Consider the following 69,713-nt stretch of genomic DNA (forward strand, 5'->3'; position numbering starts at 1 on the left):
ATGGAGGATGCTTACTTTTTAATCAGTGTTGGGACCCCACCGCCCCCTCTTCTCATTTACTCGATAAACTAAGGGACATAATGCGTACGAAAGCAATTCATCTGCAGAGCGAATATGCCCTGCATTGTTCACCTATAGACTCCCCCCCGCTCCGCTACTATATTGATATCGGCGCCTGGCGATAAGGATGCCCCCCAAGAAACATATAATATTCAGTATTCTGCAACGATGCGGACAAAAGCGCCCTTTTCGTCTTCCTCCTTATTATAATATGCTCCCTGTTGGTGGCCCCCCTCCCACACACACACCTGCTCTCTCCTCCGTAACTACGCCCACAAATTAGCATAAATTAATCACACACGCAATTAGAGTCATATATATTCTGCACTTTTGCCGTCCAATAAATTTCGGATGAGCATGAGGAGGACAGCGAGCCATGCCCGCGACCTCACATTGTCACCTAATCGAACAACCACGCACTGCTTCTACAAATGTGCCCCATGTTCAGGCTCTTCCAGTTGCCATCCTTTCTAAATTGAAGTGAGGAGAACAAAGACACTGCACCTCCTCGCCCTCACAGGGAGTTTATGTAATTACGACAAAGGTTATATTGTGCGCCGCATGATCACGATCATATGGAGGAGCCCTTTTATATGGCTCTCTACGTGGCCTTTTAATTCAATCAAACAGGGAACACGGAAAGTTAACTCATCCCGTATTGAAATATTCTTTAACATGTGTTTCCCTGTCGATCTGATCTCTGTCTTGCCGGCTTTCTTCAAAAGAGAAATAATTAAGTTGTCCACCAAGTTTGACGGTATAGAGGGCATACGCACAATAAATTAATCAAGTGTTACAGAACGGCCTAGCTTTTGAAGAAGAATAACAAACAGAAAATAACAACGGATTCCGCCATTCAGCTGCGAACAAAAATTAGATTAATGAAATCGATTATCTGTTGGCATAAATAAATTAAGGAACAGGCATATGGCGTCACGTACGTCTAATAACTTTTTTTTGGGGGGGGGGGGAGGAATAGCTATAGAGGCCAAATATCCCTTTCGCGGTTGTGTTAGGAAGAGCATTGAAGAAAACGAAAGGTGGAGTGTGTATAAGGAGCAAAGGATGAAATTGAGCCGAACTGTGTCCCCGTTTTAAAATATCAAATACAAAGCCCTGAAGTTGATTCTTGGCATCCGGAGTGGACTCCCCGAGTGAGCCTGGCGCATTTACTTTTCAACGCCCTCTCCAAGTTAGACATTACTTTATATCTGCATAATATTAAACTGACAGAATCAATTTGAACTTTTAATACAATCATAAAAAAAAAATCCCCACGATAATTATAAAATCAACATATGGAGTATTGCATAAGAAATTAAATAACAAAAAACTTTATTGTACATGTGTATATTACTATTACAGGGTGGCGAGCAATACGGGCAGGACAGGCTGAGCGAGCTTTCGGGCAGCATGCACAATCCTAAACTTGCCGAATTATTGAAAGCATGCTGCCATATATAGAGATATAAAGAAGGGAGAGGGAAAAGTGCTTGGAAGTCAAGCTCCATAAAGTAAGGAATAATGGGACCCCGAAGGTGGGGAGTTTAGGTGAGATACACACACGAGAGTTTATTTGATGGTAATATGGAGGAGGCGTGAGGGAGGAGCTGTGCTGTTGGGATTTGGATTTTGAATGAGGGGTTTGTGCTTGTTATTATCAACCACTCCATGCCTCTCCCAGATGCGTTTCAACTCGTTGCAAGCTGCTTATTATTATTATACCAACACCAACCACAAAGCAAGCTCACATGCCTCATCACCTTTTTATTCGTTTGTTCCATAACATCAACCAACTTGTTCCTTTCTTTATTTGTTTTCCGCCTCCTCCTTCCATCCTTACCATTTGTTCCCCCCAACCTCAAACGGGCCCCTACTTTCTTGAAGCCCATGATATATCTTCATGGGCCTGCAGTTGATACGCCTCCACTCAAGAAGATGCCCTATCACATGATTCGGCCCGCTCCTGAATATTGCCCCAATAGCGCCCAGCTCATTCGGCCTTTGACTCAAATGAAAAGAGAGGCTACGGGTGGTTCACTGGTTAAGATTAACATTTTCTGAGGTTGAGTTGTAATTTTCTCGCGCATTTCTTAATCATTTTGTGTAAATTGGACAATTTCGTGTGATGAATTTGGAGTCTAAAGTGTAATCTTCTCGTCCTATAACTTGTATGCCTTTTTTTTTACCAGAACATTTTTTTTTATCAGTGACATCAAATTGAATGTAATATCGTTTTAATTTTAACTTTATCGTAACCACTAAATAATTTAAGTGAACCACTAAAGTCAAACTCATCTGATTCTTAATATAAATCTTGTTTGACTTATTTTGATCTAAATATAAGACTACATCTATTTTGTCTCTCATGTTTGTACATTTTTTTCTAAGATAGTCCTTCTAATAATGGTTAGTTCTAACCAATACATTTGATTAGTAATAATATTTTAGGAAAGATAACATTATTTATTGTAAATAACTAATTTAATTTAATTTTTTAATCTCTTCAAATTAGTCAACTAACTTTTATATTTAGGACTGAAGTAGTATAGTGAAAACGACAAGCCGGCGAGCTGAGGCAAGTTTGCTTACACATGCCACTTGTATTATAAATACTAAACACCCTGCGATTCCTGCGTTCATTGTAATAATACTAGAATTAGTTCTGATCCATTCACTGTCATATTCTATATGCCTACCGCTGGGATTCTGATGCCTCACCCTTTTAATTTGTCCAACATGCTTCTCTTGTGGACTACCAAGTTAGAGAATTTCGTTGCTTTATAGTTGTAGTTGCTCTCTACTTATTTCCTCACCACTCTTCCTATTTGGTTGCTATGCTTCGCTCTCTTGGATTTTTCAGTGGGCTTTCAACCTTTGTGTGTGTGTATTCAAGTATTATTGTGGTCGCAAATTGCATTCTTTGAACAAAATGCCGTTGCTGCTTGTTTCTTTTTTGATCCGGTGGCTCAGAACCATGTTTCCTATACTTGCGTGTTATTTAATACTCCTCTGCTCCTAAATGTAAGACCCTTATACACACTAGTATAAGGGTCTTACTTTAGGACCGGAGGAGTACTTCTTCAAGTTCTTAATATAAGACCTTGTTTGATTTTTATTTGGTCCTAATATAAGATCTCAATTCACTTTGTCTCTCATATTTATTCTTTTCATTTTTTCAAAACAATCCTTCTCATAATGATAGTTCCAAGCCAATAAATTGATTATCAAGGATATTTTAGAAAAGGCAATACTTATTTATAATAAATAACTAACTTAATTTATTTTTTTAATTTACTCAAACTAATCAACTAGTTTTTATATATAGGGCCCGAAGCAGTACTAGGAAATACTAGAAGGCACATAACGTTGACAGTGAGACCCTTGGGTCAGCCATGCTTCTATTTTGCTATTTCCATGTTTGAGATACTACTATTTGTACTTTATCAGATTAACTCTCGATATTTTCTCTCAAGTTTATTCTTTTTAAACTCTACAACTAGAATCCAACTTGGCTTATAATTCAAGGATCTGTGAGCCAGCATGCTATAAAGCACCTTTGTAAACGGTAATTCATCCACGACTGTGCGTTTATCTTGTTCGGATTCGCAAACAAGGAAGATGAAACTTTTGCAGCTAAGGTTGAGGAAGGAGGTGAAGGCGAGAATGGCAAGCCATCCTTTGGACCAGCATACCGTAATCTCCTATCAAAAAATGGCTTTCCTCCAATGGATCCAGAACTATGCACTGCTGGGATATTTTCAGGTAACTTCAGTACCTCAAAATCCTTCATTTTCCTTGTCACATGATGGCCCATGTGTATGGTAAATGACTTTAAAATAGGCCACTTGGGCAACGGCTCCTGCTCTGTTTTTCTGTGTTAAGACATTTGGTGACTGACAGAAGTCCCACGCCTTCCTGGATGATTGTAGTGTGTCAGTCAGAAAGTATCCTCAAAACCGGATGCTGGGATTCGAAATTTGTTGATGGAAAGGTATCTGCGTAGCCAAGTTTTTTTCCTCTTTAATTGTCGATGTCAAGAAGATGTGATCACTGAATTTTGACTTCTTGTCTAATAGATAGGACCATACGTCTGGAAGACATACAAGGAAGTTTACGATGAAGTTCTTCATATTGGCTCTGCTTTGCGAGCATCAGGGGCTGAACCCGTAAGTACTTTCAAGAGGCTTCTCTCGTCAGTTTCACATATTGTACGTTAGAATTCACACAGATTTTTCTCCATGTATCTCGTGGAAATCTGTGATAGGGCTCTCGAGTTGGAGTTTACGGATCTAATTGCCCACAATGGGTTGTGGCAATGGAGGTTTGGCACTTCCCTAATAAGCGTTGTCCTTTTAAAGTTGTCAATGTTTTTTCTTTTCATGATGCTATATGAGTATTTTACGCCCATATAGGCTTGTTGCGCCCACAGTTTGGTTTGTGTGCCTCTCTCTACGACACACTTGGTAAGCTGCTGCTTCATTGTTTTCTGCTATTAGTAGCCATCCAAAGATCCTATCCTAGCATGACTATTCATGTTTAAATCTTGAAAAAGGCTCCTGGTGCTTATATATATTTATATATACATATATGATCAATTTTGATATATTTATTGATTGGAAACAAACTAAACATCGATGCAGGTTCTGGCGCTGTAAACTTTATTATAGATCATGCAGAAGTAGATTTTGTTTTGTCCAAGATAAGAGCTTAAAGAAAGTAATCACTTTCTTATGAAGAAAAACTTTCTTTTCCAAACGAATTCATATTTGACAGGCAACGGGGTTCTGACTGTATAACTACACTTACCTGTAGCTTTTGAACCCTGACTGCAAATCGACTCAGCAACTGAAAGGTAAAAGTAGCTACTTCCAGCATTTCTCCGCCACATAGCTAACAGGAGGCGTCTAAAATATGTGCTTGTGGAATTGCAGCCATGGTGTGCTTCACTTCATTGACAAATGAAGAGAAAGACAAGGCAGCGTCCATTGAAATTAAGCCATATTCATGGGCCGAGTTCTTGGACATGGTTGGTCTGCAAGGAATTTGACATCATATAACATCATTCATGCACTCGATATGGAATGAACTTCTGTAACATGACATCTTCATGTCATATAAACAGATACTGTTATCTGCACTATAACTGTGGGTCAGCTTTATATCTTGTCATAATGTCATTGACTATTTCGGTAACTAAGTTATGATCCCACTTATGGTGCAGTAATTTGATCTTATAACGGTTCTACTATAATCGATGTAAATTTCTCATGCTTCAATGGCTTATCTAACTTTGCATCGTACAGGGAAAGGAAAACCCATCGAGCATTTCAGAACCTCAAGCTCAAAGCATCTGCACAATATAATGTACACAAGTGGGACCAGTGGAGACCCTAAGGGTGTTGTTCTAACACATGAAAACATAACGTCTTTTGTAAGAGGAATGGATCTTTTCTTGGAACAATTTGAAGAAAAGGTATTCTTAATGCTTGAGCCACCAGCAAAATAGTATGCCATAATTTCTATTCTCTCTTTCTTAGTGCTCAAATAATACCATGGTGACTTGCGATGTTTTCGTTGTGATTTGTTTGGTATGGCAATAACACTTTCAAGTAGGTTATGGGGAAAATGTAATCATCTACTAGTATAAATTTAGAGAAGACCTCTATCAATTAATCTTACGCAGTTAAATTTATTTGCATTAGTTCTTACCCCCTCCCCTCTATTTTTTCTCACGGATTTATTTCACTATGTATAGATGACTGAGGAAGATGTGTATTTATCATTCCTCCCCTTGGCTCATTCCCTTGATCGAACAATTGAGGAATACTTTTTCCACAAGGGTGCTTCTGTTGGCTACTACCATGGGGTACGTGCACCTCAAGAATTTTTTGGGTACTGGAAGTTTGGAGTTACCTGGTTATATCATTAACAGAGTAAGATACGGGAAAGATAGATGCTAAAATGTAGATAGCAACAATTTCTCGTGATTGCTGTTCGAGAGAGAGTAATAAGCCTCTTTTCATGACACAAATGAAAGTGTGTTTGTGTGTGCATAGTGTGGTAAATAAATAAGAGCGATGGTTTGACGTTTTAGCAATCTTATGTTACGGGCCACTGTGCCAGGACTATGCTCCCATGACTCTTGGCAGGAATTGCGGTATGATTGTTGATCATGATATATGTGTGTGGTAAACTCTCCCTTGAAGACCGTAGAGTTCCTTCGTCAAGATTCATCTGTACTAAGAAACTCATAATCTTCCTACACTATAACACTACATAGTTTCCCATCTGCTTCAGAATTTGACAATTTAGTGCCAATCCCTTTGAAAAATCTTTGCGAATTTCTTGAATCACTTGAGTGCAGGATCTGAAGGCATTGAGGGATGATTTAATGGAGTTGAAGCCCACGCTCTTTGCTGGGGTCCCACGAGTTTTTGAAAAAGTCCACGAAGGCAAGATTACGCATCATGAGAAAATCTGTTGCTTCTTTTTGTTTCAGTTCAATAAAACTTAGCCAAGCCCATCAGTGTTTCAGGTATCAAGAAAGCAGTTGAAGAACTGAATCCAGTGAGGAGAAGAGTTTTTGACTTGCTTTACAGATAGTAAGTTGACGTTAGAGTCATAGAATCTTGCTCACTTGTTCGACGCATAGTTTGTAGGCGGATATAACTCTCCTAATTTACTTGTATGCCATACAGCAAACTTTATTGGATGAACAAAGGGTACAAGCAGAAAAATGCATCACCTTTAGCAGATCTATTAGCCTTCAGGAAGGTTATATATCTACCCTCTTGCCACATTGCTTGTCTTTGTCGAATCTGCATAATTGATGCTTTAAACCATCTGGGTTAGAACTCTAAAGTACTAGTCCTTTCCCCTTACGAACCTCAATTCCTGGTTAGGTCAATGCTCGTCTAGGTGGGCGTATTCGACTAATATTATCAGGAGGTGCACCCTTGAGCTCTGAGGTGGAAGAATTCTTGCGTGTTACTTCTTGTGCCTTCGTATGTCAAGGCTATGGTAAATGACTCTACTTTCTGTTCCTTTGTTCTCTTTTGTGTGAAACAGCCACGGCCAATTTACTGATATGAATTATCAAGCATTTAGAGTACATTAACACGTGGATTTGTTAGGGCACATTATAATTTTGCAACTCAATGTAACCCTGATGGTGGTCAATCCAGGATTAACTGAAACGTGTGGATCAGCTACTCTTTGCTATATTGATGAAATGTGCATGATGGGCACAGCTGGCGTCGTGAATGTGTACAGCGAATTGAGGTTGGAGGAAGTTCCAGAGATGGGCTATAGTCCTCTTGGAAGTCCTTCATGTGGCGAAATATGTGTGAGAGGCAAATCTGTTTTTGCAGGCTACCATAAAAATCCCGAGTTGACTAGAGAAGCCTCTAAAGATGGGTGGTTTCACACAGGTAGCCATTCATGTCTTGCCTCAGACTGAATTATGATTGATGTGCACGCAGTTTGATTTGTCCGCCTCTGGTATATCTGCAGGGGACATAGGAGAAATGCTTCCTAACGGTGTCATCAAGGTTATTGACAGGAAGAAGAATCTAATAAAACTCTCTCAAGGAGAGTATATTGCACTTGAGTATCTGGAAATGTTTATGGAATCACTCCCATTGTTGAAGATGTAAGCATGTCTTCTGTTTTTCCTGTTGAGAAAGGGATTTCAGCCCCGGGACTGCTAACAAGTTTATGATCAATTTCCCCCTCTTTTTTCCATTCAGATCTGGGTTTATGGAAATAGCTTCAAGTCAGCTTTGGTGGCGGTAGTGGTTCCAAATGAAGAAATTACAAAAAAGTGGGCATATTCAAAAGGTCACATGGCTTCTTTTTCTGAACTCTGTTCCCTTGACCAGTTGAAGAAATACGTGCTGTCCGAGCTCAAATCTATTGCTGAGAGAAACAAGGTAACCACAGCATCTGACATTGAGAGTAGTAACATAACCAGTAATGGACTACTAGTTCTGTCATTTTAAGACTGGCGTGGCAATGTGTTTCCTTCTCATTTTCTTTTCGACGTTTGTGTCTGTGGGGAACTAGCTGAAAGGATTTGAACATATCAAAGGAGTAATATTAGAGCCGCGTCCATTTGACGTGGAAAGAGACTTGGTGACAGCAACAATGAAAAAGAGAAGAAATAATTTGCTTAAGTATTACCAGGTAAATATATATATATATAAATGTCATGTTGTGTTTCTCACTCTTGTATTAGTTAGTTGGAGAGAGAGGGTTGATGAATTATTGTGAATGTAACAGGTGGAAATAGATGAAGCGTACCGAAGTTTGACGGGAGATAAGCAAATTAAATACTGAGGCGTCAGTTCAAAGATATCAGTTTGTTCCTGTTACGTATGTCAATGAATAGATGGCACTCCCTCTGCTCCTAATTAAATGTTTTCCCCAGAAATTTAGCCCTAATTAAATGTTACTATATGAGGATACAATCTTTCTTGGGAGTTGGAGGGGAAATCATTAAATAGAGGTGCACATGGAAAATAAAATATTGGAGAATTCCCAGCATGCATGTTTATGTTTAAAAAGAAAAAAGCAAGAAAGAAATAAAAGAGACGATATAGAGAAGTGCAAGAGGGAATACGTGTTGATCCGTGGCTTCTGCTGGCTGTATGGGAAAATATAAAATCCTGGCTTGGTGGTGCTCCAGCAGAAAAGTAGACAGCGCTCGAGGTAGTCCCACTGAACGTGAAATTTAGGGCAGTGGCAGAAATGAAGCATCCATCAAGTGGGAGGGCTTTTAAATGAGAGGGGCGCGCACTCTTTTGCAAGTCCCTTACTGGGAAGTACAGCGAAAGCAGATGAATTAAGCTCCAGCTGGCCGCCACCCCTCCTCGAATAAACGCCCTGCATGTGCCTGTTTTCACTTTCCTGAGCTTTCAAATGCAGTCGGTTGTTGTTTTCAAATACGTGTTTCCACCAGATTTGTAATTTTCGAGGCCCCCGCAAATTAATTTCAAGGCCTCCAAATAGTCAAAATACTTCGTAACAATAATAATACTTCCTAATTGTCCATAATATAGTCATCTTAATTAATTCACCATAACTAAGAAAGGGTAGTTAACTTCAAAGCTGTTCACAATTTTACCCATGTTACATGAAATAGTATTTGAGATAGAAAAATATAAGGAATTACCGTACGTTTAAATATTAATTGTAAGAACAAAACTACCAAATATATATTAATTACACTCTATGGGTGACTTGTATTTTGAACCCAACACATTCTTTTACGGAAAAAATAAGCAATACTCATTCCAACTCCACGATTCATGTACTCATTTTTACTAAAGTCTATTTTCAAACAGGTAGGTAAGATCTCTAATGACGCCGGCACGTCCACGAAATCTCCAGCAACGAGTTAATAACTTATCTGAACTATCAAATGCCAACACATCCCTGCGTTTTTTTTTTTCCTTTTTTCAATGTATACTCTTTATTCTTCTTTATTTAAAAAAATCTTTTTCATATTAATTATATTTCTTTCCTTCTTTTATAAAAAAATGCTTACGAGTTTTTGGTGCTCTTATTCTTATTTATTAGACAATTTCCAAAATTTAGACAATCATTAATACTTTTTTCTTTCCTGAAAAACGTCAGTGAAAAGTAGTCATTTTAATTAATTAATAAAGAGAGAATGCGAGAAAGTAGAGTATTTAAAGAAGGATATTTCTGGAAAAATTACATAGTCGTCATCATCGATTAGTTTTAGTAATATGTGTAAACTTTATCTTGTAATTAAAAAGAAAAGGAATGAAAGAGGTACATTCTAAGAATTCTCTTCTTTTACCGGGTTGCAGCTACATAGGATCATGTTGTCATCAGTTTGCCGATAAGTGCTTAAATTAGCTTTACACACACACACACACATCTATATATATACACACGCGTATATGTTAACAAAACAAGACAAAAATCACACCACATTCTTTTCAATCCTAAATATAAGACATTTTTCTTTCTGTCTTTTTTTTTTTTTTTTGCCATCCATCCTCTTGTTCTTAAATGTAAAGCTCTTTGCAAATTACGACTCAATATTTATTAGCCATTTTGGCCAAAAAAATATTTATGAGCCATTTATTAAGTACACCCCTATTACACTCTATGTTAGAGTATTTGATAAAATAGAGCCTAACCATTATCTCACCGTGTCGACAGAATCGACTAAAGATGGGTTTGATAAAAGAGTATAATTTTTTAAAAATTATTTATTATTTTTAGCCCTTTTTCTTTTTGAGTTTACGAAATTTAGTTACAAAGCTCTTGAATTTTGATTTTTTTTTTTGGGTATACCAAAGCTCTTGAAATTAATTTATGGGGTGAGGGAGCGTCATTTAATTGTTCATGATCGGGATGCAGCCTGTCTGAACCATTGCAACTTTCCGTCCAAAAAACAAAAGAATCCATGGAACTACTTTGGTTTAAAAGAGCCGTTTTACACGTCACCCGCGGACCAAACAGAGACGAGTCATAAAGTAACTTAAAAAAGATACAGTCAAAGGAAAATAAAAATCTGAAAATTCTTCTATTGGTTACGTAGATTAAACAAAGTTTTTGTCCGTATCCTAAGGCTTGTCCAAGGTCGGTTTGAACTTCCGGCAGCGGTATTCCCTCCTCCCTCTACAGTTCGTACATGGACTCTTTAAAATCGTGCGGTCGTGCAATTTGTTCCCCTGCTTCTTTTTCCTTTTGAACTCTTGTTCTTTTCTCTCGTTACATAATTGCATGACTGCAATATTTTTAGATATTTTAATTAAATGTCGTTGAATTATGAATATTGGATTCATATTCACATTCAATTAAATCATTTAAATATATATATGACGCGATCCACGTGTCCATTGAGAAAGTCCAGCTTAGAATTTCAGTTTTCACTTTAGTTTAATTAATTGAATTAATTTGATCTAATAACACGCGATATAACAGTGTATTAGTAAATAGGTACCATAGCTAATGACGATTTCCAAGCTAATGACGCTTCTATTTTCAACCTAGCTCATCCCCTGACTAGAATAATTAGTATCAAACTACTCTCTTGACCCTCTCCTGTGATTTTATACACACAACTGGTTTAGAAAACAGCAGGCTGTTGCTTCAGATATATACAAGCATGGCACGTGGTTTTTATAACATGGGTGTGTATGGATGAGATTGGACTGAATTTGCTACCAGCTCAAATCTAATCTAATAAGGATCTCGAGATAAAAGAGACAGCTCAAGATCTAGTCTAATCCAATACCAACACACGGTCTAGCCTGGTCCAATGCCAATATGAGATTGGATTGGATTGGACTTGGTCCAAGCAATCCATATCATCTTTTTAATTTTTAATTTTTTTAAATTAGAGATAAGACTGCAACTTACCATATAAAATTTTACACGTGTTTTGATTAAAACTTCATCAAATTTGATCACTCCCTTTTAATTTCCCACTAATATCATGTTTCATTTATTAATCCTTATCAATATAGATCATATATTGAAGAAAATATATACAAATGCTCATCACTTAGGAAGTTCATAGATAAGTCTTTATTATCTAAATTGACAAAAAACTTATATAAAAGAATTAAAACAAATTTAAATTATATAAATAATATTTAAAAAATAAAAAATAAAAAACTCGGGCACACTAGACTGGACCAATTGGTCTAAGAGGTCAGTCCCCAATCCAATCGAGCTCAACAAGTCCAGTTTTACTTCGTGCCAATTGTTCTAAACCGGGTTTATTTAAGTTGAACTGGACTATATTAGACCATCAAATTTTTACATAACCCCAACTTATAAGCCTTTCACTGCTTTTTTTTTTAATTGCAGGGAAATCCATGTGCATGTATTGTTTAAAAATTATGAATTCATCCTACATGAGAAAAAAAACAACTCCTATTTTGCGGCATTCTTGAATTAAGCCTGATTAGAGAGGGAAAAAAAGGAAAAGAGGTAATGTAAGAGATGAGCGGCACAGCGGGGCTCCTGTTTTGTATCTGTACTGTGCTTGACAAGAAAAAAGCACGTACAAGAAGTAAAGGGTGTTTTGCACGGTGGATAGCTACGTACATTAATTGTAAGATAAGGGCAAAAAATACCCCAAGAAGGAATGGAATAGAACCAATCATGCTCCATGCTGCCGCACAAGAGGAAAATGGTAGGAGACCAAAAAAGAAAGAGACCTGCCCTCGGAGCAGTTTGCCGACAAAATACGATGACAGATAACTGTGATTACCAGAGGAAGGGTCTTTCTTCTACGTGTACTATAATCTGTTTTGCAACTTTTATTTTGCGTCCTTTTAATAAAACCCATGTTTTATCATTAATTCCCTGTCCCCACGAGTACCAGCCATTTACCGCCTGGTTGGGTTAGAAACGAGGCCTTCATTACCGGCCAACAACAAGTACTTGTCTTTTCTGGTGAGTTTGGTGCACTCAAAACCCAGAGCCTCCCCAATCTGAGACTGCACGTGATTAGCGACCTGGAATCTCGGATCCTCGTCACCGCCAGAGGTAAAGGATGCAGGAGAGACCTGTTGCAAAAACTTAAGAGAGTAAACTGGGGACGGGTTCATGAGAAAGAAAACCGGGTCTAGCCACTTAAATCCTCCTGCGGTTGTACCGTGGAACATGCTGACGTGACTATCAATAGCAACGGGTGTTATTTCGTCGCAGATTTCTGAGAACAGAGGACTGAATCTCAATAAATACGGCTCTCTGCACGTGGTCCCCTCCGGGCACACTGCTACGTCCCCTTGCTTTACCAACTCCTTCATCATGTTCGCATCCTGATCCCTGTTCCTCGTTAAACGCACCGTCTTGATGGGCGCTAATATCTCCGACAGTCTACTCAAGCTGTACGTGACGGCGATCAAGTCCTTCTTCTGGAGCACAAAAGACAGGTAGAGAGGATCTAGCAGAGTTCTGTGGTTGCACACATAAAGACGGCCTTCGCTTTTGGAGGACATCTGGGCCGAGTTCGTGGGCAATGACGCCGTGAGACGCAGCCCAGAGAAGGTGAGCAGAGGAGTTGAGATGCTGTGCGGGAGGGACAGCGTCACGATAATCCTGACAATCGCGAGAATTATCGAATACGGAAGCCACATCAATATGGCTACGCCCTCGAGAGGGGTGGGTCCCACGGCCAATCTACTGTCATGGAAGATCAACGCTCCGGGGTATTTCTCCCTCGCTAGCTTTTGCCAGCCTCTCTTGTCAGCTTCGGTCACCAAGTATATTTCCTGTTAATAAAAGACAGACAACCTATGAGTTTCAGAAGACGACAACTACTAACCTTTTACTTTGACAGTAAAGAACGGACACATGGTAATACTGCGGCCTGAAAAGATTTACTGCATGAACCTTCAAATGGCGAAAAGGAAAATAAAATGAAGATCGTACAGAAACGAACCCTGCACTGGGAGAACAAGTCATGGTCAAGGATCCTATTGAAGGTTGTGATGCCAATGGCATCAGAACATCCTCTCTCTTCTAGAACCTTTTCCGGAGCATGTTTGGAGTTTCTGGGCTCCATCAACCCCACGTAGTAGCCGCAAAACACTTTGAGCTCTCTGCCTACTACAAAATCGACCTTCAAATACTCTCTCAAGAAACTTTCCACCATTACCTGGGGTAAATTACTGACGCCCACTTTCTTTCCACCCCGGCTCAGCACTTCGATGATTTCGGACCCAACGTTTTCCAGCAAGAACTTTGGCAGAACAGCCCTTCCCGCTCTGAAGCTTTCTGCTTTGATCCCAAAGAAGCTTATCATAACCATTATTTGTATCCCCATTCGGTCTCCCACCAAACAAACCAGAGGATATGACACAAGGAGAAAAGTGGCTCTAAAGAGATCACCAGCTTCGAAAGCCACGAGCACAAAGTAAGGGAACAGAGAAGGAGATCTCAACAGAGTTCCTTCCACATCAAAGATTAAAGTATGGTCGTCGAGGTCTGATCTATAAGCCAGAGAGGAATACTTTTGGTATTTAAACTGGGTTCCGAAGGTATTGCCAATATTTTTGGGGATGCCAACGAGGTTCTTGAGTTGCTTGAGAAGAAAACGGTACCAAAAGAAGAATGGAGCTCTGAAGAAGAACGGTCTGAATATCTTGGCCATGTAGATATACTTCGATACGGTGGTTACGAAAGGCAGGGGAGTCAGGTTTCCGAACGGAACCAACGTATTTATATGGCTGCTGGTCCATCAACGCCCTTAGAAGAACTTTATTATTACAACAATGGCATCTTGTTTGTGGAGACGTTAGATCCCATTAGCCAGCGTATGATTGCCATGCAAATCTAACTTTTTCTTTCTTGGTTGATTTATGACTTCCAAATTCCAAGAGGATTACCCTGAGGTTTGGGCGTCACGCTTGTCGTTTCTGGGGCATGGGGTCAGAACCGTAAAATAGTATACTCGTACACGCTCGTGTTGACTTGGATCCCTCATCCGTTATGATTATTACTCGCGTCTGGGGTCACCCATGAAAGCCGTAAGACAGACGGGATCCCCGAGGGGCGCAAGTACGCGCCTCTCATGAGGCCCCTAATTACTAAACGACGTGTGTTTTGCTTTTGTATTTCCAGTTTCTTTCAGTGGGCATCGTGTTGCATCTGAACTCCGCATTTTCACAACTCTAATGGGAGTAATTCTCATTTTTCTGAATCCTAAAATTCTCAAAATAGAATATACAGATTATCTTTTTAATGTAGACTTATTTATAAATTGTCGTACGTGAACTTGCGATCAGATGAACATACACACAAAAACGCACGTCGTCTTAATGTTGACTAATAATGTTGACTCGTGAGAAAGAAGACTCAAGGCGGGGATAGGCGGGCTGCCAAGGGAAGAAAATGCAAGAATAAATTAAATGGCCATCACCAACCCTTTTCTTCCTCTTCTTCACTCTCTCGCCCCCCTCATATGGCAGATTTCCAGGATAGTTGAATACCAGGGACATGACGAAGATATTTTTAGGAAGAAAGGGGCAGGAGGCGTAAATGTGATGGAGCCTAGTGAGAAATAAATGAAAAGTGCATAATAATATAGCTTTCGGGGCTCACATAAACATTAAAACGGGACGGCCCACTGTGACCTGAGGTTGATGAATCCGAGGGGTCATTTCTCATTAAAGCCTCCACCTACTGCCCCTCCCAGATTATTCCAAAAGCATGTTTATCTCCTAGTAATAATGGGCCAAGTCATACTACGAGACAGTGAGCGCTTCGTGGGTCAGCACCGTCAAAGTCTTTCACTTTCCTTGCGATCAGAATTCAACACCATTGATACATGTATGTGATGAACATGAATAGTGCTTTGAGTCGGAGTCGGACCACGCGCTAATATTTGACTTGGTAAGACTCAGATGATTTTCGAGCTGAGGAACCTCTCGAGACCCTACGGGGGTTTATTGAACCTATCCAGCCCATAATAAATCATCCGTAATCAGCTTGCTCGCTCTATGTATATAACATCATCATGCTCATTATTCCTAAATTATTGACAGTGGAACTGGACATTTGCACGCCGCCATCTATTATCACCGCCGATCTCAGCATACAGTCTCAGCACGAACAAGCCACTCGCTCTGGTTCTGTCTTCTTGCTTGAGTAGCAGCCTCTGTGTTGATTCAGAGTATTTATCAGTTTCGCGTCCTAGCTGTGCGTGGCGTTTTGATTATTTATATTTAGAAATGACTTTTGTGGTTGATTCTACCCCCACCAAAAAAAAACTCCTCTCACGGCGGCTTTCAATTGTTTCAAAGCCTTTGGAACAAAAGAGAAAGAGGTAGAGCTGTTTATGCATTTATGGGTTATATAGGACGAAGGGAGCGCCTCTTGTTGACCTGACCCATCAAATTTAGGTGGCCGCGTGCTTGAGTAGGATGTGGCATGTCCCGAACGGCACTGAAATCGATGAATGGCGCAAAATGATTATCCTCAGATAAAATTAAGTTTTTCTGCGCGTCAAAGTGAAGATAGAGTTGTTATTTTAGCAGGATATTAAACCGAGTCCCATGATGATAGTCCTGAAGACATATTAATTGATGATGAAAAAATATGATGGAAATATGAAGTGAGGGGGAATTTGGGAAACATGCAGGTCAGATAAGAATGGATGGGCGGAGGGATGAGTTGTTCGTGGGATGAGTGGATTACGCAGAATTGGGCGAATGGGGAATAGTGATACGTAGGATGAACGTGAAGAGGAGGGGAGGGAGTGTCCTGTTTTAAGTGCGCATGAAAAGAAACATCTTCTCTGAATGTGGACGATTCAGGGGATCGAGAGCCTCTCCCTCAAGCCGACCTGTGCCTTTTGACTTTTCCATGTTCATACATATTTTTTTGTCCTATTTATAAAACAGAAACATAAAGTATTTTTTGGTCCTGTTTATAAGACACTGAGAGAAAATTTATTATATAGATGTACAATTTTACCCCTCATTTATTATTGTGTTGACTTTATTTATATGAAGTATAATGCATATTAAATAAGGATAAAATTAGAGAGTTATTAAATTTTAAATAAAAATTAATAAAATTTAAGGTTTTTTTAGTTTGTGTGAAACATACTAAAAATATCTTATAAATAAGACTAGAAGAGTACATACACATATATCTCCTTGCGTGCGCTGCAAACACCGGTCTCCACTTCCAAAACCCTGCACTCGTTTCACTCCATATTCATCCATCCCTCCCTCCAAATTGCATCCGGGCTTAGGGGACCACACATTCCCATAAGAGAATGGATTTTCAAACTGGGGCAAGTTGGGTGACGTGAGGTGTAAAATTAACTAATCATCAGTGCATAAGCAGAAGCCGCGGTGCCCATCTTCCAGTTGGTTGGAGAAGACCAAATCCTCAAAGTGCCATCACACATTCACACTCAGATGCCTCCTCCTTCTCCGGCGGTTCGGCTGCCCCTGCTTTTCTGGGCACCCAATGCCAGCCTTCAATTCCCTTCGGTTTTGCCATGCATCACGTTATCTTCCCATTCTCATTTATTCATTTTATAATACCAATTATATTCGGCGTCGTGCGTATATACACATGTGATGAATACTCTTTCATGTTATCTATAATTCATTATCAACATATATATTTCATCATAATTAAATTTTTTTTTTAATTCTGTTTTAAAATTTAACAACTTTTCAACATTAACTTTATTTAGTATATATTATATCTATGAAAACAAAATCTACCCAACAATAAATAAAAAATACAATATTTATAAAAAATTAATAATGTGACTTATTAAAAAAAATCGCCTCTCTAAAGATCAGAGGAGTGTTACTTGTTTATCTGCTGTATAAAAGATACTCCTCTGGTCCTTAATATAGAACCCAATTGTTGAGTTAGTTTTGGTCCTAAATATAAGATATATTTCTCATATTTATCAATTTTTTTCTAAATTACCCGTGTAGATACGTCCTCAACCATAATCAAGTAGAAGAGAAGATGTGGTATTAAAAAAGATGATTATGGTAATACCTTCGGTCTTTAATATAAGGCCCTGTTTAACTTTTATTTTGGTCATAAATATAAGATCCCAATCCATTTTGTCTCTTATATTTATACTTTTTTTTTCTAAAGTTGCTCTTCTAACAATGATAGTTCTAGTCAATACACTTGATTAGCAATGATATTTTAGGAAAGACAACACATATTTAAGACAAATAACTAACTCAACTTACTTCCTTAATCTCCTCAAATTAGTCAACTGACTCTTATAATGAGGGCCGGAGGTAGTATTTTAGAAAAAAACGTGTCACATTTCTTATAATTAACTAATTTACCTAACTTTCTTAATCTAATCAAATTAGTTAAATGGGTCTTATATTAAGGACTGGAGGAGTATCTTAATACTACCTCCGGTTTTTAATATAAGACTTATTTACTTTTACTTTGATCCTAAATATAAGACATCAATCCATTTTGTCTTTTATATTTATATATTTTTTTAAAAGTAGTCTTTCTAACAATGATAATTTTAACTAACACACTTAATTAGCAAAGATATTTTAAGAAAGACAACACCTATTTATTACAAATAACTAACCTAACTTCTTTTTTTAATCTCTTCAAATTAGTCAATTAGCTTTTATAATTAGAACTAAAAATAGTATATAAAATTGTTTTTTACTGTACATTATGTCTTTATTTAAATTCGTTCTGCACATCAAATGCACAGATTTTCGGGGGGTTAGGACTTGGGGCCAATTTTCACCCTCATTGGAGTTTGGCCAAACTCCCTTTCTATTGTTTCGTAAGGTTAGGCGCTCCACCGACATTTCCCTATGGCTACGACAGTTGGATCGAAAGCCGACCCTAGAGCCCGCCAACCCGGGACGAGGAGCGGTGGGGAATTCGCTAATCCACTAAATAATAAAAATAATAATAAAGAGTAAATTTCATTGTTGGCATATCGGCACTGCAAGACTGCTTCTTTCACCCAAAAACCCCACCAAAAAAAAAAAAGGCTTTGCATATACCGCTTTTATTATTATTATTATTATTATTTTTAGATAACTACTAATTAAGCCCTTTTTTTTGCAGGGGGAAAAGCGTTCTAAATTCTCGCTACATTGGTGGAGTGGCCTCCATATGCTACATCACTAAAATTCGATAGAAACGTAGTAAATCGGTGCATGACTTGTATTAACTGAGCCATCTCAGTCTACTAGCAAACTTTAGACCATCCAAGGGGCTGTACAAGAAAAAATAAATGATCCAAAACTACTTGGAGCAGCCTAAATGTAGCGGAAATCGTCTTCACAGTGTCGGTGTCATGTACCCTGCACAACTGCATTAACACACGCAAGTTGAAAAACAATCAGATTGCAGCAATAATGGCAAAAGAATACAGAGTTGGACAATGAGAGCAAGGTGCATCACCTTCGTGGGTGAAGTTCTTGGAAAAACGGACAGAAATTAAACCTTCATCTGCTGCAATGCTCGGCTCGGGTGAAGCCATTACTCCAACAGCAGCGCCACGTCCTGATCTTATTCCTGCAAACTCTCAGTAACAAGAGTATCTAATAAACATGCAGAACACCGTATGCGCGTACAGAGTCTCTTGAAAGTTATTTCATGAACACAAACTATTTCACTAGAGATGCACCAAAGCGGAGTTTAAGTTTCAACCAAAACCGGATTCTCTTCAAAGCTTTTAAATGAGCTCAAAACATTGTGCAAAGAGCACCATAACACCAAGGAAGTGAAATAGGCTATAATTCTAAACTTAGTTCAAAAGTTAAATATGTTACAGGGGACTGTCCATTCCAAATATCTTCATGTGTGCCCATGCAGTGTGCTTTGAACGAAACAACAAAACGAAATTAGCACGGCCTAGTAATATTTGTGCAGTGAATGTTGTGCTCTTTAAGAACAGAGGTAATATAGGAAATGGACATTTTCCAATAGAATGAAAGATTACCAACAGAAACTTGCTCCAAGTCGTGCTTTCAATCTCTCAGGATGTTTGATCAATATTCAGTAAGTAAACAAATTCATACACCATTCTACATGCTTATCGCAAATATCTATATTATGTTACATGTATCTGGTTTCATGTTGGAGGTAAAGTGACATCCTAGGATTGGACCATCAGGGAACACTGGCAAAAAGCCTTTATTATACTATATACTCAATCTGAACAGAATGTCACACAAGCATCATCATTATGATCCACCTGGGATGTCAGATTTGAGCATCTTAGCATCCATCATGCAGAAGAATAAAGCTACAGCAAGGCCAAAGTCCTATTTATGAAACCAAGAGAGATCATGATTCAGCAGTTATAGAGAAACAACTTCAGCGGTCCGGTTCAAGTGATGCCATGTTTGACACAAACCAAATTTGGGATGAAAGTTTAGGTAGGTAGCAGTGCAAGGAAGTCAATCTCAATAAAAGAACCCTAAATTTACCTTGGATTATAATGATGGCAAAAAAGAAAATAGTGATGACCATGGCAGAAAGACCAGCATATGATGATGATGATGATGCCTTTCTTGCCTTCATCTTCCTTGTAGCCTTCATTTTCTTAATCCTTTCACGCTTCCTCAAGGCAATCTCGGCAATGTCCTGCACAAGCTTCTTATCAGCAGCATCCAGCAATGGCCCTTTAGGTGGTCGTGGGGGCTTAGGAGGCTTTGCGTTAGTCTTCTTTTTCTTTTCTTTGCCATTATTATTCTTTACATGAGGCAGTTTCTTATGTACATCTTCTAAACATGCATCTACATGATGCAGTGGTACACCATCATCCATAACATCAGCTGATTTTGACGAACTGCTACATGTTTCAACCCCACTTTCATGCTTTTTGGAACCATCAAAGTTCGGAAGCCTATTCCATGTCCAACTAAATAAATTCTTCCATCGTTTTTCACTGCAATCAAGGTCCCTGCTTTCCTCCTCTTCACTAGTATTCCCACCACTTTCAAGATCATATTCTAAGTCTTTCTCTCTTGAAACGGTTTGATCCATCTGATGTCAATCAATTTCATCAAAACAGAAGGGTAACAAAGAAGGAGAACTATTCAAAACTAACATATATTCGAGGCTAAAATGAGAAGTTGTAAACTCAGTTTAGAGATTAAAGAGTCGCAATCATCCCGTTAGTTGCACGCGGAGCCTACACAAGTTTCTAAGACAGCACACTTCAAGGATGAAAAAAAAATCCTTTGCAGTCCTTCATATTTCAGAGAAAGTTAAGGACGAAGCCAAATTATTTAGGCCTCTGATTATTAAAAACCCGACAGTTTGTCACGGCCAATATAATAATTTTTGTAGAAACCTACATGCTCCAGAAAAGAGAATCTACGTCTGCAGGAGCCTTAATGAACATATAAGGTCAGATAATCAGGCAACGAATGGAAAGAAAATGAGACATTTCGGGCAGAAAGTTGTAGAAGAGAATAATGAAGCCAGTAAAAAATTATCTCAAAAACGCAAATGTCTTTTCCCATCCACTAAACAGCTAACTAAACACATAATGTGGCCCATACAGATTGTTGTAACTTGAAACGAATTTGCAAGACCTGATGAAACAATCGTGATGGCTAATCGAGAACCTCAGGATCTTACATTTTGGCATGAGCAGCAAATAAGCCAGCCCACAATCACGGCGAAGTGAAAATTATCAAAATTCGGAAGTAATAACAGCTTGATCAGAATACTGGGAGGCAATGTATTATGCAATTGAAGAGGAAGAAAATAGACAGAAAAACGAAAAGTCAAAACCACCTTGGAGCAGAGGTAGAACCCTAGGATCGATAGTTTGTTTGAAACATTCCCAACTTGGAATCCGTCCACGGCCGCAGGAGCCCACACTGTGATGCCGTATTTTAAAATTAAAAATTAATTTAATTTAAAAAGATAGCCAATAATTTCCTGCCATTTTAATCATTTTTTTGGACAGTTGCCTTTTAAAATTTAAATCTAAATCATGGGCGTCGGCAAAGATATTAGATAAGATGCGATGATTTTTCAGTTTTTTTCGCTTGGTTGCCTTTGTCTTTTTGAATAAAATTAACCCGAATCAAGAAGTGTCTTTTGTTCTTTTTTTTCCAAGTTTATGACAGAATGACAAACGATTTTATTGGTCAGAGACCGAATACCAAAGGTTTGAAAATTCAAAAATGAAAACCAAAGGCTGTCCAAATTCCCACCAGCCGAACCCGGAACGGCTCCATGACGTGTCATCCGGGAAAATGTGCATAGAATTAATGTGATAGTTAACATCACTTATAAACATATTTTTCGTAAATTAAAATAAATTTTTTATATATTTATTTTTTATTTTATAAGACATGATTAAAAAATTATTTATAAGATATTTCAAATTTGCTAGTGTTTTGTTGTGGGGGAAAGTACGTTTGGATGGACTCTTTTTTTTCCCCCTTTCTTTCTGCTTAAAAAAATAGGCTTATTTCTTCAGCTCAAAAATGAAAAAAGGTAAACGTTGGGATATTTTGTAAAAATAAAAAAAAATCTATCAGAAAGAAATCTAGACATATAACATGTATTGCATTATTTTGTGTTATTATTATTGTATTATTTTTTATTTCAAACTAAAAGCAACATTTTTCTTAAAAAATATTTCTTTATATTTTATTTGTTCATTGATCTCATTTCATTTTATGCAATGATAATTATGTACCGATACTAGCATAAAAATAGTAAATCATGACCTAGATTAATTATAAATACTAAAATTTATTTTAAATCTCATACAATATATGAGAAAATTAATTTTACTCATTTAAAATAAATTAAATATTAAATAAGGTGCTCGGAGCCTCGGAGATGTTTTTCTTCTTGTTTAAGAGTATTTTTGTTGCAAAAATTATAAGAGTTATGAAATAACAAAATGTTAGTTAACAGTTTGTAGCTCGCAAACACCATCCGAGGTTGAAGTTATTTGTTCGAATTCAGGTGGTGGCTAAGGCTAATGGCCGTGCATGTTTAAACGTCAAATTTCTTGAAGTTATTAAAGGTGCGAAGATTGATTACTAGAATAGTATCACCATGGTATTAATTCTCCCCTCTTGCCTGACTTTCTCGATTGCAAAGATGAGTTTATTTTTGTTCACTTATAGCCAACATTGTATTCCCCACGTCTGGGGCACTCCACCCCATATTCCCTCTCGGAGCCGAGCTGCTTTGGTCTACAAACCCCCCACAAAACAGAACTATGGGGCAGGAAGCAAGTTGAACAAAGCAAAAACTGAGGGATGCTGCTCGAGCGATGGAGATGTACTACGAATTTGACATCGAATCCGGTGATTGGGAGGAATGCAAAAGTTGGTGAGACTGTCGACGAAACCCACCCAGTCCGTGACAGTAGCTTTCCCATTTACCCCATTCACTCCCTACCAATTTGCTGCCCGAATTTCTACAACATTAAATACACAACGCTCAATAAATCTCTCTACGTCATTCTCTAGGAAATGTAATTTTCTAAATCTGGAGATCAGATGTATATGGATTTACCAGTTGCATAGATCTGGTAAGCATTACCTAGTTGTTCCGTTTGGTAGGAAACATTGAAGATAAATGATAGAAATTGAGATTGTAATTAAAAAAAACTATTAAAATAATATTTAACACAAGTAATTGCTTATTATATAAGATTAGTCAAACCCATACGAGTGGGATTGTGAAATACCATGAGAAAAGTAACATTCTCCAATCTTACTTCTATGAATTTACTTAATCCTATATAACAAGCAATCTCTTACATTAAATACTTTTTAAATATATTTTCCCAATCCCAACATCAATCCTTACCTCTAATTTTTAATGATTCTTACCAAACAGGACTAGTATGTTCACACGTTTCAATTGAATGCTGCCTCTGGCATTGACACATGGCCTCATGCGAAGGGTCAAATGCCCCCATTTTGATGGGCCTAAACCAGCATAGATAACTACCCGAGAATGAGCATACGCCCATTAATTCCTGAAGAGATATTTAACCAAGAATGCAAACGCGCCCATTAAAGAAACCATGCATTAATGCCTCGGGGGCATTCACTAGGCCCATACTCACCAACTGTTAATCACCTCACCCCACGACCCCAGGTGTAATTCAAAGGATTTCCCCATAAAACAATATTGATTAGGTTGCCAAGTAACAACCATATACAACGAAGTACAATAAGCCCCAGAAAACAGAAGGCAAAAAATCGTAACTTACAACCAAGTTCTTAACATGGCCGAAATGGTTCGTAAACGGTAATGATATGCCTTCCCAACCCTAATACCATAACCAACATACCTACCTTATGGGCTGCCCTGTGCATTACACGCCTACTCGAACAATCTGGACCCTGAAAATATTTTCCGAGGGAAATTTAAGCTAAAGTTGACATGCGTGGTCAGCCAAATGACCTACTAAACAAACAAAACAAGACCGCTCTCTGTGACAGCAATAAAAATAGCACAAAGTGGGCCCTCCATACTAATGTACTACCAAATAGTTACAAGGAACTATATCCAAGTATCCAGCCCAGGCCAGGATCCACATCTGGAAAGTGGAATTTAACAAAACCACGAGACAAGGAGCTGTGCAATTGCAGGGAGAAACCATGAGCTCTAATCTAGAGTATTATGTCCTTTTAGTTGGTTTGCAAGAGTCAGCAGAATAACTCACCACTTTATTCACACAGAATTTTAATATCTGTTGTAAGCTTTTGGATAATCTCCACGCCTCTGAAATTCCCCAAAATTCTCATGACGCCTTGTAGGATAGTTTTCCATAGTGTTTGAGAACCTGTTCCTCAATTCCAAGGGCAAGCTGGCCCCAGTATAATGAGGATTGGCCGCGCATCCATCATATTCATATTCGGAAAAGTTTTGCTGTTTATAACCCCCAAAACCAGAAGTAGGCATTTGCTGGACAGACTGCTGTTGACGCCTCTGGGCATCAAGCTGAAGAAAATCTTCCCACTGTTTGGCATGCGTGGCCCTCAGCATAGCTACTTTGTTCATGTAGTTCTCCCTCATATCTCTAACAGCCTTCAATTAAATATCAAAAACATAAACGTTTCATCAACAAGCATAGTAGCACCAACTCCAAGGATACAAAATTGATTCAAAATTTTTAACATGAAAAAGAACTCTCTGCTAAGGGCATACATAGACACACAGGACAATAATTAGAAGCAAGCATACGTATAAACATCCATTTTTATTTTCATCACCTGCAAGGAAAACATAATGATCTTAAAAAGAAACTTCCAATACAAGCTTAGAGGAAACGAAGCAACAAACCATTATCACTTAACTGGAACCAGCAACTCTTCACTATTTAACAGTTCTCAAACAAAGAATGAGCATTATTCAATAATACAGAACTGAATTGTCCAGAAGCATGCAGCCTAAGCTAACGTTAGGCACAAAGGAAACAACTCTACATTTGCCGTCGGTTAATAACCAATATCACCAACTACACATCCACGATGGAAATGGCTCGGAGCTTCAGAGATTTGACATTCAGTAGATTAAAGATTCAGTTATTCACCCAACACCTTTAGCATGCGAACAACGAAGGAAGTCAATTATAGCCCAAAATCAAATGAGTTGAATATAGAAATCACACCTCACGATGCCTAAAATTTTCTTCATCTTCCTCTCTATCACGGATTTTCCCAAGCTCTGTGGCCTCCCTTTTATACTCCATCTCTAATTCTTCTAATGTATGTGGGAAGGCATTGCAATCAAACTGATGACCGGATTGGATATCAGATTCTCTAGCTTGCGAATCCCACCCACCATTTCTATATGTGCCCATGTTTAGATTACGCTCATCATATGAATTATATGGGTTGCTTGTATAAGGTGCTTCTCTAGGAGATCTTGAATGGCTTGGACGACCTCTAGCTCCACTATTTCCATAAGCTTCATCAAATGAAGAATATGTTAAGCATTTGATCCACGACGCCAGCATAGATGGTTTTCTTTAATTAAACAAATTAGCACTTGATATGCCAACATAGATGTAGCTTTAAATACAAAACCTATCTTTATAATCTGCAAAGTGAAACCATGGGAGCCAAATCCTTTCAGTAAACAAGTTCGTAATGGAGGCAACCCTTCATTTCAGACCCACTTAAGAAAGTTACTGGAGGAAGGAGAGAATGCTTGAAGGCTAAGGACTTACCTCTTGCTGCAAGCAAATATAAGCAAGAAGAACATCATTAAAAAAAAAAAAAAAAACTAGACATCAAGGGAAACTTTCACCCAAAGAAAAAGTAAAAAAAGCCTAAAATGCTATGAACATGAGATTACCAGCTTTCTAAGGATGTCGTAAACAAACCCTATGCTGTTCCTACCTTGTGGAGAACCTCTTGGAAATTTTTGAAAGTCCTCTCTCACACGGTCTTCAACAACCCTCTCTTGCCTACCAAACCTTTGTTGAAAATGAGAAGTATTGCGAGGTCCAGAATGAGACCTTGGGGGCTCAGAACGTTGAAACCGTCCACCAGCAGGACTTCTCTCAGGTGACCTAGATCTGGTCACGTGAGAACTAGAAGACCCCCTTTGACTGCCCTCCTCTCTAATCTTGTGCACAGCATCAACACCTTTTGCCAAAATTAATCCATCCTTACCACTGACAATAATAAATTTCTCATCCATCTTTATCTTGCAGCCAATATCCCTTTCAATCTTGCTTATAACTTTCTCTGTGAAAAGTGCTCTCATATGCTTGTCTCTTGCTGGTACTCTTTGAGAGAAATCTTGGGACTTGCGATTGGTTCCTAATGTAGACGGACAACCCTATAGTAACAGTAAAATTGCACTTAACCAAAATGACATGGTGGTGGTAAATAAATGAATAAATATACACCTTTGGCCCCTCCAATTTCGTATGAGATTCAGATTGGTTCCCCTTTTTTTTAAAAAAAAATAAAGGACACAACGTTGCTTCCTATTGTTTAAATTTATCCAATGCCACCAACTTATTTCGTAATATATATGTAAAAACTTAACGCCAATATCAACAGTTTGCTGGCTTAAACTTGTCTCAAGCTTCAACATAAACCATGGATAGACTGGTAAAAATGAAAAGTTTGGGCATGTGTCTCTGCACATTGCAAGAAATTTGCTCAGGAGCTATTATAGTAAAAAAAAACGTACAACGAAGCTGCAGAAAAACGCATAATACCTGAGTGAAATGCCCGGATTCACCACAAAGTTTGCAGATCATTTCTTCTTCTTTTCTTTTCTTCCAGTTCCTCTCGGTGGCCTTTGACTTAGCCTCCCAAACCTTTGCTTCTCGGCTAGTGAAATCAGTTGGGACAGCATTGGGGTCGCGAGGCTCCTCCTCCTCATCTGACCCTGCATGAGACCTCTTGTTTGACTTCGTCTTCTCTTGGGTATTAGTAGTAGCCGTTCCAGGAGGGCCGGTGTACTCCTTGTAAAGTTCACTAAAATCGTCGTCAATATCTGGATCAGGTCTATTTGCCATTAAGAGACCCCCTTTAAATTGAATCCCTGCATGAAGTAACAATATTGAAATCCATAAAGAGAACAGAAAAGGAATCATTTAGTCAAACAGTGTATCATTTTTCATGCTTCTCTCCAAGTCATGAGAAGCTCCTAACTAATAGGAATATAATGGTATAAATTAGAACAGAAATACATATAAATGAGCAGGAATAATGTAGTATAGATACACATCCAAGGATATTCATTCTACGGCATGCAAGACCATGAGGCCATTAGCCTACATATTCTTAACGCCGGATGAACCGGTTTAAAAATTATAAAATCAGACTAGTAAAATGCGACAATCACAAACGAGAAGGAAACAATTCAGAGTCACATGCAATATGCGATGTTCAAAACACCCAGAGTAAGTTGATTGCAGCATCTACATATCAAATTTCAAACCCCCTTCCCCTGACGAAAGGACAGGGGAGGTTGCAAACGATGGGAGAGGGAGAAATTGACGGGTGAGAAATATGAAACGAACGTTCGAAACTCAGTATGTTGTTATCTTCATCAGCAGAACCCCACAAAAAATGATTGGGGGAAAGCTGGTAGAAGTAGAAAGTGAAAAAAAACAAGCAGGCATGATGAATTTGAAAATAAGCACGAATGTAAGGCACAGTAAATCATCGCAAAACAACCCAAAAATCAACGGATTAGAGCATTAGGTGAGAGACGTATACTTACAATTCTGGAGACGACGACGAACTTCCCCCACGGCAAAACGCCGATGAAGACAGCGAAGAGCAACCTTATGGGCATTTCGTATCTAGGGTTAATTGGGCCATGGGCTACCCAGATTATCCCCCGACCCGACCCGACACAATCTTTTTTAAGGCATCTTTACTTTTTGGTTTTTTTTTTCTTTTTTGAAATTTCCCCTTTTTGCCCCATATAGAGTGGGATAAGATTAATGTCGGGAGTCAAATAACACGCCCTTTAGATAAATTCACACCCCGCGTTTGAAACAAATCATGATTTAGCAATACTGAACATGGAATTTTTGTATTTAAAAACACAAAGACTCTAAAAATATTAAAATGACAATAACTTTTAGTTTGCTTATATGCAGAAAATAACAATGGTAATTTTCTGAGCAGTGAATATGATGAAAATAACAATGACAATAACTTTCTGTTTGGCAGGCTCTGGAAATAAATACTACTCTTCCGGTCTTTAATGTATAACTTAATTATTGAGTTGATTTTAGTTCTAAATATAAGGCCTGTTTGTCATACCTATCAGTTTTTTCTAATTTGTTTATATTAATAATCTCTTAACCATAATCAAGAAAAAAAAAAGAGAGAGGATATGAAGGAAGATGATTATCGTGTTTTGAAAAAAAAACGTTATATTTTTTATAATTAACTAACTTACCTAATTTTTTTAATCTAATCAAATTAGTTAAATAACTCTTATATTAAAGACACGAAGAATATCCTGTATAGAAAAGCGCACGCGGAAACATCCAAAAGTGAGGAGATATTGTTGTTGTCAAGAAGCAAAGAGTAACTCGCGGGCCTAAACGGCAGAAAGGGATGACGGAGCGCTTGACAGCAGCAGAAGACCTCACGCGTAGTATAGCGAAGAGCCAAGGCTCCTTAATTTAGGAATCTATATTCCATTTAAAAACAAGTTAAAATTATTTTTATTTATTCCTATTTTAAATATCAAATGGTTCATCATCATCATTATATAAAGAAATTGAGAATCAGACTATTTTATAATCTTAAATAGCAGCATAACACAGCAATTAATTATTAATGGAGCTCATAAAACATTTAAAAACCAAATAATTGTCCATTAGCACGTAAAGTCTAACAAATAAAACACACTTCATTTATTATAAAACCTGCATTTTTCTATAAATTATACATATACTATTTATCAACCTCGTTTGTAGTGGAAGTAATACTTTGTAATAATTTACATAAGAATATATTGATTACTTGTGTTTGAAAATTAACTGCCATGCCGATTTTTCTGCAATAAGGGATGGGAATATCCAATCATCGATGGGCATTCCTCAAGAGCTACTGGCAGTTGAGATTCTCTGCTATTGAAGCTCAAATTAAGTCAAAATAAACCCAGCTAGTCTCACAAATCACAATCTGACTTTCTATACCTTCAGAGATATGTTGGTAATAATTGACTGATTGCACCACTGGGTGCTTGATCAAGTGGTATGTATGCGTGTGCAGGATGTGTGTGTTGCGGGTTCGATGCCGCCCTCTTGTAACTCAAAAAAAAAAAAAAATTGACTCATTGCATTTATCATGATTGGGATTCAGCGATCCCAAGTGCTTGGATCTTGTGTTTTGTCTGGTAATTTAAACCTCACGAATGGCCATATGGTCTAGTAAAATGTGGTCCCCTAGCAAAACATACACATTTACACTTCAATGGCGAAAAAAGGGAGGGACGAACACATACACTTATCTACAAGCTGAGCATTTTCAAATCATAAATTCTTCCTGATTTTGCGTCTTCAGGATTACTCTTGTCATCATGAAGTACAAGCAAGTTTAATGTGCCTGGTTCTTTCAGCCAGGCAGCGACCACAGATCCTGCAGATATAAACCTACCTAAATTACACTCGGCGACCTGAAAGGGCGCGCCCATGCCATTGAGAAGTGCCTCGATAGCTCTTCTCAAAGTGCCATCGCCAACTACTTTGCTGTGCTTGCCCCATCCGGTCAGAATGCTGCCATATATCATAAAGACGTATACCCTCGTTAATTCCACCAAAGAACGCAAGGCTAACCCTACAAGTGACCAAAGATGCATACCTTAATAGCTTAGGCAGTTCACGGCCTTCATAAACAACTGAACGGATATTGAGCAACCATGCATGCACCATTGCACAAGCAGCACCACAAGACATCAGATGCAGATCCAAGCAAGAATCAGACCAGACACTCTCCCAAACATTTCGACGTTTCCCTTCAAGCACAACGAGCTGGGCCCCTCGTTTCTGATACCAATTCAATAAAAAAACATCAAATGGAAAGTCAATCATGCATAAATGAGCAGCAAAGGGGAAAAAGAAGAAAGAAAGAAAGAAAAAGGAACTTACTAATAATAACCATACCCAATGTTTAAAAACTGAACTAGACGGACCAATTTGACTCTAAAACAAGCAAACTGATGCCAGGCTGGTCAAAACTAGAGGGTAAACCAAGGGGAGAAAACTAATCTGCCCAGCCTGAAACTAGTCAAAACTGGTAAAACTAGGGAGTTGACCAGTTCTACTGGTCTGCTTAAATATTTTTTCTTTTCCTTTGGTTTCACAGAAACAAGGTATTAAAAACAAAACCATTCATTAAACTGATCGAGACACTAATTCAATGGCCGTCCAGTTTTTTGGATACCTTGATTATACCTCTGAGAAGACATTGGCACAACCAAGTTTTATCAAATTCCTCATTCCCAGATGGGGGAAAAAACATTTGTCATCAATCAATTTTACCTGACCAAAGTGCCAAAGCATGTCAGTAAGGGCATTATAAAAGGCAGAAGCTGTTGAAGAATCCATATGCTTGACTTCATCAAACAGTAATTGAGCCTGAACCCAAATGTTTTCCCTGTAACCCATAAGCAGTCCATGGGCCACACCATAAACCTGGTTATCAAATAGGCGGAGCTCCTCCAATAACATTGAAGCATCTTCAAATGAATTGCAACGGCTGTATCCAAGGACCAAATTATACACTTTGCGAAATGAATATACAAGTGCATATTACCAGAATAACATTAGGAGGAAGGCAGTGCAAAGAATACGAAATAAGCAGACCTTGAGCAGGAAATAGATTGGAGGATAGGAGTTATTGCCAAACTCTAGTTGTCCTAAAAGCCTAAATTTGAACAGGCCAAAGTAAGCATGTCATGCTTTACATATCAGGTCTCCAACCCAAAAGCATCATAGGCTTACACTTGGAACAAGTTGGGGAAGAAAAACCACAGCCATAACAGCGACATAAAACTGAAATTAAGATTAAATACAACAAAATGTGCTCATATGCTCCAACAACTATTATAGGTCCTCATTAATCTAGAGAGTGAGGAATGTTTTGAGCTTTCCATTGCAGATTCAATTTATACTTTGATTCTAAGTGCTGGCACGTCCAGATGTCTCATTTGGAAGTTGTGTGCGTGTGTGTGTAATTTTGGCTTTAAATTAATTAATACTTTAGTAGACAAAAAATACAGAAGATATTGATGTACTGACCAGAAAATTCCAAAAATAATGGAGTCATCATGCAGACGACAAAAATTCATAGAGGTAATGGGATCCAAATGAGTGAAGGAACACTTTCTTTAGCACAGAGCATGAAAAGTCCACTATACAATTAGGTTGAGGACAGATGACTAGTAACAAAGGCTACTGCTTATATGCACACACGCACCCTTACAAGATAAGAAATTCCGAAGGTCTGAGAGGGCCTTTTGTTTAATGGTCCGTGACTGTTATAAGCCCTAGTGATAAGTACCTACATAACTGGCATGAAACAGAATTAAGCAGAAAGACGGGTTTGTTACATACCTGCAAGCATTCAAAATGGCAGAGAATGTGACGACATTTGGTTTAATTTCCAGCTCATGCATTTTCTGGAAGACCCCTAATATGTAGGAAATGTCTTGTTTGCTCCCTTCATCGTTGATTGCAAGGCCTGATGTTTCAGCAGCAAGCTGCCCAAACATCTTGATGATTTTGTTGTCCTCCTTAACTTCCACCTCGTCTTGGACAGGGCCCTCAATAAGCCTCAGATATGAAGTTTCTAGTTGATGATCACTAGATTGAGCAAAGCCATCACAAGCACATTCCACAGCTGCAGACCGACCAAAGGCATCAATTATGGAATTGTAAGTGACAACATTGGGCTTAATTCCTTCCTTTGTCATCTCATCAAGCAACATCACCGCAGATTTAACTAATCCATTCTTGCAAAGAGCGTCAATTAATGCACTATAAAGGACAACATCAGCCTTCAATCCTGCGTTCCTGAACTCCCTAAAAACCTCCATTGCCTCCTTATACATTCCACCTTTTGAGTACACATCAATCAATGTTGAATAAGTTAACACATTTGGATATACATTTTCTGCTTTCATCTCTTTAAATACTCTCTGAACTTCATCATACTTCCCCTGCTTGCCATAACCACCCAAAAGTGAATTGTATGTTACAACATCCTTCTTTATCCCACAACTCTCCATGTCTTTGCATATGCCCATGGCCTCCTCAAACCTGCCAAGCTTTGCATAAATTGAAAGCAGTGTGTTATATGAGACCCTATCAAGACCAATTGACATAAATTTCATTTCATTGAAAAAATTCAGTGCCTCTTCTAATCTACCAGCCTTGGCATAACCATCAACCATAGTACTATAAGTCACCACATTGGGCAAAATTTTCTTTGCAGGCATCTCAGCCATGACCTGAATGGCCAAATCCATCTGTCCACCTTTGCACAGTGCATCCAAAAATGTATTGTAAGTGAAAATATCCTGGTCGATCCCTCTCTCAACCATCTCACTGAATAAATTTTGAGCTGCCTCCCACAACCCACTTCTACTGCAAACCGCAAGAAGTGAATTATAAGTAATTCGATCAGGTTGAACACCATTTATCAGCATTTCATCAAAGATCTCCACTACTCTCTTAAATTCCACGCCCCCTTTCCCACAAGCATCAATCACTGCATTATATGTAACCAGATTTGGTTTTAGACCAGATTGTTTCATTGACTCAAAGATCCTTCTTGCTTCATCATAGTGACCATTACGCCCATATGCACTAATTATCGCAGAAAAAGCATAAACCGTGTTTCCATACCCTTTATCCTTCGCCATTTCAAAGACCTTCTTTGCAAGATCAACCTTCCCTAACCTACCAAGGGTACTAATCATCGTGCTAGTTAATCTGCCCTGCTCATACTTTCTCTTCTCCCTTCTTACAGCAAATTCAAAACACCTATTTGCTTTCCAGCATTCACCTCTATTCCCAAGTTCACGGATTAAATATGCATAATCATCACATCTACGTAGCTTATGTTCAAATTTAACCAATATGTCTTCAAGAGCCCCTACATCATTATTGCATTGCATGACATGCTGCAGGACATCCTCAGCTATGGAGGAGTGGGGGCTGCTTAAACCAGATTTAGGTCGTCCAAGGTGCATTTTGGAGACAAACCGGGTAGAACGTCGACCAGAGAAGTCTGCAGCAAGTTCAGATTTTGGGGAAGGAAGAGAACAGAAAGATGAAAGGCTGGGGTTTTGGGGGACGGGGCCAGGGATGGTGCCCGATTTTGATGCATTGCGAGGTATAGGAGAAGGTTTTGTAGCAAAGACTTTGTTAGAGGCCCAATATCGATTGTTCTGGTGGTGGTCATGGCGTTGGTTTCTGAAGTGGCGGTTGTTCTGAGGATAAGGGTGGTTTTGGTATGGTTTTGCTGCAGTAATTGAACACTGCGGAGGTGTTGAGGCCATCCAAAGGCTTGTGTATTAAATCAAGACAAATATGAGTAAAGAGTGAGGCAGAGAGACGAAGAAATCAAAGGAAGCTTGGGTAAGGTTTGATGGCAGAGGAAGGAGCAGGGTAGGCAGTGGAATCCATTCCAAATATAGGAAAGGGAGAGTGTAAGCACGATTCTAGGTAGACTTGAAGTTGGAGCTCCTTCTTCATAACCATTCTGTCATTGCACCGCTGCAAGAAGTAACAGAACTAAAATCCATAAAAGAAGATAGAAAATTATGAATAGTAATTATTTAGTGGAACAAGACACCAGAAAACTACAATATCGCTGCACTTAGGATAGATAAATCCCAACACATCCATACAACACGGTCCAAGACCAGAAAGCCATTAGCATAAGCTATAACAATCACAGAATGAACGTGATGGTTACTAAATAATATCTTCAAAAAAAATGAAAGTGGAATTTAAATATGCAGGTAACATACTTCCAACCTCCTCCCCCTCCCAGAAAATAAAAATTAAAAATTGCAACAAATAGAACGATAAAACATTTTAAAATCAAGATGCTACTAGTTTCAACTTTCATCAGCTGAAACCCAAGAAAAACTGAGGGAAAGCTAGAATAGAAGTAGAAAGCAAAAAAAAAAAAGTAGCAAGGAAGAATCTGAAACAGGCGCAGTATAGAGTGCCACAGCAAAACAGCCAGGTAATTCTTTTTTTTTTTGGGGGGGGGGGGGGTGATGACTTACGGTTATGGAGATCGGAGGCGACGATCTTCCAGCACGGCAAAGCGCCGATGAAGATAGGCCACATGATCCAGGTGTGCATTTTCCAGCTAGGGTTGCCCTGTGCCCCTGTCCGTGGGTTATCCAGGCTGACCCCTTGATTTTTCCCTTTTATCAGACTGCATCATTTTGTAATTTTCATTACGCCAGCACAAAAAAACTATAAAAAAAGGAAAAAATCTCAAAAGAGCGGAAGGCCCCACTCGCTTTCCGGTCAAGTCCGTCCGGGACAGTGCATTCTTTGCTGTCTTATACTTCTGTAATAAAATACTACTTTTTTAGGCATAATTGTGTATCTTTTTTTGACCAGCGGCATAATTGTGTATCAAGAGCTTAATTTTTTCCAAATAAAAATACTAAAACATTTAGTTATAAACATTAATACAACCTCTAGCACTTAAGGATAGCCTGTAAGTTCTGATAAAAAAAAGGATAGCCTGTAAGCATTAAATATTTTATTTGCATATACTATTCTCATATTTACAGTTATTTGAATTAATGTCTTTAACTCATCCTTTAATAAAATATTCTTCAGTGCTAGTTATTATTAAATTAATTTTTTAAAGGCTAGATGTCATTTTCTTGATTTTATTAAAAAAAGTGGATAACGTGTATTTTTTTAAAATTGAATTATATGCTATTTCGTGGACGAAGACGAATCTTAGATAGACTGTATTGGCTGATTGCTGAAACTCCACTATGCATAACCAGATAGCATTTGTATATTTTGATGCAAAGGCTCGTGGATTCAGGGTTCGAGATCTTTAAATATATAAATATGCAAAAAAAAAAAAGAAGGAAAAATAGCAAATAAAACCCCCTAATATATGAAAATCACGATTTAGATCCTCAATTTAAAAAATAGCAAATAAAGACCTGATCCCATATTGCAAATATGAAATTTTAGTGAAATGTCTGTAATGCCCTTAGTTAAGTTGTGATTTGATCTACTAAAATTGTCATTCGTTAAAGTGAACTTGTCATTTCCCATGGTCAACTTGTTATCTGGCATACTCTCAGCCAAGTTGTGATTTAGTCTACTAAAGTTGTCGTTCGTTAAAGTGAACTTGTCATTTTTTATAGTCAACTTATCACTTAGCTGAGGTGTATTTTAGACATTCCACCAATATTTTATATTTGTAATATGGGACCAAATCCTTATTTGTCATTTTCCAGATTGAGGGTCTCAAATCGTAATTTATGAGAGTCTTTATTTACCATTTTCCCAAAAAATTATCAGCTTGGATGACACTGCTTTTTGCTTTTTGTTACTCCTTCAGTAATTAATATAAAACCTGCTTATTGAGTTAGTTTTGGTCCTAAATATAATACTTATTTCTCATATTTATCAGTTTTTTACTAAATTACCTTTCTAGATACTCTCTTAACCATAATCAAGTAAAAGAGGGAAAGGAGATATTAAGAAAGATAATTGTGGTGTTTTAGAAAAAATATGTTATATTTATTATAATTAATTAACTTACCTAACTTCCCTAATCTAATCAAATTAATTAAATAGGTATTATATTAAGAATCGGATGAATATCATGACAGCCCCTTCTATCGCTAAATATGTTCTCTTCTTATATCATGACATCATCAATCGTCAACTATCAACTAATACCTCCGGTCCTTAATATAAGACCCTGTTTGACTTTTATTTTGGTCCTAAATATAAGACCCCAATCCACTTTGTCTCTCATATTTATACTTTTTTTTTTCAAAGTAACCATTCTAATAATAAGAGTTCTATTCAATACACTTGATTAGTAAGGATATTTTAGGAAAGACCACCTATTTAGGACAAATAACTAACTCAACTTACTTCCTTAATCTTCAAATTAGTCAACTGGCTCTTATAATTAGGACTAGAGGTAATATATTCTTAAAAACTTGTGATGCTTGATTCTTTTAAAAATAAATCGTATATGATATTATGATTTCTGAATATATTTAATTAATGATATTTAAACAATACTTTGATTAAAATTTGGGTATATTAAATTAAATGAGGAACATCATTATTAAATAGAATTTAAATTGGAGACTCAAATGAAAAAACTAATAATGAATTGTGAATTTGAATAATATCTTAATTAAAATTTAAATATATTAAATTAAATAAAATATATCATAATTAAAAAGTATGTCAATTGGAGGCCTAAATGGATAAATAATTAATTAATCTTAAATTTTCATATGTTTCTCCTAAACTTCGTATATCTAATTTAAATCTCATTTGAATGAACATAAAAATCATACTCCCGTAAAAAGTAAATATTAATTAGAATTTTAAAATCTAATCAAATATTCTATTATGACTGTTCGCTTCTATCTGGGCTTTATGGATACGTTTTTACGTTGAAAGTAGTCCTCAGGTGTTAAATTTTCACAAGGCCCACCCCATGGAAAAGGTGGGTCGGTCCATTTGACGCCCCAGTTAATTGAGGCCGTCAGGCATCCACACTCAATTCCAGGCCGACGATAGCAGCCACAGTAGCCGGTTGTCGGGGTCAGGTGACCCAGTTCAACATCAATTATCCAAACTAAACACGTTTCAAGTGCGCATGCATGCTTCAATAGATTGTCCCTATTTTTCACCTTAAATGCCTGTCGGAAGAAAAATAAAAAAGGCTCGTATAAAAAAAAAAAGTTCGGTCCCCAAAACAATTGAAAAGGATGAATACCACCACAAATTAAAACTAAAAATGAATCCAGAAAAGAAAATGTATGTGTAAAAAAGTGATCGAGACTGGTGAGCAAGACCCCACGAACAGGACACATGTTACTCTCCCTTTTGGAACTGCTATCTCATTTTAGCTTATACAAACACGCAAATGACGCATTCAACACGAATGAAAGCGCGTGATAAAGAAGGCGAGCCCACAAAAGGACGAGCAATATGTGAACTACGATTTCAGGGTACTGCCGAGCAGATTTATATTTTCTCCCCTACCTTTCCTACCTTTTTTCCTCTCCACTACCTTTTTTTTCTCGTCATAACCATTGAACTAAAATTTTTATAGTTCAGGTAACATTTTATAAAAATAATGTTATTAAAAAAATAAATAAATAAATTTAAACAGTTAAAATCTGGTTTGAACAGTTTACAGCTGTAATAAAAAAATTTGCTCTCTAATAATAGTCTGTAGCTGTAAATTGTTCAGATTATATTTTAACAGTTTAAATTTATTTATCTATTTTTTATAATAATATTATTTTTATAAGACGTTATAAAATATTAAATCCGGACTATTAGAGTTTTGATCTAATCGTAATAGCTGTGAAGGGGAAAAAAAACATACAAGAAAAGAGGATGGTAACGCCAGTGAAGAGAATCCAAGTCGCTGTCGGGCTCTAGTGGAGTATGCGGGGAAGCTAGAATCTTGAGAGCGCATATGGTGCGCGGCTTTGTTGATGGAGCGAGTAGGATTGCTATCGTAGAGGCTGAGAGAACGAAAGGTTAAGGTTACTGATCAGTTCAAGTGGAAGATACTATTCCTTGTTTTATGCCCCACAGTTTTAGCTGAGTGCAATGGATTGCTGCACAATCAAAGGCGTTTATGACGGCTAGCGTAACGTCTTTAAAACTTTTAGAGCTGTGGTGGTCTACGACTTCTGATATTTTTAATATAAAAACTAGTTTAATTTTTAATTTAATTTTATATATAAGAATTCAATCTATCCTGTTTTTCATATTTATTTTTTTCTTTTTAAAATAGTTATTATAATAGTTATACATGTTAAATGTTCAATCAAATAATAGTTTTAACTGATACATAATTAGTACGGATATTAAAAAAAACAACACAATTATTAGAAATAATTATCTCAATAAACTTTTTTAATTAGTTAACTAGTTCTTATATTAAGTATCAAATATAATATCAAACAAGCCTATATTCTCTTAACGACCACCCTTCTGTGTTCTCAGCCATCCATCGTCTTATCTTTTTCTTTCATACCCCATAACCGTAACTCAAGAGAAAATGAGATTTCGAGCTTTTAATACGTCTTCAACAAAATAGGCGAAAAAGGGTCGACATCAAGATTTTATCCCGCCATACACTTATTGAAAGCTAACCCGTGGGTATCCTTTTTGTTTCCCCCCCCCCCGTTCTTTCTCTTTCTCTCACTACATCTCACATATAATTTGCCTCCTACTTGCCAGTCTCAGCTCAATTCAAATCCGTATCTGTATCACGCAGGCTGAAATATAAGAAGGCATTAAATCAAGAAACTTAAAGCGGACTGGAAGTGGTTGAACTGCTCTTCCTCTCCTCATATGTAGCCCCGTGCGGCGGTGCCCTTGCTCTCGGGGATTCAGTTTTCACTGCAAGATCCTTTGAGTTTCAGTTTCAGTTCTCCGAGAATTCAGAAAAGGTAAAACCAGAAAGCTTCCAATACCAAATGCCAATTGTCCTGCTGTGCCTATGTGAAATGAAAGCTTTTTCCAAACAAAAAAGGATCATATATAGAATAATACGGGACATATATGCTCAAATGATCGGAGGAGGAGAGCGGGTCACAGCATAACACGCCAAGGAAAGTGGTGTTCAAAGTAGAAGTAATGGAAGATATATAACGAAGCAGACCCAGAAGGGCTGACTCCATTGAAGCTAGGCAGTCCCCTCGTTGGGCTATAATATGTGCAAAAAGCAATTAAAGGGTATTTTACAAAGTATATGATGGATCACTAGCGATGGAATTCTCATCTACAAGTCTCCTGCCTACCAGAGTCAGCAAAAAGAAATTACATATATAAGCAGTACAATCTTCTATTCTTCTTTCAACATGTGTGAAGGAACAATATCTTGAAGAAGCCCGTGGTCTCTTAGAAAAGCTGCAGTGGCTCCAGAATTACAAAATCTTATGTCTTGAGCAAAAGCAAATGCAGCTTTCTTTGAAGTTGAATCAGTATTGCTATTGTTAGGAAAGCCCGTGGATGATATTGTATTATTATTGTGAAGAACTTGTCGTTGCTGAGGATGATGATACTGGGATAACAGGTTTCCTTGCATCGGGAAACCGAAGGAGGCGGCACAACCAGCGGAGACACCCGCCGGTAGTGAAGCATCCATTCCGGCGAGGTTTGAGCGAGGCATAACTGGGCTTGGATGGGTGTGCTGACCTTCATAAGTTGTTACTACAATGCTTGGATCGCTGAAAGATCGCTCCACTCGTTTCTTCACATTACATGAAGCGCTGGTGCAACGATAATAGCTCCTGCCATATTATATTAGCAAAGATCAAATTTAGTATTCTTTTTGGGTAAAACAAATCTTATATACTCCTATAGTCCAACCAGGAAGGAAGCATGGCTACAGAGAAGGAAGATTAAGAGTAGGATAAGAGTTACCTTGGAAAGGGGCTGTTTTTCACAGCTTTTTGACCGTACTTTCTCCATCTGTACCCATCTTCCAAATGATCCACCTCGCTTTTCGTCATGAACGCGAATCTCGGCTCTCTCTGTCTCTTCTGATTTGTCTTCTTGGCTTTCAATCTGACCCAATCAAAAACCACATCCCACAAAAACCTTTGATATTAAGAACTAGAATGGTCGTTCACAGAAATCGTACGCTATCAGCAAAAGCATCCATCTCATTCCTAATCAGATTGAGAAAAAAGCTCTCTCCACGACCATCAATGGGAGACAAGAAACCGATACAAGTACTTCAACTAAAAGAACCAAAATTATATTCTTCCAATGAACCATTTCCCCCTAATGTCTAATGAGATTAACGTTAAAGCAAATTATCTGAACGGGACCTCAAATTAAAAAAGAAGAAAGCAATCAGGAGCAAATGACAATAATTGCATAAAACACAAACAACCCGCATGTTGTTCGTATAGTAAAATGGGTGCCGACACTAAAACAAAAAGAGCAAGGGAAAGAGTGAGATGGTAGAGAACCCACAGTTTCTTGGTCTTGGAGCGTTCTTCGGCTTGGTCTGAAGTTCTATTGTGTTCGTCATTGACAGTCATGGCGCCACTGGACGCCGACGAGATCGATGAAGAGTTGGGGGTCGCAGGTTGTTGATTGGAGACCTCGGAACACTCTTTGACTGTATCAGATAGATCTTTCAGAGCAGAGGGATCAAGAGTTGATGCTTGCTGCTGCGCCGGCAAATGAAGCAGAGGACTGCAGTCTTGGAGACCCAGCAACTCCATAAACCCAAGAGAGCTCTTTTCCCCTTCAGAAAACTCAAAAGCATTCGATAGAGGATAACCATTGTCACCCGACAATGAAGAGGATCCAGTCACATCTTCCGTTGTCACGCCCGTCTCCTTCTTCATTCTCCGTCTACTCGTATAGATACCTCACCCAACCGGATAAATTACCGACCCGACTCCTTCATTTCCCACTGTCAAAGCGTTAAAAGATGAAGAGCAGGGTAGGGTTGATCTTGTTTATAGAGAGAGAGAGAGAAAGGGGGCGGGGGTGAGAGTGAGAGAGATAGGGACTGTGTGCGCGGGGAGTGTGAACGTGGTTTTTTGGGGCTTGCAATGGAGGTAGTATAGGCCAATGGAAAGGAGGCTTGGGAAGCAAGCACGGGATTTGACCGGCAATCGGAGGTCATGGAAGGGTACGGACAACACTGAGCCGGTGGCATTCAATGCATGAGCGCCGTGCCATGTTCCCATATCTCCCTATCTGGTCGACGCTTTCATACGAGAGTCTGACCACGTAACTGGTTCGGGGGATTATGGTGTGAACGGGTTTCCCCCAAACGCTCTCCGTTTCGGCTTCAAACGGCGTTATATAATTATATAAGCATATGTTAAGTACAATTATACAATCTCATGATTCTCTTTGTAATCGTCTTCACCCGTGTGCATGTGAACAAGCAAAGCAGTTTAGCACATTTTCTTCTTTAATTTTCCTTTTCCTTTTTGAGTTTTGTGTTTTCTGTCATTTCTCTTCCTGCGTAACTTTTTCCGCACGCGTACATATAATCTTCGAGTATTCGCTCAAATTAACCTCACGGATTAGAATAAGTGCGAATAAAATTAAAATTAAAAACACAAAAACAAAGAGGCGTACGAGATACGCCGACCTATCGGGCAAATTCGTTTCAACTTTGAACATGATAAAGTAATTAAATTGGGCCCTTCTTCTAAGGGAGGTTCACCCACAAAAAGTTCATCAGTGATTTTTTTTTTCACAAAAAGAAACAAATAAATGAAAAAGGGCCCCGCCACTTCGGAGTGAGTGATGATCTATTCTAATTAAAGAGAACAGAGAGCATGATGAAGGGAGGGATTCTTTTTGGGCGAAACTGGGAATTACACCCAAGGAGGTTTCACGAGAAAGTGAAAAGATTATGAGGTCCCATATGCAGAAGTAGGAGGATAGTGGAAGCGAAGTCCGAGTTCAATGCTACAAAGAATAGAGATAGGCTTTTCTGGTTGGAAAACCGACCATATCCGAAGCAGTAAATAAAAGATTCGGAACCACGGCCGTAAGTATCGCTCTCTTCCCTCAACGAGGGTCCGCTTTTATCTTCTTCGTTTTTTTCCCCGGTACACCAAAAGCCCCACCACAAGTTGCTTTTTCACACACAAGCCGGACGGAAAGAGAACCACATCGCAGATCGCCTTTATGTTTTACACCCGTATAAAATATAAAAAAGAAAATGGAGCGGGAAAGAAAGGATGGAGGGAGACAAAAAGGGTAGGTACGTGGGAGGTGCCGGGGCAAATAACGTTGTGAGCGAGAACAGAGAAGTTGATGCACGTGTGGTTTGAAAAGAGCCACGAGGCGCATGCTGACATAATTTTCGTGCACAAGTACACGGCCTCTTGCCACGCTTCAATTATATCATATTATTCCCTTTTTTCAGTATATTTGGAGCCGGATCGCTAGGTTGTTTCTGGATGAAATAATAACAGGGCATTGGGTACAGGGAGGGGGGGGCCGGGGCGGGGTGTGGTGGGCGCAGGCTTGTTCTGGACGTGGAACCTGACGACATGTGCCCAATATAGTTCTTGTGCTGCCTCACTCTATATTTTCACTACCGCGTCATTAAAATCAGCATAAACTCCTCGTCACCTCACACAATGAGAGGGAATGAGACGAGTTGTCAGAAAGGCAAACTACACATTAACTTGGACTTACGGAGCTGCGGATTGCATCAATACAGCAAAGGGACGGGAAAATTCAGCGTGGAGGTAATATGGATAATAACAAAAGAAATATTTCATACATCCTTGTTTAATGTACTTGTCCTCAAAAGTCAAAAAAGGTGAAAACACGCCTACTAGTTAATAAGAAAGTAAAATATAAGTCCTTTACAGTATTGTTCTGCATCTGGTGGCATATTATTTTAAATCTTGATCATGTTATAAACAAAATGAAAATTCGAATTAAATAAGTAACGCCCGCGGGGGGTGGGGGGAGTTCAAAGAAGTTATATATGCATATATAACACGCCCACAGGAGAGGAAAAAGAAACGGGTTTTTGGGGGAAGACGGGGCCCATTAAATTTGTCGATCGACTGTCTCCATGCGTGATGAGAGGCCGTGCTATGTCTAAGTGACGGAATCAGCTACTGTGCTCATCATTTTAATAAACATTTTAAACTCATAATGTCTAGACTATTTTTAGATTTAATTTTTTCTATTTGTTTAAGATAATCGTTTTAAGAGATATAGAATATAAAATAAATATAATCTCTTAACTATTATTTTTCTATTTAAAAATAATTAATTTAAAATTTAAAATTTGATCTATTAAATCTCAATAGCTAAGATCTAATGAGGTTAAGATACTCATCGATGTAATAAGCACCTATAATCACCTTGTGCTGGAGGGCGGAGGCAACGGATGAGTTACTGAGCTAGAGGCTTGTCTCAGAACAAGAAAACACACACACACACACATAATGTCAACATAAGAGATGAAAATTGCGAATAAAAAATAATAAATATAGTTAACTCGCCTATTTAACAAGATAATAATGAGAGTGATAAAAGAAAGGGAAGATCCCAAAAAAATAAATGTAAAATTCTAAATTAAAAATAATTACAAAAATATGTTGTTATTTACCTTTGGAGTGTAATAATTTTCTCTATGAATGTAGTAATCAAGACTGATTTGAAATTTTAAAACTCAACAACTATTTTTTTAGGATTTTTCCTAAAATAAACTTGAGAAGGATTGCAGAAATAATTGAAATTGACTCCAGTTGGGGGTGTACTTTATAGTTTATACCGTCACTCCTTTAATATTTTTCCTCATATTATTTTAATTAATTTCACAAATTTTTATTCCCTTTTTTCTTACATTTAATGTTATTTTAAAAAATATTTTGTTAAAAAAATAACACAGAATTTTACATAATACTAGTGCCGATTCTGACAATAAATAATTAATCTAACTTGTAATTTATTTAATAGATGTGAATTAGTAGTCAAGTAAGTGTCGTGTGCACACTAGTTATATAAGAGCAGGTTAATAGTATTGAATTACTGTGGACAAGACGTGGCCAACCACAACGACAGAGGCAGCTAGACGAAACAAAGATCTTGCGCGTTTTAAGAATCTCGGCAACCAAAATGAGAACGGGTTTTGCCGCAGCCCACATGATTGATGCCGCGTTCCCTCTCATTTCAGCACATCACGTACACTAGCAATTAATTAATTGATGATTAGGTTTAATCCTCCTTATTCTGTGGGATTTGTTTCCATAATTTTTAGCCCCAGCTCTTGATTCCCCGCTTGTTTTGTAACGCCCATCGTCGCGCAGCAGCAAAACATTTTCTCTTATAAAAAGAGGAACAGTTAACGAACGGTGATAGTGTTGACTGGGGTTGCTTCTGGGATACGTTTTTGGAGCTCGAGAGAACCCGGGGGGCGGGGGGCCAGGGAGGCGGCTTTGCACAAATCCAAAGACACAAGATCCAAACCGGGTTGGCGTGTTGCGAAACGTCACCGTCTTGCCCTACAAGCCCAAATTAGCAGGGGCCCCACCGCACCGAATTGACCAGGTTCCCCGGTCCACGCCACGTGTCCCGAATTTACGACTAGCATACGCCCCTCTCTCTACTGGGTCAACATTTTTACCATATTCTGCACCCTCCTTCATATTTGTCCTTCCCTCCTGCTAAATGCTCACTAGTTGCTCGACACATTCAGAATAATATTGTCCCGTTTTTTATATAGACGACCTCGTTTTCCCCCCAAAGAAAAGTTCATTCTTTTCAGCTCCAAAATGCATGTGAGAATGCGCAAGATTCCTCGGTTTCTCCTTATTCAGCAATATTTTCAATGCAAAAGTGTTAGTGGCCACGGGTAGTGCCACTTCTTTAATTATCCGTCCTTTCAAATCTTATTGAAGCGAGATACCTGCTTCATCAACCCAATCGCTAGCAGACAACTAACCATATATATATGGTCGACAATTTAAGGCAGGCTTCTTGAGTCACCCTCTCTCTATCTCCGCTTTATTTAAATGTAGAGATGAATAATTCGATTATTTAAAAATTTAAATATGCAATCGAGGCTAGTTAGGGCTCCATTATTGGCGGGTGATCAGAGGGGGAACTCATGATTCATGGATAGTAGTGACGAGACACGGATTATCTTACTCTACTAACCGTTGTTGCTTTTTGGGTAATGACCCATTAGCAGAGGCAAACTTATGCTTTCCATGACGGGCTCTTATTAAAATAATCATAACGAGGCAACATATCTTTGCGATGTCATTCCCTCTCTCTCTCTCCACGAGAGCGGTTCTTGTCATGAAATTAAATGAACATCAAGCTTTTTCTTATCTAGAGACGACGGCGTACCCCATACAGCAAAGTCGAGGGCACTCAGAAAAGCAATATAATTTCTGCACAGCTACAGTTGAAGCGCAGGAATAAAACCTAATTAACTAGTCTTTACAAGATCATAATGTAGTGACATCACTGATCAGAAGCCGTCACTACCTTAACCATAATCTGCATGACCCTCACTCTCATTTGCAAAGCCAAAATGTAATCGGCCGTCTTTCTGAAGAGTCCATCCAACCCCATGCGCTCGCCGTCGGGTATGAGCCTCTTCAACTTCGTCATCCTCCTCTCCATCTTGTTGGCTCCTCTTCTAGAACCTTCCATTAAGCGAGCCCTCCTCTTCATTAGAATCCTTCCTCGCCTTCTGCTCTTAACGCTTTTTCTGCTCACTGCCTTCTGAGATTCCGTCACTTTTCTCCGCAGATGCCCACAAGACGAGTTCTGGGTTTCAACTTGAGCCCCCTTCTTCACCAAGTCTTTGAAAGAAAAGGGAGCAAGCGAAGGCTGTGAAGAAACTCCCATATTCCAACTCAAACAGACACCGATTGGACGCTCTTAGAATATTGCGATTTCTGGTTTTTATCTGTGCCGGATATTGCACACGCAATGAGAGCATTATACACGGAGTATCCGTGGGACGGCCTGGTAGGCATTAAGGAATAAGTATGAGGAGAATTTCAGAATAATGATTTAAGAGGATTAGAAGGCGGGGACCACATTCATCTCCAAGGGAATGGGATAAATGAATACTAATAAACGAGACAAGTGTAGGCGAGCGTGTCGCTTGTAGGGTTTGCGCATGTTCTCCAACTCAAAGCACATGCGTCCACATGATTGATCTTGTTCACCACGATCAACCCAACCCCCTCTGAACCACCACCTTTCATCACAGGCACCCTCCATCTTTGTAAGACCACCCTGGATTATTCTACCCCCCTTCTAAATTCAATGCATTTACACTGTGAATTGGGGTCCCCTTTCATATCCCCCCTCCAGCTCATCCATCATCAACACTTGCCTTTCAATATATTTAAGCTTCAGTCCTACGTTCACGCATGGTAGTTATTAGCCCATGTTTCTTGATGGGAAACCTAGCTATAGGACTCTATACAAATTAAGTATACCACAAAATGGTTGCTTGTCAGTACCTGTGTAAGCAACAGTCGGACATTTTAGATCATATATATTGGCCTGAGGAATATTTTCTTCTGATATTCTCAAGAACCACATTTTTGTTTTCGTTCCTACGCCCAGGAGCTGACACCGGGACAATCTTTTGCAGACAAAGATGACATCTTTGTCACTGGTATGGTAACTGGGGTTGAGCAAATTAGAATAAACCACCGCAATCTGTGCTTTGCTCGTTTCGGGGAAAAGCAGTTATATCGTCTTTTTTATTTGGCTCCACAGGAACGAATAAAATTGTTATTTTAAATGACAATTTTCACATCCTGCCTGTCCGTACGGGGTGTGAGTATATAAATAAATTTTATGAAGGAACTGGTCAGATTAACGTGAGAGCTCAGATGATAACTGCTCTAGATATACAGTGTGGCGGCGGGTAACAATTTCTTTTTTCTAAAAGTTTTCTTTATCATGTTATTAAAAAAATACTTTTATATTACTCTCTGTCTTTAATATAAGAGCTCGTTTGACTTTTATTTTGGTCATAAATATAAGACTTCAATCCACTTTGTCTCTTATATTTAAAAATAGTCTTTATAATGATAGTGCAGCTTTTAGCCAATATACTTGATTAGTAAGGATATTTTAGAAAAGATAATATTTATTTATTGCAAATAACTAACATAACTAATTTTTTTAATATACTCAAATTAGTTAACTAACTCTTATATTAAGGACGAGAGGTAGTATTATATTATTTGAATAAAATGATTCTATATGAATTAGCTTCAAAATAAATAAGTAGATTGGTGAGGGCGAATGATGTGGGAGGGTATGTAAATCCCGATTAATTTTTTGAACAATTGAGCTTGGCAATTCCTACCGCCATGAGAGCCTGCGTCTTCATTACAACCGGAGACCAAGTAAATGGCCCCGATACGTCGTAATTATGCCCACCTGTAATGAATACATATCGTCCATTCCCCCCATATAATTTAGTGTGAGAAATTAAACCAAGGGACGTACGAATGTAGGCTGTCTTTTCCGCTGGTCTTGACCCTCCACCTATTTGTTAAGATACATCACGCTTTTGTTTGGTTCGAGTCACGAGTTCAATTATATGGTGTTGATATATTCATTCTTTCTAGTATTATTGTTAGGTTAGTATAAATTCAAGTCCAGGACGCCCCGTGCACATGCATATACATATTGGAATGGAAGTCTCACTCCTCTTCTTCTCAGTACGTACATGGCCTCCATCGATGTCCCGTTTTCTCTGTTTGTTTTCCTCGGTTTTCGTTGCATTAGGTTTACCCACCAACCTAATCCTCCCTCACACAAGTAAACTAAGTCCTCTGATCCTTCCTATATATTAAGATGTCGTTTTCATAGGGGTAGACCCCATGCACAAATAAACGTGATGATAGGCATAACCCATCGATCGCCAGTTGCTTCGTTAACTCTTTCGTCCTCGCTGCCATGGCCCGCCTTAAACACAAAACAAAACTCATAATACTCTCATCCTGATGTTCAATCTAATGGTCCAAGAATCGCCACATGCCTTGTATCCTTAATTATTGATTGACCAGTTCATGTGCCAGAAGAGTGGTGCTAATGGGTAACTTCCACGTGGCAAGAACCAAGGTGGGGGTCAATATGAAGCTCTCCCTATCATTCGCCGTCCATCACTGTGAGGCACACCCAATATACAGCTTCGCTTTGAATTGTACGAAACAGAGCAGCCACTCGTGTCTCCATGTGCCGGGGAACAAACCCTCATCATGGGCCTTTTTTTCCCGATGCATTAATTATTAAGGTGTAAGCAAGGATAATTAACTGGGGCTGGCCTCTTTGTCGTGTATGGTGACTCGGTAGGGTGCTTTGTGGGCAGAGGGGTCGGATGCATATTGCTGGTCGCCTGGTCGCTCGTGTGGCACAATAGGCCGCCTTGGGTTATCCAAGCGTCCATGTGCGCGCTGACGTGGCCATATGCTTAAATAGTGATGGCCCGTCAATTGTGTAGGGAGGGGATCATCGGGGCAACTGAAGCCACAATACTTACACCAATAAGAATTGATTCAGTTGGTAAGAAGTCGGCTTATAACCCACAAGGTCGTGAGTTTGAATCCCGTTACAGATATGAGGACTTTATTGGCGGGTGATCTATAAGTAATTCTGTAAGCGCTTTTCTGAGTTTGGAGGCATGTCCTGACCTTAGTGAGCTCCCGAGACTCAAATCATCTAAACTTTTTTTTACCAACAGAAAAGAAGAAGTCACAGTGCTTACCATTATTTCGCAATGAATAATGATGAGTCTCACCGAATGGCCTCTTCACGGCCCAATCCATCATTATGCCAGTTTCCCTTTTGCAATTTTCGTGCCTTCATCCATGATCATGATCTGATGTACCCCTTGATCCACTAGGCATGAGCCCTCCCTTGTGTCAATGCATTTTTTATTCTTTTTCTGGGCCAGGTCATGGGTGTCCCGATCAGCCCAACGATTCTGATCGCAATTCGATCCATAGATTGGGCTTGCTTGGCCCATATGAAATTGAAACGTAGCCCAAATCGACCAATTTGGGAATGCCGACGCTCGAGCGCTTTTTTAAAGTACACGCACGTATTATATAATAAAATATTAAAGACTCGTTAGACCTGAGAGACGACGGAATATTTAATCACCGGTATGGCGTGAAACAAGTGTGCATTGGGCGTATGATAGACCGGACGGACGTGCGGAACACCCAGAAATAAGCGTCAGCTCCTAATTCTTTGAATTGATTGTTAGTGAAGATTTTTTCTTTCACCAATCTAATATTGTTTTCTTGAGCCAGCCAAACGTAAATGGAATTGCGATTTAGTTGGAGGCATTAACCCTGAGAAGGACCAATAATGGAATTGCTAATTTTATGAGCGAATTTTGCAATCCAATCAATCTGCACAGATATCTGCTCTTCCGTAAACATGCTCATGTCGCAGCACTCTGTTATCATGACTTTTTTGATATCACGCAGGGTGTAGAATTTTACAAACCGTTAATTATTTTAGTCTGCCTTTAGTTTATGATTGAAATTTCTTATGTTCCATGGGATTATGATCTTATATTTCACATGTAATCTCATTTATTGGGAAAAAATATTTTTGTGTTTGCCTGTTCTCTTTGATGAGGAAAAGACTCGAGACCCAAAATTTTGCTCAATTGATTTTAATTTCTGAATAATAAGTCCAAGTTTTCCTGGGCCTAAAAATCCAAACACCCTGTTGCCACGCGTCAAGAAAATTTTTGTGACCATGTCGCTGGCCTGATTGAAGTATCTACATGTTAAAACGGTGGTGTTCTTATAGAGATTAGGATCATAACAACTCTAAGAAATGAAATATGAGTTTTGGCTTTAAGAGAAAATGGCACATCAGTTAATCCCTTACTTGATAAGAAAAAGAAAAAAGAATGTATCGCTATCACTCCCACGCGTGAAGAAGGTCGGCAGGGTTCAAATCCTTAAGCTTTGGTTAGCTTGATGGGATACCCCGAGAGAGTAGTTTGACGAGTCGGGGGGAGCAGGAGAAGACGGTCAAACGAACGAAAATGCTTCGGTTAAAAAAGAAGGAAAAAAAGAAAAAACGAACAGAAATGCGCCTCGCTTTCCGGAACCTTATCCTGTAAGGCTGGACTGGGAAAAAACCGAATTAAAATGGCATTGGACCGACCAATATCTGCATGATATTAACAAGATGGTTCGAACCACGATGTGGTATTTGGAAATGGACTAATTAAAAATCCGCTTTAGTTGTTTGGAAGCCGAAAAGGTTGCATCTGGAGAATGTTTGTTTGCTTGCTCGATACTAGAAGATGGAGCGGCAAATATCTAGGACTTGAAGAAATTAAATAAACAAACTGCGGTCCACTTTCACACATCCACAGGTGTTGCCACCTTCCACCCCTCAAGCATAATGCTGATTCCATATCGCAGTCCCTTGGAAACCTATTAGGCCAACAGTCTCAACCTAAGCACCCACTTGGTTACTGTTTTCTACAATTTTTTTTTTTTAAATACCTTTTGATTTGATGCATATGATATATCCCACCCGGACGAAGATAATGGCACGTGTTCTTACTCTGCGCCCGCCCATCTGCAATTGCTCAGCAACGCGCGTTTGTATCTGTATGAGCAAACGCAGGTATCAAAAATCAAAATATAAAGAAATAAACAAAGGTCATATTCTGAACTTCATTTCTTTCAGAACCTTCCAATTCAGCGACTATAACGATCACATCTCTTTGCCACGATTCCCATTTTTCTGGTATAGACTCCAACCAACATTCAACCAAACCAAGATCACACTATTGTCACCGCGAAATGCCTCTGATCCCCTCTGGTTGATAAAGAAAAATTGACATGACCTTAGATTATTTTATCAGTGATATTGTTATTGGAAGGCCGATCACCTTTCACGCGGTGGCATCTACATATGCGAGGGCCAACGTCCAAAGTAGTTAAGCACGAAGGTCGAATATCTGGAAGTGACAATCTGACTTCGTGTCCTACCATTCCCAGGGAGCATGGGATCACACGTGAGAGGATATGCTACAAATGACCAACTAATAATTCTTGAGCATTAATAAATATAAAGGATGGCTACGCGTTCCGCCAATTCCCAATTCATACCCCAAAAAAAAAAAAAGATGTCCTTATTCAAACCAAACTAATTCAACAAAGGGAAAAAAATTAAAATGCAACCACGGCATAAAAAAATCACCGTGGATAATACCCCAAAAAAAAAGGATAATCCTAGCTAGTAGAAAATTTCTAAACTAGAAAGCCCTCCAGCCTCTTCATCCCAAGCAAGGTTGAACCTCAGTTTGCCATAAGGCAGCCACTCAAACGCGACATCGGCACCATTCAATTGACACTTCTTAGGAGACTCGCTTGAGTAAGCAAGAAAAGTTCCTTCGCCTTTAACCTTGAGCCTCACGCCTTCCTCTGCCCATTCCATTTCTTGAATTGTCCCCACGCTATTGAACATGTTCGTCAGGCCAATGGCTGAAAATCTGATGCTGCGCTTTAGCTCCGTGACTGGTACAAAGCTGAAGAGCTCAAAGGTAGAAGGTTGGATGGTAATTTGCAGTGGTTCAGACTTTTGGGTCATCAAACACAGTTCCTCAGCTTGATTCATGTACACTGCATACTCCTTTGCCTCAGCCATATGGGCTGCTTCCTTCGTCTGGTCCCATTCAATCTCAGAGACATGTACCGAACCACATACTGGCTTGTAACACTCTGGGAAACCCCTGAATTTGTGCATCTTGGTGTCCCAACCGGCACCTTGACAATTGAAGGCCCCAATCACCCCACCATACTGTTGAAGCATACACCAAGTTTGTGATTAATTAGCTCTGATTAAGACAATGATGCATCAAAACAATGTTAAAATATGGAATCACAGATTTATATAAATATACCTTGTTGAAGTTCCAAATCTTGAGGACAGTTCTCTGGTCAAAGAGAGGGTTCTTGAAAAGGCAATCTCTGGTTGGAAGGGGGAAATGGATGCACTTGGGTACGGTGCCATCAGGATAAACCAGCTTCTTGATGAGATCAAAATCATGAGAACCCACCGAGTCACTCAGATAGATCGGACCGCCACAAATGGCCCTCGAACCCGCATGGAATTTGGCACACACATGGTCTGACTGGAACATGTCCCAATCAGGCTGAACCATCTGCCCCATCCACAGGCTGTTATAAGCACAGTGAACCATATGTAACCCTTGTAACCAGAATACTCCCATTGGATCGCCATTCGGATCTTGGAACCAAAAGTCATCCCCTGTGGAAAAACACCGACATAATTGTTTTTCCGGTCTCCATGTGTGTCTTGAAACTAAAATAAATTGAAGAAGTACTACAAGGTAAGAAAAACTGCTTACCGACTCTAGCCATAGACACTTGCTTCGTCCCGAGGAAGTAAAAGTCATTGCACTGTTGCATACTAGCAATGATTCCATTTCCATTGAAATTCTTGGTAACAGAGTTTGACAGTCCATCATAGTAAGCCTTGGCAAGCTCTACTCTGCCTCCATATTCATCGCACACATACTCGAGAGTCTGCACTTACCAAATTCAGAAGCACAGTAATGAAAAACTGGAGATGAACTTAAGGAAAAAGAAAAAGAAAGGAGTCAAAGTTGGGAGAGAAAACTTACATGAATAACATCCACTTTGACTCCTGTAATGCCCGATTTGGCAAGATAGGAGTGCATAGAGTCATAAAAGTCATTGACTTGATCCGGATGAACAAGCCCGATTGAGCCTTCAATGATTCTCACCACAGCAAGATCATGCATCGTACCTTCTAGACCAGGGGAGGGTTTGCAAGGGATTACCTTAGAGTTTAGGTGTGTTGCTCCCGGCCTCACGCCACCCCAAGCACCACAAAGGGCATGCCAAACGAAAATGTCATCCAAACCTTTGAATTTAGACCTCAAATCCCTTGTAAAAGCCTTCATTCCATACTCGTCCGTTTTGCAGCACTGGCTTCCACATTCTTCGTCTGTACCGCTGGCCAATTCTCGCCAAAGACCATCGATTTCTTGTCTCACCTTCTTGATCCCAGTTTCAATCTGGGACAGATTGGCACTCGCAGAATCCAATGCGCGGTAACGTTCCTGCTGCAAATGCTCAAGTTCAATTCCCTTATTGATAAGGGCTTTGATCATTTTAGGATCCATAGAAGGAGCATTAGGGCCCAGCATAAGACCGCCCTTGTACTTTTTGAACTTGTCACCTTCGTCGAGTCTGTGGAGCCTTGCAGTCATTTGCTCACCACCTAAAACGAGATTTTTAGCGTCCTCGTTTGGGTCGTCTCCGTCCAAATTGATGCTTTGCCAACCGTCGTCGATGATGAGAAACCTCGGAGCCACGCCACCATCAGCAAAATCTTTCAGTCCGTGCCATATTCCGATGGGGTTAACGGTTAAGTAGAATGCATCCCATGTGCACCACCCAAATTTATCAATCAGAGTCGGTGTGGTTTTCTCTTCCAAGAGCCTGAAAGTATTGAGGTGAACCCTCAGAGCAGTGTAGGCCTCTCTCATCAAGTTGAAGGGATTTTCTGACACGTGAATGTAAGCTATGGCATGGAAACTGGATGCCTTCACTTGGGTCGACCCGCTCTCTGCGCAAATCATGACATGGCCGTCGCAGCCAGGATGAAGGGCAGACCTAAAGCTGCCTTCAATGATAGGAATGACGATGGCATAAGACTTAATCTCAGGAAGATGAAGGAGCACCCACTGAGTTTCCATTTGTAAGTCAGAGCCAGAGTTCCCGACCCACTGGGTAGACCACCATGTTTTGAACCTGAAGATACTAAGAAACTCTCTATCGCTGAAACTACCCAAGGAGTTCATCAACCTATCGGAGGGCTCTTTCTGTGAGAATCCAAGGAATCCACCCTGGTGATGTTGAGACACAACCCTCTGAAGCAGAGCGGGAGGAGCGTCGGAGGATTGACATATTTGAGAGAAGGGACTGAAAGTGACGTTGTCAGGGACGTGCGTGAGCAATGGCACGCCCCTGACGGTAAGCTTCCCCTCAGATAACACAATCAGCTGTTCTAAAGGTTTGGGGCCGATGAAGTTCAGGGTACGGTCGTTAGGCGGAGCCATGATGAAGACAGAGCAGAAAGACCGAGAAGATGTGATTCCAAACTGATGAGAATATACAGCCCGGAGCTTTGGTGAGCTTTATAAGGTACTATGGCAGCACTATAAAGAGAAATTGCTAACAAAACGGCAATAGACCAAGATTTGATATGAACAGAGGAGGTAAGAATATGATTTTGCGGAATGAATCGGAATCAGGAATATACAGGAGGTGATACACTTCTCAAGTATGGAAATTTACGAGAGAGATTTGCGCAGGAAAATGATAATGGAGAGAGGTTTTGAAAAGGGATTAATTGCGAAGAATGAAAGCTGGTTGATGGTAGTCGAGGAATGTTTGGAATGTCAGCATGGCAGCGGAATGGTCGGCGGGGAATATATAGGGGAAAACCAAAACTGTTGCGCAGTGCTGCGTGGCATAATTAATTAATAAATTATTGAATAATAATAATAATATTCCATGAATCGTTAACTTATTATTATGAAAATAAGGAGAGGAAAAAAAGCAAAGAGTGGAAGCGGTGACCACTCCCCCGGTAATTTTCGTGCTTTTTCAACCTTTTTATTTCCCAAGTTATTTGGCACTATTTAATGAAAAAATTAGATAACTAATTTATAAATATTGGAAAAATTAATTAAGTTAATTATTTATAATAAATAGATATTTTTAACTAAAATTTGTAAGTATACAATTATCATAAAATTTATTTAAAAATAAAATAAATATCTGTTTAAAATAAAATAGATAAAAAATTTTATATTAAAAATTAAATTAAATTGCTAATTAGTTCACGTACTAATAATTTTCGAAAGTTGCCGGAGAACGGCCAGACACGGAATAAAAACACAAATTCTGAAGAGACGAACAGATTAATGATCTACTGCAGACGCGTGTCTATCTTTGCTTAGGCGTAGAAGAGCATGAAGTGACGCTTGGCGATGCAATGAAGCGGTGGACCCATGCAAGCGCGTGAAGTCAGATGGATTATTAATATTATTTTATTTTAACACTTACGGACCGAAGAGGGCTTGGCTGGGCCCAGTGAGAAGAGGGAAGTAAGAACTGGAAAGTTCATATGAGGCGCTCCCACGTCATGCCACTTTCGCTTTTCTGCCTGCCCCCTCCTCTCCCTCGGATTACTTTCTTAGGCCGATAACTTTGTCCACGAATCTTCACTTTTGTCACCCAATCATGCGCAGCGTAAACTATGATCTCACCCGTTTCAAAATATTACCTCCGGTCCTTAATATAAGATCCTATTTAATTTTTATTTTAATTCTAAATATAAGATCCCAATCTACTTTATCTCTCATATTTATACATTTTTTTAAAGTAGCTCTTCTAATAATGATAGTTCTAGTTAATACACTTGATTGGCAAGTATATTTTAGGAAAGACAAACACCTATTTAGGATAAATAACTAACTCAACTTACTTCATTAATCTCCTCAATTTAGTCAATTGGCTCTTATAATTAGGACTGGAGGTAGTATAAACTAAATTTTTTTATAAAATAACATTTATTTTTATCTAAACATTTAATAAGTTTTTTTTAATTTTATCTCTATATTTTTTTAATTCATTTATGATATTTTTTACTTATTCTCTTTATTAATAAGGGTATATTAGAAAAAGTAAATATATACCTTACACATTTATTATTTTAAATTATTTTAATTAGTTTCTTGATAAACATAAATAGATGGAGTTTAGTTTATATTTTAAACTAGAGGAAGTATTTAAATAATCACCTTAAATATTAAATAAATAGTACTCCATCTTACTCTTACGATAAGCTTCAATTCCTTTACATGACTGATTTATGAATAATAAATAAATATTTAAAATTAATTAAAAATAATAAATAAGTTAGAAATATAGTTTTATTTTTAAATATATTTTTATAATAAATGAAAAAAATGATAAAAAATATATTAAAAAAATGTAACAAGATGGTATGACAAATGAGAGATTATAAATAATTAAGGGTAAAGATAAAAAAAAAGTGCATTATGTTTACACAAATTCTAAATTAAAGCTTATAGAATAAACTATACCCCTCTTTAAATTTAAAGCTTATAAATCGAACCAGAAAGAGTATATGATTATATTTGACATGAAACCAAAATACTATTAAACTTAAGTTTGCGTGTAATTGATACATAGTAACAAAACAGCGTAATTAATTAATATAATTTAAAAGTAATTTGTAAGCAGTTTTAAAGGTCTTCTTTTTCTTTTTCTTTTTTTCTTTTTACCAGAATCAAGGGTCTTCTTTTTCACGAGACTTACTATTCCGTCTCGAATGCTTCCCATAAAGTCAGCTCATACACCCACGCACATCCATATAATACCAATAATATTTAGTTTTTGGGGCTGCCGACACCCCTTTGACGGCGGGGAAATGGGCCCTCGCGGGATGAATTTATGTAATGTAATTATAACTCCGTAGGTTCTTTCCCGTTTAAGATTATCTGATTTGATTTCCCTTTCTTCGTATTCCTTTGTTACTTTTCTTGATTTAATTTATTGATTTGTAGTGAAAGCTAGAAACCTTCAAGACGTCTCGATAGACCCATGCGTGAGATCTCAACCTGGCCGCCTTAATTGGGTTTTCCAATAATATTCTTTTTGTTTGTCGAAGGGTTTTCCGATAATATGTGATTATAGCAGCTAACATTTTTTTTTAAATGACGGGATACCTATCTAATCTAGCCAAATCGTTTACAGAAAATTTATTTATTTTTCTGTGGCTTTACACTCAAAAAATATTAAAATTTAGAATAGCCTGATTTATAATTCCTATTTTGAAATTTTTTTTCCTGAATTTCCATTTTGAAAATACACATTGTCTAAGGCTGAACATTATAATATTAGATAGATGGAAGGTGACTATAAGAGCCTGTTTGGTTTGAGGGGAAGGTAGGGAAGAGGAGGGGAGGTTTTATCCTCACTTTATTTGGTTTGATTAAAAAGAAAGAGAGGGGAGGATACTTAATGATCCCTTATTTGATTCAGGAAGGGGAGGAGAGGTTATTTTATATTTTTTATTTTATATTTTTACCCTTACATATTATTTTATATTTTTTATTGGTATATTATATAAATTAATTTACATCTTAATTTAAAATATATAATTTAATAAAAATTCAGTCTTATCATGTTAATATGTGCATTAAAAAATTGATACAGTAATTTTGTATTATAATTAATATAATAATATATTTAAAATAATCAAACTAACAAATTTTATATGCTCTAAGAAAAATAAAATTTTATTCTATTTAGGCTATCCTTTTTTTAGCTTTAAAATATATTTAATAAATAATACATTTATAAAAAACAATTAATTTTATAATATTATAATTTTTTATTTAAATAGTATTTTATAATACATATTTTAATTATAATGATTTATATTTTTTATTTAAAATAAATATTATAATAATATATTTTATGGGTAAAATATTAAAAAGACCATGAGGATATAATGATCCAAAAATTTAGCTCCCCTTCAAAAACCCCTAATTTAAAAGGGAGCTAAAATGGGGAGAAGGAAGAGAGGGAAGGGGACATTTTGACTTCCCTTTCCATTAAAATTTTTAACCAGACAAGGGGAGGGGCTCATTTTCCCTCCCCTCCAACCAAACACATCCTAAATTTAGGAGGGGAATCTTATGAAACGAGGGGTTGTAAAGTTTTCTGATTTGTGACAAGACTGTAATAATTATAAGAATGGATTCGAGTCCTTAAAAACTACGCACGCAGAAACTAAAAATTTTCCGGCATAATTGGTGTTTAAGATATTGGGGATGAAAAGGAAATTATATATTTTTGAAAAAACAGCCTAATATTGAATGGATTCTATTATGATAATATCATAAATCAAATAATTAAATGTAAAAGAAATGCGGAAAGTGCAAGATCAATGTGCTTTTCCAAATCGCACCATCATCCAACTTATACTTTTATTTATAAATTTTAGGCAACAAATAAACACACACGCTACCATTTTTATTAGAGTAAAATACTCTAACCTCTATCACGTTTTATTCTAATTATATGAACTTTTTATTTCTATTTTGAAAACATATATCTAGGTCCAAACCATTAAATCCGTTAATAATATTTTAAAAGATGCTTTTGTAATTAAAATTTATGTTAAGATACTTTTTATTTATTAATTTACTCTTCATTATACTAAAATCCATAAATTTTGGCTAAAAATATTTTAAAAAGTTTGAGATTTTTTTCTGTACCTTGATTTTTTTTATTTTTACAAATAGTTATTTATTTTATATTTTTATCAAATTGGGACAGTAAATTAAGTAATTTACTTAATATAAACATAAAAAATTGAATAAAAATTTAATTAGTTTTTTACATAAATATACGATCCATCAAATAAGTTATAAATGTTTGTAACAAACTTTTTATAAATTATAAATTATAAATTTAAATTATTTATATAATTTCCCAAGCTCATATAATTCATATTATATCATCAAGAAAATAAACATCTAAAATATTTTCCATCCATTTAAAATAAACCAAAATAAGTTTTTAATATTCCATGAAGAATTAAAAGTATATAATTCTATAATATAATAAAATTAATAAATTTTATAACATATTAAATATTTTGAAAATATATGTACTATGATTATTTTTTGTTGTATCAAAAATTATTTTTTATAGACATTGATGTTTAAATAACATTTATGTTAAGGGGGAGGTATTTTAATCAAAATAAAAATTTAAAAGTCAAACTTAATAGTTAACTAGCTGTTGGAATGATGGAAATGAAATGTTAAATATATAAAGAATATCTGGATAACATATATTTTAATTTTTAGGGAGACCTATGTACATTTTCAAAATAGAAAGAATGTTTATGTGATTTAGGTAAAATAGATAGATGGTCAATGTATTTTGCCTTTTTTTTTATTCATTATTTTTAACTAATTAAAAAAAGACTCATTTGTTTATATCATTTATGATTTTAAAACCAGTCAGCCAATCAGACATTAACATGATTTTTTTTTTCTCGCCCCATTATTTGTTTACATGTCACCGTTATATATGACTTTATTCACAATATAATTCAATAGTTGAGACTTGATTGAAAATTAGTTATCATGAATATAAATAAATAGACTAAGATTCTATAGACACTGCTAAATTAGCTTGATTACTGGTGAGCTTCGGCTCACTTTTAGGGTGTGTTTAGATGAAACCAAACCGTGGTTTGGAAAAGTGATTCTGGAGAATAGATTCTGGGAAGAATAGATTTTATGAAAAAGTGATTTTGAGAAGTGAGAGTGTTTGGATAGTTGTTATCAGAAGCACTTTTTATATATACAAATTACTAAAAAAAAGACATAAGTTAATATGATAATTACAGAAAAAATAGATTTTATGATATATTTTAATTTGAAGGAATAAAATTGTTAATAATATATTTTTTATTAATATAATTAATAATACATAAGATAATACAATTAATAAATAATTAATATGTATATATATTTATAAAATATAAGATTAAATATGTTTATAAAAAAAATAATAAGATACATATCCTATAAGCTCTCACACTCTCCCTTTTCTCTCCAAAAGCAAAAAAATTTTGCTTTTTCCAAAACCATGATTTTGGCTCAAAACCATGGTTTTGGTTTTTGGGTGGGTGTTTGGGTGATTTATTCCCCACAAACCATGGTTTGGGGTGTCACCCAAACACACCCTTAATGTGTGTGGGCGGCCACATGGGAATATGTGTATATGTTGGTATAAGTTCTTGTTAAGAAATACTCCTCCGGTCCTTAATATAGGACCTAATTCTTGAGTTAATTTTGGTCCTAAATATAAGACCCATTTCTCATATTTATCAATCTTCTCTAAATTACCCCTGTGAATACTTCCTCAACCATAATGAAGTAGAAAAGGGAGCGGGGTATTAAGAAAGATGATTATGGTGTTTTAGGAAAAATGTGTCACTTTTTTTATAATTAACTAATTTACCTAACTTCCTTAATCTAATCAAATTAGTTAAATGGGTCTTATATTAAGGACCGGAGGAGTAATTTTTATTCTAAGTAGAAGATACTAATTTATTTTGCCTATTGTATTTATCATTTTCTTAATTAATTCATCTAATTACTACCTCCGGTCCTTAATATAAGACCCTGTTTAACTTTTATGTTGATCCTAAATATAAGACCCCAATCTATTTTGTCTATCATATTTACTCAATTTTTTCCAAGATAATCCTTCTACTAATTATAGTTTTAGCCAATATACTTGATCAGTAAGGATATTTTAGGAAAGACAACACCTATTTATTACAAATAACTAACTTAACTTCTTTCTTTAATTTTTCCAAATCAGTCAACTGGCTTTTATAATTAGGACCGGAGGTAGTAATATACAATGTTATGGGGATTATTTTAAAAACATTAATGATTAAGTAATTTGTTTAATTTTCTTAACATGTTTAAATAATTAGATAAATAATTTAAATAAATTTCTATGATATAGGTGTATATTGTGGTATATTTTGTTTAAGTAATTTGTTGTATATTTTGTTTTGAGGGCGAAGATAGATTCCCATGATGTAGCAGTTCTATTGGCCATAGTATGTACAGTGATAAAAGTCAATTCAAAAGTCTGGAGTTTCAAAGATCGACAGAATAACAAACTGACTGAAAAGTAGGATGTTATTTGCGTTATTATTAGGTTTTGATTTGATTTCTGAATAATAGACAAGTGGAGGTGGGGGAAGTCAACTCAGCAATAAAATTGGCAATTGAGGACCTCTCCGGAATACTGAGAGAAGGTCCCGGATGCCGCGGAAGATATTCTGAGCTCCTTCTCCCAAAGTCCCTTCTCTGTTAACAAAAAAAAAAAAAATCCCGAAAGTAAAGTGAAATGAACTAAAAGTTGAAGATTTAATTGAATTATGTTGCTAGAAATGCTGTCTAAAATTAGCCGAAACAATAAATATATATAAAAAAACCATTTTTGTCAAAATTACCCTCATTTATGTGGGAAAATATGTGTAAGAATTAAAAACAATAAATTGACTGATACGGGTAATTAAATGAAATAAAATGAGAAACCAACAAGCAAAATTTGAAAAAAATGAAATTAGATGGCTAATGTTAGTCCATTGAAATGAAATTATATAAACCAACTGTTCAAATGTTCTGGCCACACATATAATAAAAATGTTAGTCCATTGATGGTTAATACAAAGGAAAATCATAAAATAGACATACTCTGTAAAAATTAAACGGCCGAATAGCAATTTTCTAATAATTAATTCTATTAATTTTTTTTACATATTTTAAAATTAGTTAATTAAATTTAATATTGAAGGCAGGAGGTGGCATGACTCAACTGTTTGAGATGTGTTGGTGTAATGTTTTCGAAGATCAGCTCGTAGAGTCTTCAGTCTACAACCATTTAAGTGCGTGTTGAATGTTAGCGTAGAAAACGACTTTACCAACACGGAATCATTCCTGTCCATGTGGGGCCAGCTTACTCCCTTTCTCGGCCGACCTAACCTAACTAACTAACCGTCTAGGTAACGAACCACAGATTGTCGGTGAATATGGATAAGGCGAAGAGGAGCCAAAACTAAGAAAACTTATTTGAGGGGACAGTTTTTTTTTTTGGGGGGGGGGGTGCGATCGCGTGTCTTAGTTTTATCAGCTTGAGTAGTTATTTGAGTGAGTGGGGGCCATGAGGATTTCTTTTAATGGGCTTTAAAATTCTTTAAACAGTGACGATGAGGCCCATTTTCTTTCCTTCTTGTAAACATCAATAACAACCAACGAACAATCAACTTTGAAAATAACTTCCACCTTGAACAATGACAAACAGTGATTTTTTTCCCCTTTCTCATCTATAGCTAAATTCATACGTGACTAATGTATAGTATAATACTCTATATCTTACCATCTATAGCATAAACACAACAACCTACAATATAAAATATTTAATCCGATGTTTCTTGGCCCAGAAAAAATCCAATGTTTTGCGCGGTGACGTGCCCCAGAGAATACCCTTTTTCCAGTCCTACCATTACTATGCCACCGTCCATGCCCTCTGCGCTCGCCCAAATAAATACTGGACAGTGAGAGGTCCTCCCCAAAAAAAAAAAAAAAAGGAAAAGGAAGAAGAAGAAGAAGAAAAACGGATTCTGGAAATTTCCGCGCCGAAAGCCCAGAGCAACAGCCTTGTATCACACGAAATAATAATTGTTCTGCAAATATCTAAACATTCTGTGTGCTGCAAATTTACATATTCTCATTGGAATGCCACTAGATATGGTCACCGACTCGGTTGGACTCTCGAACTATCTGGCTACACCCTGACTTGGTAGCTACGAAACTTAAGCCATAAGCTTTTACATCGTTCAAATTACAAATTTGCCAACAATCAAATTTTGAATTTGAATTTGAATTCTCTCTCTACTCCCCCCTTCTTTGTACTTAATTCACCGATTCATTTAATTATTCATTTCATTTAACATGCATGTGTTTGTTATGATCATTTGTGTTTTTTTTAATTAAAAAATTTATTTTGCAACTATCTATGCTTCTTTATTCTGTAATTTAATACCGATAGTTTTCTTTTCATTATTATTATTGAAGTTGGTCCGTATCAGGCAAATGCAAGTTAGGAGGTTTATTTTTGAACTTTTAAAGTTGAAAGAATTGTTGCCAACAGAAACCTCAGGAGAATTTTGTGTTTGTGTATTTATAATTAATTTAAACACACTCCCACACAAAAACGCGCTAGTGACGATGAGGGTAAGACTGCAATTAAGATAGCTGGCCGTGAACGAAATTTGTATATTTGAATGGTTTTGAGGAAGTTTATTGCAGACAAGACCTGACGTTTGTGGAGGAGGGATGTTGGGGACCAGGGTCCAAGAAATCAAAACGAGTGCCTTGGATGAAGCGTTTAAGTGGAAGCGCTCTTCGCCGATTCCCGGATAAGACCTTCATTGACCCACAAGGATGGATTGCAAAACTTCCTGTGAAGCCTTCCTAATTGCTTCATTTTTTAGGAAAAAGTCCAATGACGACTTTTATTTTCTTCAATATTGAGCGCGTACTTTCTGATATTAATAAATTTACAAACTCTCCTTTACAACCATTTTTGAAATTGGAGTGATCATTTAAGTTCTCATACCCGACAGTGATCGACGCTGTGTAGTGTGTACCCGCGGGCGGCCTGGTTTAAAAGTGCGCGAAGTTGCGTCAGGTGTCCTTTTGAATCAAAGTAGCAGGACAACCTTGTGCCAATGTCGGAGAGACTACCTCGTAAGCCATAAAATTTTTCATTTTCGACACAAATTTGATGTCAATTACTGAACATTATCAGACTCTCCGCCAAAGTAAAAATTCTAATATCTAAACCGTCTTGTATGAATTAGATAAGAATATTACACAAGTCGAGAGTTTAAAAATATTTTGTTGTGCTCAAAGATTCATATATACTAGCAATTTTGTAGTAAAACGTAAATTTAGCAGACGAAGTATTTTTCCTAATTTCAATTTCGATATCACGAGTTGCCAACTATTGAAATCCTGATCTATTTTCACTTGCACAAATTTTACAACAAGCTCGTCACGAATAATTTTAAAGTATAAAATTAGTAACACAAACAAATCATAGAAGGACGTGACCTAGACTATAGAGACATTCACATATGAGACACTGGGGGAGTCCTTGAATGGTAGCATACACTATCTGTCCCACCCAGAAGGCCGCCTCCTTTCTCTAGGCTTGGAACTGCAGCAAAAGAAAAACAAGAACTTTATCAGCAAACCCATTGTCCTCCAAATGAAAATCAGCTTGTAATTCAACAAAGCAAGTTCAGATCAGAAAGCAACCTCTCGTTATTCCTCTGACGAGCACCAACTCCAGAGTTGTGACTACTAGCATTTACAGCCGAAGTTGCGGGTCTGGATGCAGCAGGAGTCTGATTAGTGTTTAAATCACCGCCAATCGACCCACCAGATACAAAGCCAGGGAGGGCCGGTCTCTTGTTAGCAGGCATACTTGTACTGCTACTGTAGGATTGGTTTTGAGAGTTTGATGAAGCAGCAACAAAGTTGCTCCTAAATTGTGCCATCATCCCTGTCCGCAGTGAGTTTACAGCGGCAGATCGACTTGCTGTGCTTGGGGAAGGGTTATTGGACTCTGGAGTGTATCCAATGCCCAAGCCATAATCCACTCCACGCACACCTCTACCGCCACCCCCTCCCCTCCCTTTACTTTTCCTCCCACCTGCCCAAAACATGGTAATAACTACTCAGTATACAAATTGGCAAAACCAGTAGTTCTACTGCTCTGACGCTTGGAGGGGAAAAAAAACAGAGGGTGCAGCTTATAACAGGCGCATAAAATGTTTACTGCCACATGAAATTGTTCTTGAGCAAACCATCATTATCATGTAAAGCATAATAAAGCATCTTATAAAGTCATACCTCCTTTTCTTGCATCACGTTTGGACCTGAATCTCCCGTCCTAATGATTTTCAGGATAAACATCATTAACTAATTCAAGACCAAATTTCAAATCTAAAGCTTTTAGCATTTTAAATGAATCAAATTGACCATAAAAAAGGTGCCAAGACAATTAGTATTATTAGGACGTGATAAAATAATGTGGATAAAACATACAAGTAATGGTTCACAAATAACTTAAATTTCTTCCATTCTTTCACAACCTTTAAAAAATTAAATAATTAATATTGACATTGCTTGGTGTGGAATATTTTGTAGGAAGAAGTAGAAGCCCATATATAACTGTACCCATGGGAAAAATCAAGGGATATATTTTCTTTGGGCGTCAATAATGTCTGCGAAAAAGCAAGAATGTTTTGTTTGTTATCACACAGAGATGGTAAGGAAAAAAAACAAAAGCATATCACCCAAAAAAAAAAAAGCAAAAAATTGTTTGCACGCTAATAGGCAACTATTCACATCCATTCAAGATCAAAATATAATATAAAGGTCACCACACAATGGAAATCCCTTGAATTTCTCCAAAAATCCCACCATGGCATGATGGTATGGCAGTCATGCGGCAGCATTGACAACAGCACTCCATGGTACATTGAAAAGAAGGGAACAGTATAGCACCAGGGCACAAAATGCTTTTTTTAAAACATCCAAACACCAAATCCGAACAGCATCCAAATTGACAACCATGCACATCAAGTCACCAACATGCACAAGCCAATCATAATAGGTACACGATTGCAAATAGTATACTTAAGATTAATGAACAGCTTGTGAAACAAGACTAAGTGATACGCTTCTTCCAAAATCCATACACTCTCCATAATCTTATACTTCCCAAGTCTTGCCAAACTGTTCCTCCTGCTTGCCAAACCGCATGGCTTCATTTAGAAAGTTCAATAACTCAACACACTTCGACAAAGCTAACCCTCCCAAAAACCTTTCAGTTTTCAATAATACTTGCGCAAATGCAATAAGAAGCATTACGCTTTACACCTACATCTGAAACCATTAAAATAGTCTAGCCTCAAATGCAACAGGCCTATTGATACGTCAAGTCACAGTTGTGGCATCTTTACCCTGGTTCCTCAACACCTATTATAACTGGCATTACACCCAGTCCAGGATAAAGTCAAGAAAACTGCACAAATCAATCATGACAATTTGTTGCACTCAAAGGTTGTATTATCATACATACAAGAAATGGCAGATCATGAACAGGATAATCAAACAACAACAACAACAACAAGCTTTATCCCACTAGGTGAAGTCAGCTACATGAATCGCATGACACCAATGTGCTCTATCATAAACAGGATAATCAAAATGCTACCAAAAACAAAAGCAAACCAATCTCTAACCCAGAGATAAAGGAGTCTACAAAACCTACAATAATAAGAACCACAACATATATTTAAGCAGGACGGCCTGCAAGCATGGGGTCCGTACATAGAGGTTAACGGAAATTAGTACAAAATAAGCAGCAAATAATATTATCAACGAGAAAAATTACCTTCATAGCAAGATCCATCAACTCCATGGACACATTCTGACCAGCTGCTACTAAGCTATTAACCAGCTCACCAGCAAAACGTGCTTCTTTATGAGTTATAAGAGTGTATGCAACCCCATCTTTGTCACCAGCACGACCTGTTCTGCCAATGCGATGTACATGCATATCCATATCTTTTGCAATATCAAAGTTTACCACTGACTTAATTGATTTGATGTCAAGACCACGAGCAGCAACATCAGTCGCAATAAGAACATGGTAGGCACCAGATTTAAACTTCTGTAAGATATCCATTCGAGAAGCTTGATCTTTATCACCATGCAGAGCTGCCACTTTAAAAGCTCTTTGTGCCAGTTGTGATTCAATTTCATCAACAGTGGCCTTTTTGGAAGCAAATACTAAGACATCGCCTTCATCAATCATTCCAGGCAGCTTCTCAAGAAGCCAAGGCAATTTCTCTGTATCAGAAGAAATCACTTGAACCACTTGAGTAATGTCTTCATTTGCCATTCCAACCTCCCCAACTGTCACTCTAACAGGATCACTAAGAATTTCCCTGGCCAACTTCTCAACTTTACGGGGCATTGTTGCAGAAAAAAGTAAAGTTTGACGATCAGGCCTGATCTGACCAACGATGGACCTTACCTGTGGCTCAAATCCAAGGTCAAACATCCGATCAGCTTCATCAAGCACCAAGTAAGTTGCTCTCATCATTGTAAGTGCCTTCATTTTCAGCATGTCTATCAATCTGCCAGGAGTAGCGACAACTATCTCACAGCCTGCCTTGAGTTCTTTGAACTGATCTAGTTTTGACATTCCACCATAGACAGCAGAGACACGTAACCCATGCGATTTTGCAAATTTCTTCGCCTCCAAGTATATCTGATGCGCCAGTTCTCTAGTGGGAGCACAGATTACTCCTATTGGACCTTCTTCCTTCTGGAGTTCAGGCTGATCCATGATATGCACAATCATAGGAAGGACAAAGGCAGCAGTTTTACCAGAACCAGTTTTTGCTATACCAATTATATCTCGGCCAGAGAGCACAACTGGTAAAGCCTGGCACTGAATTGATGTTGGCTTCTCATAGCCTTGCTTCTTTATGACATTCATAAGTTGTGAAGAGAAACCGCAGTCTTCAAATGTCTTAATTGGCTTCGGAACATCAAAACCTGATACACGAATGGCCAAACTCTTCCTGTAGTCAGCAACATCTTGCTCGCTCATACCTAGAGTAAGTTAACAACACGATCATCAGCAATATGACAGAATCAATAATTGTAATCAAGCCAAGCTATACTTTATTCCAAAAGCGTCCGTGAAGTCAATAACTTAACTGGCGTAAATGGAGGGAAAAAAATTTCAAGAGTCGGCTTTTAAATCCCAGGCGAAAAGTGACATAAAGAAATTCAATTCAAGGAGGACAACGAACGATATGTGCGAGCAAATTTAAGGAGCTACCTCAAATTCAATCATGAGTTTTGGCTACTCCAAAGTAAGTGCTGTGCCATTACCTGATATTGAAGGTGTCTCCTCGTAAAAATCCTTGTTAAAGGGCTCGTACTCAATGGAACTGTGGTCCAGAGCAGGAATAGGCTCAATTTTCTTCTTCTCGACAAGAATGGGGTTGTCGTCGGAGTCATAATCTATCATTCCCGCGTCTACAGCTTTCGCGGCCGCATAAACCTCTTCATCGGAGTCATACCCAGCGTGCAGAGCATCGGACGCCAGAGTCAGCCCTACGTCCTTCTTCGCCCTCAAGAAACTCTCCATCGGGTCGTCCTCATCGTCATCTCTATACCTGTCCTCTGCCTTCTCTTTCGGCTGCGGAGGCGGCGCGGCTCTCATTTCCTCGTGAATCCCTTCCATGAAAGCATCAAGGGGATCAATATCGTCGCTGTTGCCATCGTTCTTGCTGTCATTGCCATTGTTTCCGTCTTTGGGAGCATCATTATCGTCATATTCGATGTTGTCAAGGTCAGTATCCTCGAAATTGTCATGCCCGTGACGTGATGAAGGAGGAACATACAGCCGCTGAGGAGCTTGAGATCTCTCGAAATTATATGTCGATTGGCGGTTGATGCCAAAGCCTTCGAATCCGAACTTCCGCTTCGACATGTCTAAATATCGCAGTGTATTCAACACCTGCTCGTGCAAACAGATATGACAAACCCTAGCTAAGCTTGGAGGCAGCTGGAAGAACTCGTACAGACATAGGGGAATATAGAATCTGAGGCAACCGCTTCAACAAGACCGGGGTTTGGCGTACAGTGAAAGGATACGCTTACGCCTTAAATTTTCGCCACCGCGGCGGCCGACTACAGCAAAGGGGCAAGCTGCCGATCGACGGTGGATCGAGGTTGGTGTTGTTTTTTGGGTAGGCGGCTGTATTAGAACTCGGACAGAGAGTCAAATTTTTGGGCTTGAGCCCAGTATTTCTATAGTCGGTGATCCAATAAGAGAGCCCGTTTGATCCCCCAGTTATGAAGGTATTTAGGGCAATGGTAGTGATAGACACTAATATCTACGGCATAAATTAAATTTGAATAGTCTAAATTTAATACTATTAGTTATTTTATATTTTTTAATAATTTTATTTAAATAAAATAAAATATTTGTATAATTGGCATTACGATAAAAAGTGAATTTATTATTTAAAATCGAAAGTTAAAAATTTTGAATTAAAATTGTTTAAGTTGATTTTTTTTTAGGTATAGGTACTCTTATATTGGACGTAATCTTATTTGAAGTACTGTAGAGTATTGAAAGTCAACCATCAAGCAGGGTGAGATGTGAGGAAATTTATTAATATAAGACCCTGTTTGACTTTTATTTTTATCCTAAATATAAGACCCCAATCCATATTGTCTCTCATATTTACTCAATTTTTTTTCAAAATAGTCCTTCTAGTAATTATAATTCTAGTCAATACACTTGATTAGTAAAGATATTTTAGGAAATACAACACCTATTTAGGACAAGTAACTAACTTAACTTACTTCTTTAATCTCTTCAAATTAATCAACTGACTCTTATAATTAGGATTAGAGGTAGTATTATGTAGCCAGAGCCTAAAGCGGAGAAGGAAAGAAAAGCTTTTACTGTGTGAAGGGAAGAATGAATGAAGACGTTATATCAAATATCAAAGTGGAAAAGGGGTTTAAATTTAAAGTGCTGGTGTTCTCGTATCCTGCCACCGATCTCCCCTGTTGCAGTGTCCGCCATCTGCTAGCAAGGGGCAATCGGGCATTTCCTTATTTTTCATTTTTTTAAATTACAAAAATACATTTATTTAGCTGGCATATCAAATGAAATCCGAACGGTCAGTGGCTAGTGGCTACCCTGCATTCATTTCTTATAAGCATCTTTACGAGTTCTTTTTCGCTTTTGCTGGATACAGTAAAAAAGAAGAGGAGGAAGAAGCGGTGGTAACTGGGTCAGCCAGTGTTTTCAATCACGAACACTTTTATCAAACAATAAATGATTTCAAAATAGATATTGCAATTTACATGATGTCCCCGTGGAACGTAACAGCTCTGGGGCTGGCCCGTGTTTTCCTGTATCTGCTTTGCTTGTCCAGGGCCTTCTGCCATGTTTGTTGTCTAGTGGATATCGTATTGGCTCGGCCTGTATGGAGGACGCCGAAAATAGCAAAACGTCTGGGGAATATTTTAAATTCTAAAATGCAATTGGAAGAATTACAAGCCTAAAAAAAATAATTATTAAAA

General features: G+C 37.8%; 8 protein-coding genes and 1 pseudogene across 14 annotated transcripts; 1 reads left to right on the forward strand and 8 right to left on the reverse strand.

The window, feature by feature from the left end:
• Positions 1-3,982: 3,982 nt before the first annotated feature.
• LOC114728327 (long chain acyl-CoA synthetase 1-like) lies at positions 3,983-8,400 on the forward strand (annotated as a pseudogene).
• Positions 8,401-12,047: 3,647 nt separating this feature from the next.
• Positions 12,048-14,237, reverse strand: LOC114728337 (probable glycerol-3-phosphate acyltransferase 3). Its single transcript, XM_028915227.1, has 2 exons — positions 13,499-14,237; positions 12,048-13,328 (listed from the first exon to the last, which is right to left on the reverse strand). Exons 1-2 carry the CDS (start codon positions 14,207-14,209, stop codon positions 12,441-12,443), a joined length of 1,599 nt encoding a protein of 532 aa, XP_028771060.1. The 5' UTR covers positions 14,210-14,237; the 3' UTR covers positions 12,048-12,440.
• Positions 14,238-18,703: 4,466 nt separating this feature from the next.
• On the reverse strand, positions 18,704-21,417 carry LOC114728326 (uncharacterized). Its single transcript, XM_028915215.1, has 4 exons — positions 21,343-21,417; positions 20,025-20,583; positions 18,994-19,107; positions 18,704-18,901 (listed from the first exon to the last, which is right to left on the reverse strand). The coding sequence occupies exons 2-4, from the start codon at positions 20,581-20,583 to the stop codon at positions 18,885-18,887; spliced, it is 690 nt and encodes a 229-aa protein (XP_028771048.1). The 5' UTR covers positions 21,343-21,417; the 3' UTR covers positions 18,704-18,884.
• A 2,268-nt stretch (positions 21,418-23,685) lies between these two features.
• LOC114728331 (uncharacterized) lies at positions 23,686-27,819 on the reverse strand. 4 transcript variants are annotated; one of them, XM_028915219.1, is made up of 7 exons: positions 27,781-27,819; positions 26,768-27,096; positions 25,935-26,379; positions 25,763-25,768; positions 25,202-25,500; positions 24,254-24,618; positions 23,686-23,930 (listed from the first exon to the last, which is right to left on the reverse strand). In XM_028915219.1, exons 2-6 carry the CDS (start codon positions 27,068-27,070, stop codon positions 24,274-24,276), a joined length of 1,398 nt encoding a protein of 465 aa, XP_028771052.1. In that variant the 5' UTR covers positions 27,071-27,096; positions 27,781-27,819; the 3' UTR covers positions 23,686-23,930; positions 24,254-24,273. The 4 variants fall into 4 exon arrangements, with proteins under 4 accessions (XP_028771052.1, XP_028771053.1, XP_028771051.1 ...); XM_028915220.1 differs by having other exon boundaries at positions 23,686-24,127; XM_028915218.1 differs by having other exon boundaries at positions 23,686-24,618.
• A 1,520-nt stretch (positions 27,820-29,339) lies between these two features.
• On the reverse strand, positions 29,340-34,464 carry LOC114728317 (pentatricopeptide repeat-containing protein At2g31400, chloroplastic). 2 transcript variants are annotated; one of them, XM_028915203.1, is made up of 5 exons: positions 34,324-34,464; positions 31,637-33,802; positions 30,563-30,677; positions 29,883-30,067; positions 29,340-29,797 (listed from the first exon to the last, which is right to left on the reverse strand). In XM_028915203.1, the coding sequence occupies exons 2-5, from the start codon at positions 33,583-33,585 to the stop codon at positions 29,533-29,535; spliced, it is 2,514 nt and encodes an 837-aa protein (XP_028771036.1). In that variant the 5' UTR covers positions 33,586-33,802; positions 34,324-34,464; the 3' UTR covers positions 29,340-29,532. The 2 variants fall into 2 exon arrangements, with proteins under 2 accessions (XP_028771036.1, XP_028771035.1); XM_028915202.1 differs by having other exon boundaries at positions 30,563-30,779.
• A 4,447-nt stretch (positions 34,465-38,911) lies between these two features.
• LOC114728320 (WRKY transcription factor 23) lies at positions 38,912-40,743 on the reverse strand. Its single transcript, XM_028915205.1, has 3 exons — positions 40,277-40,743; positions 39,719-39,862; positions 38,912-39,585 (listed from the first exon to the last, which is right to left on the reverse strand). The coding sequence occupies exons 1-3, from the start codon at positions 40,654-40,656 to the stop codon at positions 39,138-39,140; spliced, it is 972 nt and encodes a 323-aa protein (XP_028771038.1). The 5' UTR covers positions 40,657-40,743; the 3' UTR covers positions 38,912-39,137.
• Positions 40,744-45,161: 4,418 nt separating this feature from the next.
• Positions 45,162-45,678, reverse strand: LOC114728321 (transcription factor UPBEAT1-like). Of its 2 annotated transcripts, XM_028915207.1 has the most exons (2): positions 45,579-45,678; positions 45,162-45,518 (listed from the first exon to the last, which is right to left on the reverse strand). In XM_028915207.1, exons 1-2 carry the CDS (start codon positions 45,659-45,661, stop codon positions 45,272-45,274), a joined length of 330 nt encoding a protein of 109 aa, XP_028771040.1. In that variant the 5' UTR covers positions 45,662-45,678; the 3' UTR covers positions 45,162-45,271. The 2 variants fall into 2 exon arrangements, with proteins under 2 accessions (XP_028771040.1, XP_028771039.1); XM_028915206.1 differs by having other exon boundaries at positions 45,162-45,670.
• Positions 45,679-51,031: 5,353 nt separating this feature from the next.
• LOC114728318 (stachyose synthase) lies at positions 51,032-53,936 on the reverse strand. Its single transcript, XM_028915204.1, has 4 exons — positions 52,473-53,936; positions 52,197-52,374; positions 51,729-52,096; positions 51,032-51,625 (listed from the first exon to the last, which is right to left on the reverse strand). The coding sequence occupies exons 1-4, from the start codon at positions 53,934-53,936 to the stop codon at positions 51,062-51,064; spliced, it is 2,574 nt and encodes an 857-aa protein (XP_028771037.1). The 3' UTR covers positions 51,032-51,061.
• A 9,579-nt stretch (positions 53,937-63,515) lies between these two features.
• LOC114728322 (DEAD-box ATP-dependent RNA helicase 24) lies at positions 63,516-68,334 on the reverse strand. Of its 2 annotated transcripts, XM_028915208.1 has the most exons (5): positions 67,500-68,333; positions 65,986-67,214; positions 64,437-64,476; positions 63,840-64,236; positions 63,516-63,738 (listed from the first exon to the last, which is right to left on the reverse strand). In XM_028915208.1, the coding sequence occupies exons 1-5, from the start codon at positions 68,101-68,103 to the stop codon at positions 63,693-63,695; spliced, it is 2,316 nt and encodes a 771-aa protein (XP_028771041.1). In that variant the 5' UTR covers positions 68,104-68,333; the 3' UTR covers positions 63,516-63,692. The 2 variants fall into 2 exon arrangements, 1 of the variants encoding a protein (XP_028771041.1); XR_003738663.1 differs by lacking the exon at positions 64,437-64,476 and having other exon boundaries at positions 67,500-68,334.
• Between the last annotated feature and the right edge of the window lie 1,379 nt (positions 68,335-69,713).

This window comes from Neltuma alba, unplaced genomic scaffold (genome assembly GCF_004799145.2).
Source record: "Neltuma alba isolate B1F8T4 unplaced genomic scaffold, ASM479914v2 tig00012533_pilon, whole genome shotgun sequence".
In the NCBI taxonomy this organism is placed as follows: Eukaryota; Viridiplantae; Streptophyta; class Magnoliopsida; order Fabales; family Fabaceae; genus Neltuma; species Neltuma alba.

Bases quoted from the DNA above. Each gene is read 5' to 3' on its own strand.
- LOC114728320 (XM_028915205.1), bottom strand. From the start codon at position 40,656: ATGAAGAAGGAGACGGGCGTGACAACGGAAGATGTGACTGGATCCTCT. The intron at 39,863-40,276 runs GTGGGTTCTCTA...TGATTGGGTCAG, and splicing joins CGCTCCAAGACCAAGAAACT to ATTGAAAGCCAAGAAGACAA. The intron at 39,586-39,718 runs GTAACTCTTATC...ATAATATGGCAG, and splicing joins AAAAACAGCCCCTTTCCAAG to GAGCTATTATCGTTGCACCA.
- LOC114728321 (XM_028915206.1), bottom strand. From the start codon at position 45,661: ATGGGAGTTTCTTCACAGCCTTCGCTTGCTCCCTTTTCTTTCAAAGAC.
- LOC114728331 (XM_028915219.1), bottom strand. From the start codon at position 27,070: ATGGCAAATAGACCTGATCCAGATATTGACGACGATTTTAGTGAACTT. The intron at 26,380-26,767 runs GTATTATGCGTT...CTGTTACTATAG, and splicing joins AATCCGGGCATTTCACTCAG to GGTTGTCCGTCTACATTAGG. The intron at 24,619-25,201 runs GTGTGATTTCTA...ATTTAATTGAAG, and splicing joins AAAATTTTAGGCATCGTGAG to GCTGTTAGAGATATGAGGGA.
- LOC114728337 (XM_028915227.1), bottom strand. From the start codon at position 14,209: ATGGCCAAGATATTCAGACCGTTCTTCTTCAGAGCTCCATTCTTCTTT. The intron at 13,329-13,498 runs GTTCGTTTCTGT...TTTTATTAACAG, and splicing joins ACTTGTTCTCCCAGTGCAGG to GAAATATACTTGGTGACCGA.
- LOC114728326 (XM_028915215.1), bottom strand. From the start codon at position 20,583: ATGGATCAAACCGTTTCAAGAGAGAAAGACTTAGAATATGATCTTGAA. The intron at 19,108-20,024 runs GTAAATTTAGGG...GAGAGTTTGCAG, and splicing joins TGCCATCATTATAATCCAAG to GAATAAGATCAGGACGTGGC.
- LOC114728318 (XM_028915204.1), bottom strand. From the start codon at position 53,936: ATGGCTCCGCCTAACGACCGTACCCTGAACTTCATCGGCCCCAAACCT. The intron at 52,097-52,196 runs GTAAGCAGTTTT...GTTTTTCCACAG, and splicing joins AGTGTCTATGGCTAGAGTCG to GGGATGACTTTTGGTTCCAA. The intron at 51,626-51,728 runs GTATATTTATAT...ATGCTTCAACAG, and splicing joins AGATTTGGAACTTCAACAAG to TATGGTGGGGTGATTGGGGC.
- LOC114728317 (XM_028915202.1), bottom strand. From the start codon at position 33,585: ATGGCCTCAACACCTCCGCAGTGTTCAATTACTGCAGCAAAACCATAC. The intron at 30,780-31,636 runs GTATGTAACAAA...CCTTGGATACAG, and splicing joins GCCATTTTGAATGCTTGCAG to CCGTTGCAATTCATTTGAAG. The intron at 30,068-30,562 runs GTAAAATTGATT...AATTGGTATCAG, and splicing joins TGCTTTGGCACTTTGGTCAG to AAACGAGGGGCCCAGCTCGT.
- LOC114728322 (XM_028915208.1), bottom strand. From the start codon at position 68,103: ATGTCGAAGCGGAAGTTCGGATTCGAAGGCTTTGGCATCAACCGCCAA. The intron at 64,477-65,985 runs GTAATTTTTCTC...GAAAATCATTAG, and splicing joins TGATGGATCTTGCTATGAAG to GACGGGAGATTCAGGTCCAA. The intron at 64,237-64,436 runs GTATGACTTTAT...TGTTTTGGGCAG, and splicing joins ACGTGATGCAAGAAAAGGAG to GTGGGAGGAAAAGTAAAGGG.